Source organism: Rhinopithecus bieti, unplaced genomic scaffold, assembly GCF_001698545.2.
Source record: "Rhinopithecus bieti isolate Rb0 unplaced genomic scaffold, ASM169854v2 scaffold_76167, whole genome shotgun sequence".
In the NCBI taxonomy this organism is placed as follows: Eukaryota; Metazoa; Chordata; class Mammalia; order Primates; family Cercopithecidae; genus Rhinopithecus; species Rhinopithecus bieti.
The window spans coordinates 131,011-198,105 of NW_016828260.1; the positions used below are offsets into that span (position 1 = coordinate 131,011).

Genomic DNA, 67,095 nt, shown 5'->3' on the forward strand with positions numbered 1-67,095 from the left:
CCCACGGCCCCAGAGCCAGCAGCCCCAGGGAGAATCCCAGCACGGGGGTATGCTCGGAAGGGCTCCCGCTGCTCACCACACTCCTTGTTTATGAATGGGTGATAAGGAGAAGAACTCCCACAAGGGTCACAGTAAGAACCAAGTGTCTCTACAGCAGTGGCACCTTGCCCAGCAGATGGTAGGTGCCTGGAGATGGGGCCTTGTTGATGAAGGCTGGTGCTCCCACAGCATCCTGTCTAGATGAGTCAGGATGCTTTCATCTGCAAACGACAGAAACCCAGATGAAGTTGAGCCAAGCCAAAGAAAAGAAGCGTGCTCATTAACTCCTGCAGCTAAACAGTTCATGGGCAGATCCAGCTTCAGGAACAAGTGGATCCAGGACCTCTGTATTAGGGTTCACTAGAGAGACAGGACTAATAGGACAGATAAATATTCGAAGGGGAGTTTATTAGGAGAATTGACTCACACGATAACAAGTGAAGTTCCACAATAGGCCGTCTGCAAGCTGAGGAACCGGCAAGCCAGTCCAAGTTCCAAAACCTCAAAATTAGGGAAGCTGACGGTGCAGACTTTAGTCTGTGGCTGAAGGCCCAAGAGCCCCTGGCAAATTACTGGTGTCAGTCCAAGAGTCCAAAAGCTGAAGAACGTGGAGTTCAATGTTTGGGGGCAGGAAGCACAGGGGAAAGACGAAGGCCAGAAGACTCAGCCAGTCTGCTCTTCCCAACTTCTTCTGCCTGCTTTTTTTGTTGTTGTTGTTTTCTTTTTGTTTTTTTGAGACAGAGTCTCACTCTGTCACCCAGGCTGGAGTGCAATGACGCCATCTCGGCTCACTGCAACCTCCACCTCCCAGGTTCAAGCGATTCTCCTGCCTCAGCCTCCCGAGTAGCTGGGATTTCAGGCACCCACCACCACACCTGCTGATTTTTGTATTTTTAGTGGAGACCAGGTTTCACCATGTTGACCAGGCTGGTCTCGAACTCCTGAACTCAGGTGGATCCCACCCGTCTCAGCCTCCCAAAATGCTGGGATTGCAGGTATGCGCCCAGCCCTGCCTGCTTTATCCTAGCCACACTGGCAGCTGATTAGATGGTGCCTACCCAGATTGAGGGTGGATCTGCCTCTTTCAGTCCACTGACTCAAATATTAATCTCCTTTGGCAACACCCTCACAGACACAGCCAGGATCAATACTTTGCATCCTTCAATCCAATCAAGTTGACACTCAATATTAACTATCATAAGTCCACCCCTTGTCAATTTGAACCCATATACGTCTCCTGAAATCATACGTAATTTTCGAATATAGACAATAATAGGCCGGGCACGGTGGCTCAGGCCTGTAATCCCAGGACTTTGGGAGGCCGAGGCGGGTAGATCACCTGAAGTCAGGAGTTCTAGGCCAGCCTGGCCAACATGGCAAAATCCCGTCTCTACTAAAAATACAAAAATTTCCTGGGCGTGGTGGTGCGTGCCTGTAATCCCAGCTACTCAGGAGGTTGAGGCAGGAGAATGGCTTGAACCCAGGAGATGGAGGTTGCAATGAGCCGAGATCACACCACTGCACTCCAGCCTGGGGGATAGGGCGAGACTCTGTCTCCAAAAAAAAAAAAAAAAAAAAAAAAAAAAGTTCATAATTACATCTAACATAATACAGCTATCCTTCATACAACCGGAAGCACACCAGTCCTTAACCTAAATGCTATTACATAAAGTTAGCAGCACATAAATGCTGATATGAGGTCAATAAATCTTATGTCACATGATAAAGGAAATAAAATGAAGATATTTTCTTAGTGTATAGATGCACAAACATGTTCTTAACAAAATAACGAGGAAATACTCATGACAATTACAGTCCTCGTTTCTGCAACTGGTCATGCGGTCGTAGCTGGTATTGATGACTACCTTCTTCTACTACCCATTCTGTATTCCCTTTGCCTTTTACAAGCACCTCAGCAAGTTGTGGTTTTTTACCTGGTGGAGTGACCCAAACTTTCATTCCTGAAGGGTCTGGGCCATTTGTAGTCCTGCATGGATTGGGCTATTGTAGTTTCCCATTGAATTTAATCACAGATCATGGTACTATTAAGAGATGCCCTACAGATCTCCTGTATTCCACGCATACTCTTCCTTACCGCTATTGTGGAGTGGTAGACTGATTTCATCTCGATAGTCCAGTCAATCACCCCAGCCAACACTGTGACTCCCTTCTTCTTAGCCTGTTGACTCAAAGGTAGGAGGAGCTCGACGCGTCCAGGTGGCAATCTTAACTTTCAGTTTAAGGGAATCATTGTGTCTCCTGGTGGCAGTGTTCCTCCCTCTGGAACTAAGACCTCTAGGTCAGTGGAACATAATGTAGTGGGAACAGGAAGCAAAAATGTTGCTCACAGATCACTAGGGTTGATGGTGAGTGGTGCCACTTCCACTTCCACCCCTTGATCCCTGGACCGGTGAATCCTGGCGATGGGAGAAACAGTACCATATATTGGATGCTGATTCAGAGAATACCCGGCCTTCTGGAGAACTTTACCCCAGCCCTGCAAACTATTGTCAACTAGTTGGCATTGTAATTGAGACTTCAAAGGCCATTCCACCGTTCTATCAATCCAGCTGCTTCAGAATAACGGGGAACATGGTAAGACCAGTGAATTCCATGAGCAGGAGCCCATTGCTGCACTTCTTTAGCCGTAAAGTGAGTGCCTTGGTCTGAGGCAATGCTATGTGAAATACCATGATGGTGGATGAGGCATTCCATGAGTCCACAAATCGTAGTCATAGCAGAAGCCTCACATGCAGGATAGGCAAACCAATATCCAGAGTGTCTCTTCCAGTGAGGACAAACCTCTGCCCTTTCCATGATGGAAGAAGCCCAATATAATCAACCTGCCACCAAGTAGCTGACTGGTCACCCCAAGGAATGGTGCCATATCAAGGGCTCAGTGTTGGTCTCTGCTGCTGGCAAATTGGGCATTGGGCAGTGGCCGTAGCCAGGTCAGTCTTGGGGAGTGGAAGTCCGTGTTGCTGAGCCCATGCGTAACCTCCATCCCTGCCACCATGGCCATTTAGTTTATGCACCCATTGGACGATGAGAGGGGTGGCTGGGGAAAGAGGCTGAGTGGTGTCCGCAGAACAAGTCATCCTATTCACCTGATTATTAAAATCCTCCTCTGCTGAGGTCACCCATTGGTGAGCACTCACATGGGATACAAATATCTTCATGGTCTTCGACCCCTCAGAGAGGTCCATGCACATACCTCTTCCTCAAATTTCTTTATCACCAACTTTCTAATCATGCTTCTTCCAAGACCCTGACCATTCAGTCAAACCACTGGCTACAGTCCATGAATCAGTACATAATCGCACATCTGGCCATTTCTCCTTCCATGCAAAGTGCAAAGCCATGTGCATTGCTGGAAGTTCTGCCCACCGGGAAGATTTCTCTTCACTGCTGTCCTCCAGGGATGTCCTGGAAAGGGGCTGTAGTGCTGCAGCTGTCCACTGGCGGGTGGTGCCTGCATATCATGCAGAACCATCCGTGAACCAGGCCCTAGTCTTCTCTTTCTTTGTTAACTGATCATAGAGAACTCCCCATGAGGCTATCAGTGCAGGCTGGGGAAGGGAAAGCAGGGTGGCAGGAGTGCAGACCATGGGCATTTGAGTCACTTCCTCATGGAACTTACTTGTGCCTTCAGGACCTGCTCAAGCCCAATCACGTACGTACCACTCCATTTGATGATGGAATGCTGCTGTGCATGACCCACTTTATGGCTAGACGGGTCAGAAAACACCCAGTTCATGACAGGCAGTTCAGGCTGCATGGTGAATTGATGACCCATAGTCAAACATTCAGTTTCCACCAGAGCTCTGTAACAGGCCAAAGGCTGCCTCTCAAAAGGAGAGTAGTTATCTGCAGAAGACGGCAGGGCCTTGCTCCAGAATCCTAGAGGCCTCTGCTGTGATTCACCTATGCAGGCCTGCCAAAGGCTCCAGACAGCATCCCTATCTGCCACTGACACCTCAAGCACCATTGGATCTGCTGGATCATATGGCCCAAGTGGCAGAGCAGCTTGCACAGCAGCCTGGACCTGTTGCAGAGCCTTCTCCTGTTCTGGAACCCACTCAAAACTGGCAGCCTTTCAGGTCACTTGATAAATGGGCCAGAGTACACACCCAAATGAGGAATGTGTCTCCTCCCAAATCCGAATAGGCCAACTAGGCATTGAGCCTCTTTCTTGATTGTAGGAGGGGCCAAATGCAGCAACTTGTCCTTCACCTTAGAAGGACTATCTCGACAGGCCCCACACGCCTAGACATTTTACTGAGGTAGAAGGTCTGTGAATTTTAATCAGATTTATTTCCCATCCCCTGGCACACAACTTCTCACCAATAAGTTCAGTGTGTTTGCTACTCCTTGCTCACTGGATCCAGTCAGCATAATGTCATCAGTATAATGGAGCAGTGTGATATCCTATGGAGGGGGAAAGCGATTAAGGTCTCTCCGAATAAGATTATGACACAAAGCCAGAGAGTTGATAACCCCTGATGTAGGACAGTAAAGATATATTGCTGGCCTTGCCAACTGAAGGCAAATTGCTTCTGGTGGGCCTTATGGACAGGAATGGAGAAAAAGGCATTTGCCACGTCAGTGGCTGCATACAAGGTACCAGGAGATGTGTTAATTTGCTCAAGCAACAAAACCACATCTGGTACAGCAGCTGCAACTGGAGTGACCGCTTGCTTAAGCTTATGATGATCCACTGTCATTCTCCAAGATCCATCTGTCTTCTGCACAGGCCAAATAGGAGATTGAACGGGGATGTGGTGGGAATCAACACCCCTGTGTCTTTCAAGTCCTTGATGGTGGCACTGATCTCTGCAGTCCCTCCAGAGATGTGATCTTGTTTTTTACTTACTATTTTTCTAGGTAGAGGCAGCTCTAATGGCTTCCCTTTGGCCTTTCTCACCGTAATAGTACTTACCTTCCCAGTCAGGGAGCCAGTGTGGTGATTCTGCCAGCTGCTAAGTATGGCAAGTACGCTAAGTATAATGTCTGTGCCAATGACGCATTCTGGCACTGGGGAAATGACCACAGGATGAGTCCAGGGATCCCTGGACCCACTGTAAGTCAGACCTGAGCTAAAACTCCATTGATTACCTGACCTCCATTAGCCCCTACTTTACCTGCAGACCCACAATGATGTTTTGGGTCCCCTGGAATCAATGTCAGCACAGAGTCAGTGTCCCGTAGTCTCTGAAAGATCAGCTACCCTGGTAAGAGCCCGGAGGTCTCCCTACAGAAGGATGGGAGAAAGATTAACAGCATAAATTGTCGGTAGTCTAATGGGGTCCTTCCTCAAGTGGACACGGCCTCCCTTCATTCAAGGGGTTCTGGGTCTGTAAACTGGCTCAAGTCTGGAAATTGACCGAGGGGCTGTGATTCTCTCTCTCTCTGTCTTTTTTTTTTTTTTTTTTTTTTTGGAGACTGAGTCTCACTCTATATCCCAGGTTGGAGTGCAGTGGTGCAATCTTGGCTCATTGCAACCTCTGCCTCCCAGGTTCAACTGATTCTCATGCCTCAGCCTCCCAAGTAGCTGGGATTACAGGCACCCACCTGAAGTAGAGATGGTGAAACCCCATCTCTACTAAAAATACAAAAAAATTAGCTGGGTGTGGTGGAGCACACCTGTAGTCCCAGCTACTCGCTTGAACCCAGGAGGCAGAGGTTGCAGTGAGCCGAGATCATGCCATTGCACTCCAGCCTGGGCAACAGAGAGACTCTGTCTCAAAAAAAAAAAAGAAAAAATTAGCCTCTCTGAGCCTGTTACATTTTCCACATAATGGGGCTCCTTTTACCTTACAGACAAGGGTGTTGTGCGACTCAGTGAAACAGTAAGTGTGAGGCTGGGCACGGTGGCTCATGCCTATGATTCCAGCACTTTGGGAAGCCAAGACAGGAGGCTCGATTAAGGCCAGGAGTTTGAGACCAGCATGGGCAACATAGTGAGACCCCCGTCTCTAAAAAAAAAATTAAAATTAGCTGGGCATTGTGGCACACATCTGCAGCCCAGCTACTTGGGAAGCTAGGGTGGGAGGATGGCTTGAACCCAGGAGTTCAAGGCTGCAGTGAGCTATGATCATGCCACTGCACTCCAGCCTGGGTGACAGAGCAAGACTCTCTCTCTCTCTCTCTCTCTCTCTCTATATAATATATATATATATATAAAAAAAATATTATTTTATTATTTTATTTTATTTTTTTTTTTTTAGACAGAGCTCTGATCTGTCACCCAGGCTGGAATGCACAGGCATGATCTTGGCTCACTGCAACCTCCACCTCCTGAGTTCAGGGATTATCTTGCCTCAGCCTCCTGAGTAGCTGGAATTACAGGCATCCACCACCATGCCTAGCCAGTTTTTCTATTTTTAGTAGAGATGGGGGTCTTACCATGTTGGCCAGGCTGGTCTCGAACTACTGACCTCAGCTGATCTGCCCGCCTTGGCCTCTCAAAGTGCTGGGATTACAGGCGTGAGCCACCACGCCCAGACTGAATTTTTTTTTTCTTTCTTCTTTTCTTTTTTTTTTTTTTTTTTTTGAGACAGAGTATCACCCTTGTCGCCCAGTCTGGAGTGCAATGGCACGATCTTGGCTCACTGCAAACTCTGCCTCCCAGGTTCAAGCGATTCTCCTGCCTCAGCCTCCTGAATAGCTGGGATTACAGGCGCCCGCCACCAAACACAGCTAATTTTTTAATTTTTAGTACAGACAGGCTTTCACCATTTGGCCAGGCTGGTCTTGAACTCCTGACCTCAGGTGATACACCTGCCTTAGCCTCCCAAGTGCTGAGATGACAGGCGTGAGCCACCGTACCCGGCCTGAATATTTTTTTTTAATTAGCCCCCAGGGATTACATCAGCAGCCCAAGATGCCCTGATAGTGGTTAGAATGTGGTGGAAATAAGAGTATCTATGGTTATCATCTAGGAATATTTTTCTACAAGTGACAGAAAATCTGGCCAAAGTTGGCCTGGGCACAGAGAGGGGCCTTCAATTGCGTCATCAAAGAGAAATGGTTCCCAGTGGGCCAGGTGCGGTGGCTCTCGCCTGTAATCCCAGCACTTTGGGAGGCCGAGGCGGGCGGATCACGAGCTCAAGAGTTCGAGACCAGCCTGGCCAATATGGTGAAACCCCACCTCTACTAAAAAAAACAAAATTACAAAAATTAGCCAGGCGTGGTGGCACACCCCTGTAGTCCCAGCTACTCGGGAGGCTGAGGGAGGAAAATCGCTTGCCAGGAGGCAGAGGTTGCCATGAACCAAGATCACACCACTGACTCCAGCCTGGGCAACAAGAGTGAAACTCCATCTCAAAATAATAAAAAATAAAAAATAACTTAAAAAAAAAGATTCTGAAGTCAGATAAATTTGGGAAATAACAGATTACGCAAAAAGAAATAAAGACACACATCACGGGATTCCTCAGTGCTGTTGACTCTGAGAGGGGCTATTATGCCCAGGTGCAGTGGCTTACACCTGTAATCCCAGCGCTTTGGGAGGCTGAGACAGGAAGATTGCTTGAGCCCAGGCATTAAAGACCAGCCTGGGCAACATAGCGCGACCTCGTCTGCATAAAAAATTTAAAAATAAATAAATAAAGAATGCTGCTTTTCTCAAACTCTTCTGACCCTGAAGCGTTTCTTGAGAAGTTCCTCACGGGACTCATGGGCCACACAATGCATTTTGGGAAAAACTGCCCTCAAAACAACACAGTGAGTCAGAGCTATTGAAGTCACTGTGACTGCCTTGTTGGCAGCTGCCCTCCTCACCATGTCAGAGCCCCAGCTGCCATCCTCTGCCTTCCTTTGCCTGAGAGCTTGCCCTGGCCACTAGAGCCCACTATGCCCGTGTGAGTGGCAGGCCAGAAGTTTGGAGAATTAACACCCCCCATCCAACCCCAGGAGCAGCCCTCAACTAGTGACTTCCAGAAGAGGAAGTATAAATACCCCAGCTCCCTCCTCCAAGCAGGAGGACTCCACACCAGCCCCCAGTGTTCCCTGCAGCCCTGGACTCTAGTTGCCCACAGTAGTATCTGGCTTTATAATGCACTCTTTGTTGGTGGCCTTCTATTTCCTGTTTCAGTTCCTCACCCACTACCATTGTTTTCTGGGACCACCTCCCAAATAAACCACTTGCACTGGGACCCTCATCTCAAGGTCTGCTTCTGGGAGACCGCCAAATCAAGATGGCTGTTACTGCCTAATAGTTTTTACCAGCATACAGATGTCTCCCCAAAGCAATTCCAGAAAAAAGCTTTCTCTCTCATCACTAAAGCTACATTTTCTATATAACACCAGAGTTAAAGAAAAATATACATCTGGGCTGGGCACAATGGCTCACACCTGTAATCCCAGCACTTCGGGAAACCGAGGCAAGAGGATCACCTGAACCCAAGAGTTCAAGACCAGCCTGTGCAACATAGTGAGCACCCATCTCTATTAAAAACACTTAAAATTATCCAAGTGTGGTGGTGCTCGCCTCTAGTCCCAGCTACTCAGGAGGCTGAGGCAGGAGGATCACTTGAGCTCAAGAGTTCGAGGCTGCAGGAAGCTATGATCTTGCCACTGCACTCCAGCCTGGGTGACAGAGGGAGACCCCATCTCAAAAAAAAAAAAAAAAAATGAAGGAAGGAAGGGAGGGAGGGAGGGAGAGAGGGAAAGAAGAAAGAGAGAGAAAGAAGGAAGAGGAAGAGAGAAAGAAAAGAAAGAAGGAAAGAGAGGAAGGAAGGAAGGAAGGAAGGAAAGCAGGCAGGGAGGGAAAGAAGAAAGAGAGAGAAAGAAGAAAGAGAAAGAAAGAAAAAAGGAGAAAAAAAGAGGAAGGAAGGAAGGAAAGGAGGGAGGGAGGGAAGGGAGGGAGAGAGGGAGGGAGAGAGAGAGAGGGAGGAAGGGCAGGAGAAAGAGAGAAGAGAAGAAAGGGAGAAAGGGAGAAAAAAGGGAGAAAGGGAGAAAGAGAAAGGAAAAGGGAAGGGAAGGGAGGTCTCTTTCTGCTCTGCAGCTTCCATCTGTAGGGAGTCTCCCCACCAACCATCCCAATGAGCCAAGAAATCTCAAGCCCAGTCCCGGAGATCTCATTGCAGTGCTTGCTCTGTTTGTTCTGCCTGGTTCATTGGCGGATGAAAGCCACATCCCCTGTCTGGGTCCAAGAAACACAGCTGGGAAACTGCTTAGCACCTTGAAGAAGGCCCCCACACCCCTCCACCAAGGCAACAACCAGAGTCGCGTGAGCCCTCCCTGTGTGGCACAGCCCACCGTGTTCCCATGACTCCACCTCCCAAACATCTCCTGATTCTACCCCTCCTCTCCATGGCCCCTGCCCCTTCGTTAACCAGCCCACCACCTTGTCTCACTGTTTATTCCAGCATGGATTATTCCACGGTCTCCCTGCCTGTAGTCTAATCACTCTTGCCATCCATCCTGCACATGAACCAAGCCAGGGATATTTGCGAGACCCAAATCTCATGTTATCCTCTGCTCCGAAGCCTCCAGGGCAGCTCATGGGTCTCGGGATAGAGTTTGTTTTCTGTTTTTTGTTTTTGTTTTTCTGAGACAGAGTCACTCTTTCACCCAGACTTGGGTGCAATGCCACAATCATAGCTCATTGCAGCCTTCAATGAGATCCTCCTGCCTCAGTTTCCCAAAGTGGTGCTTTCTGGAACCCCATAACATGGGAACTTCTCTCAATTCCTCAAACACACTGCAGGGCCTTTGGGGATGCACTTCCTAAGGTCTGGAATGCCATATGCGATGTATCCACTTGGCACAAACCAGCTAGTGACGCCTGGCCCACTGTTCACCGTCTCCTAAAGCTGTTTATGCCCCACCCTTCCACCCCAGTTCATTCCCTCCTTGGGCCTTGATCTCGCTTGGTTATTATGAAATCATTCAGATCTGCAAACACTTAAAGAAAACTGTGTTTTGGCCAGGCGCGGTGGCTCACGCCTGGAATTCCAGCACTTTGGGAGGCTGAGGCGGGCAGATCACGAGGTCAGGAGTCTGAGACCAGCCTGGCTAACATGGTGAAACCCTGTCTCTACTACAAATATAACCAAATACAAAAATTAGCCGGGTGTGATGGCAGGCGCCTGTAATCCCAGCTACTCGGGAGGCTGAGGCAGGAGAATCGCTTGAACTCGGAAAGCGGAGGTTGCAGTGAGCCGGGACAACGCTACTGCACTCCAGGCTGGGCTACAGAGCGAGACTCCATTTCAAAAAAAAAGAGAGAGAGAGAGAGAAGACTGTGTCTGGCCGGGCACAGTGGCTCACGCCTGGAATCCTGGCAATTTTGGAGGCCAAGGCAGGTGGATTGCTTGAGCTCAGGAGTTCAAGACCAGCCTGGGCAATATGGTGAGACCCCACCTTTACGGAAAATACAAACAATTAAGTGGGCATGGTGGGCCGGGCGCGGTGGCTCAAGCCTGTAATCCCAGCACTTTGGGAGGCCGAGACGAGCGGATCATGAGGTCAGGAGATCGAAACCATCCTGGCCTACACGGTGAAACCCTGTCTCTACTAAAAAATACAAAAAACTAGCTGGGCGAGGTGGCGGGCGCCTGTAGTCCCACCTTCTCGGGAGGCTGAGGCAGGAGAATGGCGTCAACCCGGGAGGCGGAGCTTGCAGTGAGCTGAGATCCGGTCACTGCACTCCAGCCTGGGCGACAGAGCGAGACTCCGTCTCAAAGAAAAAAAAAAGTGGGCATGGTGGTGCATGCCTGTAGTCCCTGCTACTTGGGCTAAGGTGGAAGGATCGCTTGAACCTGAGAGGTGGAGGTTGCAGTGAGCCAAGATTGTGCCACTGCACTCCAGCCTGGGCCACAGAATGAGACCCTGTCTCAAAATAATAATAATAATGATGATGATGATGCGACTGGGCACGGCGGCTTATGCCTATAATCCCAGCACTTTGGAAGGCCAAAGCCAGTGGATCACTGGAGGCCAGGAGTTCGAGACCAGCATGGCCAACATGGTGAAACCTCATCTCTACTAAAAATGCAAAAATTAACCTGGCATGGTGGTGCACACCTGTGACCCCAGCTACTCGGGAGGCTGAGGCATGAGAATCGTTTGAACCCAGAAGGCGGAGTTTTCAGTGAGCTGAGATCACACCACTGCACTCCAGCCTGTATGACAGAATGATTCTGTCTCAAAAAAAAAAAAAGAATAGGACATTGTACATCTCACTAAAGCCTTCCTCGAACTCGTCCCCAGTCTCCTGCCTCTGCCTCCACCCAGGGTGACCACTGTCCTGAATTGGGAATTCCTCACTCCTACGCCTGTCTTGATACTTTTTTGTTTTTTTGAGATGGAGTTTCGCTCTTGTTGCCCAGGCTGGAGTACAATGGCACCATCTCAGCTCACTGCAACCTCCACCTTCTGGGTGCAAGCAATTCTCCTGCCTCAGCCTCCTGAGTAGCTGGGATTACAGGCATGTGCCACCACCCCTGGCTAATTTTGTATTTTAAGTAGAGACAGGGTTTCTCCGTGTTACTCAGGCTGGTCTTGAACTCCTGACCTCAGGTGATCTGCCTGCCTCGGCCTCCCAAAGTGCTGGGATTACAGGCATGAGCCAACTCTGGCGCCTGGCGCTATCTTGATACTTTTACATGGATGCACATCCCTGAACAATATACAGCATTTGCACATAGGGTTTTTTGTTTTTTGGTTTTTTTTGAGACAGCTCTGTCGCCCAGGCTGCACTGCAGTGGTGCAATCATGTAAATGGTTGTGTGTGTGTATATATATATACACACACACGTATATATAAGTATATATGTGTATATATAAGTATATATGCGTACATATGTATATATGTGTATATATGTGTGTATATGTGTATATGTGTGTGTATATATGTTATATGTATATAATATATAATATGTATATATACACATACATACAACCCGTCTCAGCCTCCCAAAGTGCTGGAATTACACGCATGAGCCACCGTGCCCGGCCACACTGTGACTTCTCTGTCTGCTCTTAAGCAGTGGGTGTCTAAGCTGTCTCCAGCTGCAGTCATTACAATGCTGCCCTGCCATAGTCTGCTTGTACCTGCCACTTTGGCCCATGTGCTGGAGTTGGTAAAGGTTTATAACCAGGAAATTTTTTCTTGAGACAGAGTCTCGCTTTGTCGCCCAGGCTGGAGAAAAGTGGTGCACTCTTGGCTCACTGCAACCTCCGCCTCCTGGGTTCAAGTGATTCTCTTGCCTCAGCCTCCCAAGTAGCTGGGGTTACAGGCGCTTGCCACCAAGCCCAGCTAATTTTTGTATTTTTAGTAGAGTCAGGGTTTCACCATGTTGGCCAAACTCCTGACCTCAGGTGATCCGCCCACCTCGGCCTCCCAAAGTGCTGGGGTTACAGGCGTGAACCACTGAGCCCAGCCTGGAGTTGGTGAAGGTTTATACCCAGGAATTTGTTAGGTAAAGGGAGACACATGGCTTCAGCTTCGCCAGACGTTGCCAGATTGGTTACACTAATAGCCCTTGTCGGTCAACTGTTCTTCGTCTATCAGCCCAGGCACAAAGGTGCCTCTGCTCATGTCTATTTCTTCCAAAGAAAATGATTTAACTCCACGTGTTGATGACCAGACTGTCCAATCCCCTTCCCAGACCCTCCCACCATCTTCTCCAACTGGGCCTTTTCTGAGCTTCCCCATTCAGGGCAGTCAGCACTTTATATAATAATCAGAACAAGGCGCGGTGGCTCACGCCTGTAATCCCAGCACTTTGGGAGGCTGAGGCAGGTGGATCACCTGAGGTCAGGAGTTTGAGACCAGCCTGGCCAACATGGTGAAGCCCCGTCTCTACTAAAAATATAAAAAATAGCCGGGCGCGGTGGCAGGTGTCTGGCGCCTGTAATCCCAGCTACTTGGGAGGCTGAGGCAGGAGAATCACTTGAACCCAGGAGATGGAGGTTGCAGTGAGCTGAGACCGCGCCACTGCACTCCAGCCTGGGCACCAAAGCGAGACTCCATCTCAAAAGAAAAAAAAAAAAAAAGAAGAAGATTGTTTCTGGCCAGGCACAGCGGCCCACGCCTGGAATGCCGGCAGTTTTGGAGGCCAAGGCAAGCAGATTGCTTGAGCTCAGGAGTTCGAGACCAGCCTGGGCAACACGGTGAGACTCCGCCTCTACAGAAAATACAATTAGGTGGGCATGGTGGTGCATGCCTGCTTGGGCTTAGGTGGAAGGATCGCTTGAGCCTGAGAGGCGGAGGTTGCTGTGAGCTAAGATTGTGCCACTGCACTCCAGCCTGGGCCACAGAATGAGACTCTGTCTCAAAACAGTAACAATGATAATAATAATCCCAGCTACTTGGGAGGCTGAGGCAGGAGAATCGCTTCAACCCAGGAGACGGAGGTTGCAGTGAGCCAAGATTGCGCCACTGCACTCCAGCCTGGGCGACAGAGCAAAACTCCGTCTCAAGAAAATCATCATCATCATCATCAGAACGAGGAGGCTGCCAGTCAGAGCAGCAGTGACCTGATGGGACCCACAGCCACAGATCTAATCCCAGCTGTACCTCTTCAGCTGTGTGCCTTGGGCAAGTCACCTCACCTCTCTGAGCCTGTGTTTCCTCTCCTGCATAATGGGGACACTAAACTGTAACTGACAATAGAGGGGTTATGATGACTGCATGTAATGAGCATGGCAATGCAATGGGCGCTCCCTGAGGAGTCGCTGTCACAGGCATGCACCACTGCACCTGGCTGACCTTGAACGGAGCCGCCGTTATTACCTTTGGAATCCATAGAGAACCACCAACAACTTTTCATCATAGAACAACTTTGGGGCCAGGCGCGGTGGCTCAAGCCAGTAATCCCAGCACTTTGGGAGGCCGAGACGGGCGGATCATGAGGTCAGGAGATCAAGACCATCCTGGCTAACACGGTGAAACTCCGTCTCTACTAAAAAATACAAAAAACTAGCTGGGCGAGGTGGCGGGCGCCTGTAGTCCCAGCTAATGTAGTCCCAGCTACTCGGGAGGCTGAGGTAGGAGAATGGCGTCAATCCGGGAGGCGGAGCTTGCAGTGAGCTGAGATCCGGCCACTGCAGTCCAGCCTGGGCGACACAGTGAGACTCTGTCTCAAAAAAAAAAAAAAAAAAAAAAAAAAAAGAACAACTTTGGCTGTAGTGACGGATACCCCAAGTAAAGCTGGTTGAAGAAAAACTGCCATTATAGGCCCACGCAGTGCTTCAGGTATGTCCAGATCCAGGAGTCTTTTTTTTTTTTTTTTTTTTTTGAGACGGTCTTGCTCTGTCTTCCAGGCTGGAGTGCAGTGGCGCGATCTCGGCTCACTGCAACCTCCACCTCCCAGGTTCAAGCGGTTCTCCTTCCTCAGCCTCCTGAGTAGCTGGGATTACAGGCACACGCCACCACACCGGGCTAATTTTTGTATTTTTAGTAGAGATGGGGTTTCGTCATGTTGGCCAGTCTGGTCTTGAGCTCCTGACCTCAGGTGATCCACCCGCCTCGGCCTCCCAAAATGCTGGGATTGCAGGTGGGAGCCACCACACCGGGCCCAGTTCCAGGAATTCTAATGACACCGTTAGGAAGCTGGCTCTGTCCCTCTCCAGGCCACTCTCTCCTCCACATTGGCTTCATTTCTAGGTGGGCTCTCCAAGTGGTGGCTCCAGGCCTGCATCTGTCCAGCTTAATCACTGCCCGGAAGAGATGGAGCTTCTCCTGCCCAGCACTTCCTGCCTGGATCCCAGGGCTGCTCCTCATTGGTCCAGGCCGGGTCACAGGCCCATACCTGAGCCAATCGCAATGGTCAGGGAAAGGATGGTGACCTTGGCCCAGGTCTAGGTCATGTGTTCAACAATCTCCAGGCCATATGCGATTATTCACCTTAAATCCCAGGGAGACACTGAGCACAGTGGCTCATGCCTGTGATCCCAGCACTTTGGGAGGCCAAGGCAGGAGGCTCACTTGAGCTCAGGAGTTCAAGACCACCCTGGGCAACACAGTGAGACCCCCATCTCTCCAAAAAATAAAACATTAGCCAGACATGGGGGCGTGCGTCTGTAGTCTCAGCTACTCAGCAAGCTGAGCCAGGAGGGTCACTTGAGCCCAGGAGTTCAAGGCTGCACTGAGGCATGATTGCATTACCGCATTCCAGCCTGGGCGACAGAGTGAGACCTCATTTCCAAAAAAGAAAAAACAGGCCAGGTGCGGTGGCTCACCCCTGTAATCCCAGCATTTTGGGAGGCCGAGGCGGGTGGGATCACCTGAGGTCAGGAGTTTGAGACCAGCCTGGCCAACATGCTGAAACCCATCTCTACTAAAACTACAAAAATTAGCCAGGTGTGGTAGTGGGGGTCTGTAATCCCAGCTACTCAGGAGGCTGAGGCAAGAGAATTGCTTGAACCCAGGAGGTAGAGGTTGCAGTGAGCCAAGATCGCGCCACTGCACTCCAGCCAGGGTGACAGAGGGAGACCCCCATTTAAAAAAAAAAAAAATTCTAAAACTACATGAAATGAGACTGGGAAAGGAGTGAATCACGGAGGAAAGCCAGGGGGAAATTCCCAAAATAGGGGAAATGGATCCCGGTCAAGTAAAGGCAATAGATGCTCACCATGCCCTTGCTCCACAAGATGAGGTTCACAGACCAGCAGCATCAGAATCACACAAGAGCGGCTCAGAAATGCAAAGTCTCAGGCCACGTCCTAGGCGAACTGAGTCAGAACCCGCCCCACAGTAAAGTCTGCCGGTGAGTCACCTACCCATCAAAGTCTCAAAAGTGCTGTGCTGCATATTAACTTTTTCAGTTGCTTAGACGATTTTTTAAGTTCTGTTTTATTGAGAACCACAAAAGGTAAGAACTAAGAGAGTCCTCCCAGGTCATCAGGTCCCACCCCTTGGTCTACGGATGGCGAAACCATTGTCACAGCCAGCAGCCGCCACGTCCTGGGACTGTCTCATGGGGCGATGTGTCCTGAGCCTCAGCAGTGCCAGCCCAGGTCAGAAGGCCTCATTCAGAAGGGGGTGTCCCAGCCACTGTCTGCTGTCACTCACAGCACCTGGCTGAGCCCCCATGAAGGATGGAGACCCACAGACACACACACAGACACAGACACACACACAGACATCTCCAAATCTCTGATTCAGACTTGCACACGGGCACACACAGATGCACGCTCAACACAGACACACGCAGGCCTTTATTCTATTACACAGAGTAGGGCTGGGGCCAGGGCAGGTCATTGTTGTCAGGCTGCGTCAGAAGGTGCAGAGCGTTCGGGGGACACAGGCCGAACTGCAAAGTGGTAATAAGTTACGGGGGGATTTCTCAGGCTGTTGTCAGGCTGTAGCAAGGGCAGGATGCCATGTGAGGACCCCAGAGCCACTTCCAGCCGTCCCAGACAAGCTTGGTTCCAGGACAGACTTGGCCTCCACTGAAACACACCAGGGCAGGGAGGGATACGGATCAGGAGGCTGATGGGGATCTGCAGGTACCCAGAGACAGAGGGACAAGCCAGAGGTAGGGTTGGGCAGGGATCCTGGAGGGAGGGAATAGAGCCTGCGGGCCCAGGGCAAGGTGGGGACAGGGCAGGCCTCTCACCCAGGCCCTCAGTTCAGCTCCTGCAGATTCTCGTAATCTGGAGCCCCCTCTTCCTCCACTTCCTCCGCCTTCTGGGAACTCAAGGCGGCTGTAGGGGAGGGGAGGTTGGTCTCCAGCTTGCAAGCTGTCCCCCCAAGCCCCAGGCAGCCACCCCAGCTCCTGCCCCTCCCACAGCACACACCAGGCTCAGTCTTAGCCGCTCCAGGATGCAGCTCCTGGGACACATTCACATACTCCCGGCTGCCATCTGTGGAGACAGATCAGAAGGAGGGGCAGCCATGCAAAGGGGTCAGGAGGGCAAGAGAGCAGGGGGAGGCCCAGACAGAGGGGGCAGAGGGTGTGGGCAGTCCCAGGGTGGGGTCTGCTCACACTGAGAGCATGGTGGGGCGGCGGGGTGCAGGGGCAGGCACCGAGGAGCACCGGTCACTCACCTAGAGACGCTTCTGCGCTCTCCCCGCTCTCCGGAACGTTCACGTAATCATCAATGGACTCCACTGTGGGAAAGCCAGCCCCACCTCAGCACTGTGACCAGAGACCCTTGGCCACAGGTTCCCAGAGAACCCCCAACCTCAGTCATGCAGAGCTCCCCAACGGTAGACCCCAGAGGCTCCCCACACAGCCACCCCCATTAGCCCCACAGAATGGAGAGAGGGCACTCCAGGCTGGCAAGGATGGTGTTGGTGATGGTGATGGTGGCCTAGCCAAGGGTGAGGGCTGTGGAGAGCGGGGGAGGAGGTCCACTTGACCGGGACTGAGGAGGGTTCACGAAGGGTCAGGCCCCAGCACAGCCCCTAGGCTGGGGAACAGGGATGGAGTGCGGCTCAGAGTAGTAGGAGTCTGGTGGCGTGTGTGAAGCGGACATGACACACTTGGCCCAGCAGGAACCTCCTCCTCCCTGACCCCCATCCCCGCCCGCCCCCTGCCAGCCACTGCCTGTGTCCCACTCCCATGTCAGCCCCTCATGGCGCCTGTCATCATCCATGTTATTTGGGGTTTTTTGTTTGTTTTGTTTTCTTGAGACAAGGTCTCGCTCTGTTGCCCAGGCTGGAATGCAGTGGTGCAATCTCGGCTCACCGCAACCTTGACCTCCCGGACTCAGATGATCTTCCCACCTCAGCTCCTACCAGGCCAGGCTAAATTTTGGATTTTTTGTAGAGACAGGGTCTCCTTATGCTGCCCAGGCTGGTCTTGAACTCCTGGGTTCAAATGACCCACCCGCCTCAGCCTCCCAAAGTCCTGGGATCACAGGTATCGGCTACCATGCCTGGTTATTTGGGTCTTTTATTTTATTTATTTATTTGTTTTTGAGATGGAGTCTCCCTCTGTCGCCCAGAGGGCTGGAGGGCAGTGGTGTGATCTTGGCTCACTGCAACCTCTGCCTCCCGGTTCAAGCAATTCTCCTGCCTCAGCCTCCTGAGTAGCTGGGATTACAGGTGCCCGTCACCACGCCCTGCTAATTTTGGTATTTTTAGTAGAGACAGGGTTTCACCGTGTTGGCCAGGTCGGTCTTGAACTCCTGACCTCAGGTGATCCACCCACCTCCCAAAATGCTGGGATTACAGGCGTGAGCCACCACGCCCAGCCTATTTGGTTCTTTTATGTGTTTCATGTTTGTTTTTGAAGATCGCCCCGGTTCAATCCCAGCTCCAGTACTAACTAACCACATAACCTCAGCCAAGGGACCTTACCTCTCTATGCCCTAGTTTTCTCCTCTGTAAAATAGGGCCTGTGACACAACAGTGCTGTTAAACAGATAAACCCTGCATCACACAAAGGGGGACAGCTGGAGCACAGGAGGGCGAGGGCAGGCCCGGGAGCTCCAGGGCGGTGAGGTTAGTGAGTAAACACATGTCAGACTCTTAGCAAGGCATGCAGGAGGCCCTCGGTGAATCTTAGCTATTTTATCTTTTTTTTTTTTTTTTTTTAAACACAAGGTCTCACTCTGTTACCCAGGCTGGAGTACAGTGGCATGATCTCGGCTCACTGCAACTTCCTCCTCCTGGGCTCAGGTAATCTGCCCATCTCAGCCTCCTGAGCAGCTGGGACTACAGGCATGTGCCACCATGCTTGGTTAATTTTTTTTTATGTTTTGTAAAGATGAGGTTTCACCATATTGCTCAGGCTGGTCTTGAACTCCTGGACTCAAGCAGTCCTCCTGCCTCGGCCTCCCAAAGTGCTGGGATTACAGGAGTGAGCCACCATGCCCAGCCAGCTATTTTATCAGGACAGTCTGCCTCTTTAACTGTTATATCCATAGCATTAGCCCAGCAGAGGCACGCAGTAAACGCGGAATGAATGGAAAAAAAGAAAAGAAAGAAAAGAAAGGAAAGAAAGGAAAGGAAGGAAGGAAGGAAGGAAGGAAGGAAGGAAGGAAGAAAGAAAGAAAGAAAGAAAGAAAGAAAGAAAGAAAGAAAGAAAAAGAAAGAAAGAAAGAAAGAAAGAGAGAGAGAGAGAGAGAGAAAAGAAGTACTTGGATAGACAGTCTGGAGCTCAGGAGAGAGCAAACTGGGAATTTGGATGGCAAACAAAGCCAGGGTGTAGAAGTGATAGCCCAGGACAAGTACACACAGAGAGAGCAAAGCAACAGAAATCTAAAGAATGTCAGATATTGGGGAAAGCCCAGAGGATGTGACCAGGCAGGATGAGACCATAAGGAAGGGTGAAAAGCAGCTCAAAGGAAACAGGGCAGTGCAGGAAGCAGAAGAAAACTGACAAACACACACAGACACACAAGACAGCCTCTAATTAATATACTTAGAGATGTACAAGATGGTATTGCCTCCATGAAACAAGAACAGAGGCTATAAAAAAAGAACAGTCAGAGAACAAGAGCTTCTGGATAGCAGAAATAAAATTGCAGTGGAAGGGTTGAAGAATAAAGTCAAGGAAATTTCCCAGATGATAAAAGGAAAGGACACAGAGATAGGAAAGAAGAGAGAGAAAGTTAAGAAAATCAGAACAGGGCCGGGCACGGTGGCTCACACCTGTAATCCCAGCACTTTGGGAGGCCAAAGTGGGAGGATCACTTGAGCCCAGGAGTTTAAGGCCAGCCTGGGCAACATAGCGAGACCCTGTCTCTACAGAAAAATGTTTTAAATAAGCTAGGTGTGGTGGCATGGGCCTGTGATCTCAGCTACTTGGGAGGCTGAGGCCGAGTAGCCTACTTGGGAGGATCACTAGAGCCTAGGAGTTCAAGGCTGCAGCGAGCCAGGATTGCACCGCTGCACTCCAGCCTATCCCTAAAAAAATTAAATAATAAAAACAAATGCCTGACTCACTGGAGAAGGCACTGTCTCGGAGGCCGGGGGTGCTGAGTGCAGGAGCTGATGGGGCGGCAGTGCTAGCGGCCGGAGTGCTGTCGGGAAGCACCACCCTGAAAGGAAGTGGAAAGGGCCGGTGAGCGAGGGGGGATGCACAGCCTTAGCCCTAACCTCTCACCTCCCACCTAGCCACTCACAGGTAGCCCGGATTGTGATAGTCGTCCTCATCCTCATCCTCATCTGCATCCTCACAGGCTGGTTCTGGGGGTAACGACACAGGGGTCAGCCTAGCCCAGGATGGGCCCCAGCCTCCCCACCCAACCCGGGCACCTCGGATCCCAGACGCACCCTCGTTCTCGTAGCTCGCCACACTGTTGGCTTCAAAGAGAGGGCGAGAGGGAGACTGAGTCAACTTAGGCCAGGCCTATCTTCTGCCCAGCCCCGGCCTCCTGAGTGCTTCCCCACACTTACCACCATCGGAATCCTGCCTGGAAGATGGCGTCCGGTGGGAGCCCCCAAGGGGCTGTGGGGATCTTCTGGGAGTCAAAGGTGAGGGGTCATGCCTGAGGTGGGACTCAGGGGGCAACAGCAGTTGCAAAAGGGAAAGGGGCCCCCAATCCAAAAAAGTGAGGGGGTGGAGAGTAGAGTTTGGAAGGATAAGGGCTGAGCAGCTACTCACGGGATGGGGAGCAGGTCTGGCTGGTTCAGGGGTGGGTAGGAGGTGACAGGCGGGTAGGCAGGTGGCCAGGGGGCGACTGTGTCTGAGGACACAGAACCAAGTTGAAAGAAGGACTCCAGACATCGTCAAGGCCTCAAAGAACAGACTAAGCCCCTGAAACCCCCGCACCCTGGACAGGCCTGGGGGAGCCATCTCCCCTCCTCCCAGCTCAGGTCAAGGCCATGTGGGCAGCCCCAGGGCGGTGCGGGAAGGCTGAAGGTTCACGCTCACTCCCACACCAGGGAACCCTCTCCCTGGAACCTGAGGTAGGGGATCCTCCTTGTACTCACGAGGCCGTTTGATCTGGATGCCCCTTGGATACAAACTGGTAAAGGAGACACAGCTTGGGGATGGGGCTGGGAGAAGCCCCAGCCCTGCCCCGCCATGGGGTGTGGAGGGAGACCCAGGGCAGCCAGGGCGGACTCACCTATCTGAGGATGCGCTGTCGTAGGAGCCTGGGAAAGACAGGGCTGGTGAGGCAGGAACAGGGGGTGCTTAGGGCAGAAGGTGCTGGGGTCCAGGGACTCTCAGACATGCTGGGATCAGGACAGAGGCAGGGACAGAGCCAGGAGAGACACAGGGGCTGGAAGTGGATGAGGATCCCGTTGGTGTGCCTGGGCCCCAGGAACCCCCACCAGTTTCCCACTCACCTGGCAATCTGTGGCAGTGCACACACAGTGCCATCAACACGGCCAGGATGGGCAGCAGCAGGAGCCCCAGCACGCAGGGGACAAGGATGGCCTCCTCCATCTGCAGGGGAGCTCGGAGCAGGCCAGCTGCACCCCCAGGCCCCTCAAGGGCAGAGCCAAGGCCAGACAAAGACGGGGTGAGGACCGGGTGAGGACCAGGCCCAGCAGGGGGCAGGGGGAAGGTAGGCACCAGGTGATGGGAGAGCCCAGGAGGAGGCGGCTGTGCCCTCCCCGGGGCTCCCGGGATGGGTCCCCTCTTTTACTGGGCTGAGTGGGCGTCCAGCTGGCTGTGGAAAGTCCCTGCTCCCAGGGTGGTCAGACCAGGGCCTGGGCTGAAGTCGGGGGATCCAGCCACCCCTGCGTCCCAGCCCTACCTGCCCCTCCTCAGCGCCCGCCTCTCCCTGTGCCCGCCCTCCCACCCGCCTGCGGCAGGAAGCTGTGGTGAGCGCCGGGCGAGGGCAGGAAATCATCGAGCTCTCAGCCGGCTGCACCCGCCCCCTTCCCACCCCACCCCACCAGTGGGGAGGGGGCAGGAGGAGGCCCGGGAGCCACCCCAGGCACTCACCAAGGGTCTGCTGGCCCCCCTGGATGGGGACAGCCACCTGCCAGCTGGCAGTCATGGCCTTTACATCCAGGACCCAGGGAGGCAGCAAGCAGGGAGGCCCTGAGAGTGGGAATTCTGGGGTACAAAGGGCAGCGCCCACCCCCACCTCAGCCAGGCCTGCGGGGTAAGGGACAGGCTCCAGAGAAGCAGGGGCGTGACTCACAGTCACACTGAGCCAGCTCACTGGGAGGAGAGCAGTCGCCCATCTCAGTCACCCAGCCTAGAAGGGCAGAGACTCACCCAGAGCCCCAAGGAATGACCCACAGTCTTCGGGAGCCCTGGGGTGAAGACGGGGTGCAAGATCAGAGGCCACCCAGAGAAAGACGAGAGCAGGCACCTGGGGTCTGGCTACAAATTTTATTCCGTTACAAATAGCACCGAGCCCCTGGGGCTGCCCCTGTGGAGGGGGATCCCCCTCCTGGACCCCCACCACCTCCCTTGAGCTGCCCATGTAGTGTCTGGGAGCTGGGACATGGCCCAGGGTCCCTCTGGAAGCTGGGCCAGGACAAGAGGTCAGGCCCAGGCCCTTCGTGGGGTGGGCCCAGGGCCAGCTGCGGCAGATGTGCAGGCAGGTGAGCGGCGGCCTCTCAGATGAGCACGCTGGCCACGGGCACACGGGTGGAGCGGCCCCGCTGGGGCACCACAATCTGGTCGTCTGTGGGCCCTGCTTCGTGCAGCAGGCCTGCGGGGGGAGGGTCAGAGCCAGGGTGAGCTGGATGGACAGACAGACAAAGCCAGAGAAGGGCAAACAGGCAGCGGGAAATGGATGGGGCAGTCACAGAGCCACCCGAGGGGTGGATGCAGACTGGAGGCCAAACAAGGCGAGAGCTGTGCACTTAGCTGCCTGGTGCACAGGAGTGGGCAGACAGATGGACGGACAGACAGGCAGATCAAGAAACTGGCCCGGGCACAGCTCCTAACTGACCCTGCACGTGCAGCTGCGCCCGCCGGCGGTCGCCCTCAATGAAGATGGCGGTGCCCAGGAAGGCTGCGCCACCCAGTGCCCCGACAAACGCGCAGAGCATGAGCGAGAACTGCAGAGCTCGGAACTCGGACAAGAAGGAGGGGGGCCAGTTCCGGCGCAGGCGGTCAGAGATCTGCAGGGAGAGGAGACAGGAAAGCCTGGGAAGTCAGCCTCACAGATGAGCCAGGGAGGGCGTGCCCCCGAGCTCCAGGGAGAAAGACAAGTGGAGCCCAGGAAAGGGAAGGAGGTTTGAGCCAGACGCAGTGGCTCATGCCTATCATCCCAGCTACTCGGGAGGCTGAGGTAGGAGGATCGCTTGAGCCCAGGAGGTCAAGGCTGCAGTGAGCCGTGATCGTGCCACTACACTGCAGCCTGGGCAACAGAGTGAGGTCTTGTCTCAGGAAAAAAAGAAAAAAGAAAGGAGGAGTTTGGACCACCAGGGTGAGGTCCCTGGCCTTACTGGTAGAAATATTCAAAAACAAAATCTTTCTCCTCCAGTTGACAATGGAAGGTGAGAAGTGCCCAGCGCACAGGACACAGACACTTCACTAGGGCCAGGCTGTCTGATCCAGCCCAGGCTCAGGCCACCAGCCAGGTCTGGAAATGTAAGTTCTCCTACCCTGTGCCAGCCAAGAAACAATGCTCACCAGACCAATGAGGTAGGGGCTCCCAGCGTCGCCCAGCAGGTGGGACAGCACAATCTGGAAGGCCTCGGCGGTGGAGCGTCGGGTAGGGATCACCACGTACTGTGGAGGAGTTGGTGGAGCTCAGTGGGTGCTCTGGGCTCCAGGAGGCAGGAGGCAGGGGGCCAGGAGACCATCAAGGGTCCGCCTAGGCCGGGGTCAGAGGTGGGCCTGGGGTTGAGGTCACAGGGCAGGCCAAGGGTCTGCCACAGATGTTATTTTTTGTAGAAGGTAGGTTGAGGCTGGGCTTAGAGGGGTAAAGGCAACACTCCTGACCCCAACCCTGCTCTCATCAGCCTCTGGGCTGACACTGGGGCTGCCCAGCGACTCACCAGCAGAATGTCGGCCACGATGGCCCAGTTCATGGACAAGAGGGTCTCTCCAATGAAGATGAAAATCTGTGGAGAGAGGGTGGGGGGTTCATGGCAGTAAGGGCAAACACATGGAAAGTTGACCATGTCCCAGCTCATCTATTAACTAATTTAATCCTCACAACACCCCAGTGAGACAGGTGCTACTGATATTCCCATTTTACACATGACGAAACTGAGCACGGAGAGGTTAAGTTACTTGTCCAATGTCACACAGCTGGGAAGGCCAGAGCTGTGATTCAAAACCAGGCATTCCACCTCGAGTGGCCATTACACTGACTGCTCCTCCACCCTGGACCCAGGCCATCCCCCTTGACACCTGCTGGCTACTCACATAAGTGGCCACGATGCTACCACGGGCGCAGGCAAGGGACAGGAAGAGGAAGGGTGCAGAGCCCAGGAGGCCAGCGGCACAGACCAGGGGATCAGCCCGAGGATTGGAGTGGCGGAGCCGGCGGCTGATCTCCACGCCCAGGCCCACGCCCAGGACTCCGGTGAGGCAGGTGATGAGCCCAAAGATGAGACTGAGGGTGAGGGAAGGGAATGGGGGTTTGTCTCTCTGCCTGCCAAGCCCCCTACGCTGTCCATCCTAGCCACCCTCACAACCAAGGTCCCTACAGACACATGGTTCGCACAGCCCTAAGTGGCAGACATCATCCCATCACTTATTTGCCAGACCAGGAAATGGGAGATTCCAGGAGAGCAGGCAGCTTGTGAAGTCAGGAGTCAAACTCCCTGCCTGGGTCTGAGCCACAGATGCTCTTCACTCCAGCCCTGCCACCCGCAGGCCCCCCGGCATAGCCCCATCTGGGCACCTGTCAGAGGAAGAGCAGGAGTCTCCGGGAAGGCAGGGTGGGGTCTCCCCAAGGACCACACGGGAACGCAGCAGGAATGCCGGAGCCCACAGAGCCAGGGAGCCCGTGACAAAGGCCACAGCAGTGAAGCCCAGGGAAGACAGGACGAAACTAGGACTGCAGATAGTTGGGAGGGAGAGAGTAAGACCCCACGGAGGTGTCGAGAGCGGAGGGGACCTCTCTTCTCCCTTCCTGGCTTATTTTAGTAAGGTCACAACACCATGTGCAGAGGCGGTTCTGGCTCCCAGGATCTGGGCCTGTAATTCAAGCAGCTGCCACAAGGGGGCAGTAGCGACCGAATTCCTGGCCTTGGGGTGTGGCCAGGAACAGGAACATTCCCACTTAAACTTCAAACCAGACGCCAGGGGGGCTTCAGATGGTGGTCTAGGGTGGGAATAAACTCACTTTCTTGCCAGAGCCCTCAGATCTGCCCACCACGAGGTGGGGTTCAGGGGTGGCGAATCTGAGTGGCGCTCCACAGCTCCCCTTGGCGGCTCCCGCACTACCAGGAACAGCAGCAGAACGGCCACCACTCCTAGACCCGGTGTCACCTGGGAGACAGAAGGCTTCAGGATAAGCACAGGCAGAGACACATTTAAGCCCTGGGCTGGGGGAGAGTGTGGGGTGCAATAACTCCAGCCTGAGACCTAAAATACCCAGTTAAGTACCTGCTCCAAGAAGCCAAACCTGCAATTTAGGGGAAGGGGGCTGCCACTAGAGTCCACCCTATTTTTGCAAGCCTAGCTTTGCTTCCTTTTTGGTAATTTTCTTGTGGGAAACCAGTACCCCTACTTCTCTCAATCTACTTGGTTTAAATAGGTTCCCAGGCTTGGCCAACAAGAAGACTGTTAACCACCCCAGCCTCGGTGACAGATTCCGCAGAGGGCACGTGACACATGTTCATCTAGTCAGACACTATCCTGGAAACATGGCCCCAGGGTCCAAGGTGCCAATGTTGCTAAATGGAAAGATAATCATCTGGAGCTCTCACATCCTTAAGAATGATGTTGACACAGAGGAAAGTAAAGCTCAGAAGAGAAGGGCAGAGTAGGAGCCCTGGATCCAGCTTTACCTGACTGAAACTCAACTGGGACTTTCAGGAAAAAAGTCAAGACAGCCCCTTTAGGGGGCTTACAGTTTTACAATGGGCTTCCGTCACCTGCACGCAAGAATTCTGTCTAGCACATGGCTTCCAGGTAAGGGCAGCCAGCCTCCTGCAGGCTCAGCAGAATGAGTGCTACCTCAAAAAAGGGGTGTTTGGAGCCAGGCGCATGGCTCACACCCTTAAGCCCAGCACTTTAGGAGGCCGAAGCAAGAGGATTGCTTGAGGCCAGGAGTTCAAGACCAACCTTGAACTGGGCAACATACAAAGACTCCGTCTCTATAACAAAAAAAAAATGTGCGTGTGTGTGTGTGTGTGTGTGCAATGACATGATCTCTGCTCACTACAACCTCTGCCTCCCGGGTTGAAGTGATTCTCCTGCCTCAGCCTCCCGAGTAGCTGGGATTACAGGCATGCATCACCATGCCCGGCTAAATTATGCATTTTTAGTAGAGACAGGGTTTCGCCATGTTGGTCAAGCTGGCCTCAAACTCCTCACCTCAGGTGATCCACCCACCTCAGCCTCCCAAAGTGCTGGGATTACAGGCGCAAGCCACCACACCTGGCAAAATTTTTTTTTTTTGAGACGGAGTCTCGCACTGTCGCCCGGGCTAGAGTGCAGTGGCGCAATCTCAGCTCGCTGCAACCTCCACCTCCTGGGTTCAAGTGATTCCACTGCCTCAGCCCCCTGAGTAGCTGGGATTACAGGCATGCACTACCACACCCAGCTAATTTTTGTATTTTTAGTAGAGACAGAGTTTCACCGTGTTGGCTAGGCTGGTCTTGAATTCCTGACCTCAAGTGATCCACCTGCCTCAGCCTCCCAAAGTGCTGGGATACAGGTGTTAGTCACCACACCCAGCCTACAAAGAGAAAAAGTTTTTTTAATTAGCCAGGCATGGTGGCGGGCACCTATAGTCCCAGCTACTTGGGAGGCTGAAGTGGGAGGATCACTTGAGCTCAGGAGTTCCAGGCTGCAGTGAGCTATGATTGCACCACTGCACTGCAGCCTGGATGACACAAGATCCTGTCTCTTAAAAGAAAAATGGACAGTGGGAAGGGGTCCGAAGGTAGGAAACGGGGATCAGGGAGAATGTCACTAACTTACCCCCAGGCCAAGACCAGACTCACCCTCAGAGCCCAGTGCCAGTCCCCAGCCATATCCTTCACTTTGGAGCCTGCAATGTAGCCCAGACCACTATGGGAGGGAGAGAGAGGAAAAAGGGGGGACAGCCAGTCAGTCCAGTCCTTCACGCCAGGCCCTTCTGCCTTCCCCCAGGCCCCAGGCCTGCTCACCTGCCCACCGGAATGGCAAAGTAGAAGATGCTGAGCATCCGGCTCCGCTGGTCGGCCACAAAGAGGTCGGCAATGAGAGTGGGCGCAATGGTGGAATAACTGGCCTCTCCGACCCCCACCAGGCCCCGGGTCAGGAGGAGCAGCCAGAAATGCTGAGGAGAGAGACCGGGGAGAGGTGGCACCCCAGCCTGCAGCCAACCTCCGGGCTACCTCACCAGCCCGCTCCCAAGAGGCAGCAGGGATGGCGGGAGATGCCTGGGTTTTGGAATCACACAGACCTGAGCTTGCATCCTGGCTCCACCACTTACTAGCTGCGATTTGGGGAAAATAACTTAACCTCTCTGAGCCTCAGTTTCCTCATCTGCAAAAGGAGGATAACAACAACTTTTCACAGAGCTATTGCAAGGACTAGACAATAAAAGGTCTAAATAAGACAACCCCTGCTTGCCTGGTAGGGGACAGTTTTTTAATTTTTTTTAAATGAATAATGACCTTAGATGGGAGTTTATGTGTCTACCAAAGACACCTGAAGCTAAGGACGGGTCCAGTCACCCAAGGAAAGTACATAGGTTCTGGGGCTGAGGATAGAGTTCCGGGATGGAGTGAGAACAGGCAGAGGAGACTTCAAAGGAACAAAGAAGCAACAGTCAGGGAGACAGGAGGAAAACCAGAAAAGTGTAGCATCGCAAAGGTAGGAGAGAGTTTCAGGAAGGAAGAATGGGTCAATAGCGCCAGAAGCTCTCAGGAGACCTAGCACGAACAGGACCAGGAAGTTGGAGCTGTGTTTAGCAACCAGGAGGCCACTGTTGACTTTGGCAAGAGCAGGGTCCATGGAGTGGTGGGAGTAGAAGTTAGCGGCAGCGCTCGAGGGGTGAGCAGGCGTGAGGAAGTGCAGGCAGAGTGACGGCATCTCTCTGGCTGCTCTTTCACCCACACTGGCGTCACGCTCTTAGGGCCCTTCAGGAAGTCTGATCAGGAAGGAGAGGAGGGAGAGAGGGCAGGCCAGGTAGGGTTTGGAGTGTTTAGGTATGGAGTAGAAGGAGTCAGTGGTCAAGGGAAGAGGGGATGATGGACAGAGAACACTCTGGAAGAAAAGGGGAGAGGGTGGGGTGGGGCAGGTTAACTCAGGCAAGGAAGGGTATAAAATGGCATGGACCAGGGAAACTGCAGGAGTCCCTGAGGCCCAGTCTGCCATGGCTCCAAGGAGCAGCAGCAGAGACTGACAGGGAGTGGGTGTGGGCAGAAGCGGGAGCCAGCTCGGGGCCTCACCTCTCCGGGGATAAAGGATGACCCCAGTGTCACCAGGGACCAGAAGGCAATGCCCCCGCACATGAGATACTTCCGATTGTACCTGTCACCCAGGTAGCCAAACACAGGTGCCAACACCATGTAACTGGAGATGAACACTAGGGGGAAGGAGAGAGTCACAGCTCAGTCCAGGTACCCCTACCTCCCACTCCCACCCCAGCTGGAACCACTAAAGCACAAGAGATGCCCACCTTCTCCTCACGGAATTCACAACACCCCCACATCCCCGCCTGAAGCCCATCAGAGCTTCCTGCCAGGCGGACACTCCAGCTCCATCCTGAACACCTTTCCAAATTTCCCATTGTACAATGGATGGTCCCACTACTTGTCAATTCCTCCCACCTAGCCAAGACAAGCTCCAAACTCCATATATACCATGGCTCACAATGTCCCCGTCCGATCTAGCCCCTCCTACCTCTCCAAACTCATGGTCAGCCTTTTTCCCTTCCTCTCTCTGCATCCCAATGGCCCAGTTGTCAAGGTCAATACCACTAGGGGTTTGCGCACCTGCTGTCTCCTCTATCAAGGACATTCTCTCCTCTCCCCTGAAACTTCACAGAGCATAGTTCCTTCAGGTTCCAGCTCAGACACTTGCCCAGGGCCAAAGGTCAAGCATGCCCAGGTGAGCATACATCCAGTCCCTGACTCTCACATTTACTGTTTTCTCTTATTTTTTTTAGACAAAGTCTCGCTCTGTTGCCAAGCTGGAGTGCTGTGGCATGATCTCGGCTCACTGCAACCTCCGCCTCCTGGGTTCAAGCAATTCTCCTGCCTCAGCCTCCCAAGCAGCTGGGACTACAGGGGCATGCCACCAGGCCCAGCTAATTTTTGTATTTTTAGTAGAGATGATGTTTCACCATGTTGGTCAGGATGGTCTCAGTCTCCTGATCTCATGATCCGTCAGCCTCAGCCTCCCAAAGTGCTGGGATTACAGGCATGAGCCACAGTGCCTGGACTATTTTCTGTTACATAACACCTATCCCTATGGGAAAACTGTCCCACTTTAGTTTAGGGTTTTACTGACTATTGCTCCCTCATGCATAGCATACCATCAGCTCCCAAGGCAAGGTCCTTGCCTGTATTGGCCATGACTGTGCTTCTTTCACTCACTTAACCCACAGCCTAGTGCAAAATAGGTGCTCAATAACCATGTGCTGAATTAAAAAGTGAATAAATGCGGCTGCCTAGAAAGAGCTGCTGCTCTGACTCAACACCTCTTCAGAGATTTGAAGACTTTGCCCTATGATCCCATTCTCATTGCTCCAGACTTCGCCTCAAATACCTCCAGTTCCTCATTGGCCTGGAGTAAAGAAAAGAACACTGCAAGACCTGGTTTCAAATTCCTGTTCCGTCTCCAACTGGTGGTGTGACTCTGGGCAAGTCTTAACTCTTCTCCAAGCCTCAGTTTCTTTATAAGCTGTAGATATCACTACCTACTTCCTTTATAAAATAGGAACAATAACACCTATTTTTGGCTGATGGAAGGATTAAAAGACAAGGAGTGTAAAAGTTCTTAGCAAAGTCCTACAGATGTAATCATCACTTCCTCCAGGCCTGCCACACAATGAGTACTCAGAAATGGTTGACAAATGAAGGAAGGAAGGAAGGAAGAAAAAGAGGGCTTGACTCTAGCTTTGCCTCTCCCACAAGCCCCAGAGTTGTGAACAAGTAAAACGCACCTCTTCCCATTCCAGGCACCCTCTCCTGCCTTTATTTATTTATTTATGAGATGGAGTCTCGCTCTGTCATCCAGGCTGGAGTGCAGTGGTGCGATCTAGGCTCACTGCAACCTCTGCCTCCTGGGTTCAAGTAATCCTCTTGCCTCAGCCTCCCAAGTAGCTGGGATTACAGGCGCCCGCCACCAAGCCTGGCTAATTTTTGTATTTTTAGTAGAGATGGGGTTTCGTCATGTTGGCCAGGCTGGTCTTGAACTCCTAACTTCAAGTGATCCACTCATCTTGGCCTCCCAAAGTGCTGGGACTACAGGCGTGAGTCACTGCACCCTACCCTCCTGCCATTATTTACTGGGTGTCTACCATCTGCCAAACACTGCGCTAGGCCCTTCACAGGCAATCTTTCAGTTAATCTTCACATCAGTCCTAAAAGATGATTTGTGTTATTAGTCATTCCATCTTATAGACAAGGAAAATGAGGCTTAGAGAGGTTGAGTGCCTTGCCTGCCATCACACAAGAAGTGGAAGAGCTGAGATTTAAACCCAGGTCTGTCTTCACCTGGGTAAAGTTATACTTAGTTATACTAAACTGACTCCCTCTTTAAATGTAGTGCCCCGGCTGACCCCCGAGCGACATCAGGGCCATCACCTCCCCTCTCTGGCCACAAAACCTCTATTAATGAGCCCCCAGGCAGGAAAGCATGTGGTCCCAGTTGGGACAGAACAGAAAGAGGAGCGGCTGTGTGACCAGGAGGTATCTCCACTCACCGGTCTGGATAAGCCCAGAGCTACTGTCCCCGATGTTGAAGAACTGCTCGATATCGGGAAGGACGCCTGAGAAGGAAAAAATTCAGGATGGTCCGGCAAAGCAGCGCCACCCTGGGGACCCTGGCTCCCCTCTCCTAGACTACCTTCCTCCCAGAAGTGAGTCCCTACCAGCCACGGTGAAGCGGTCCATGTAGTTCAGGAGATTGATGTAGCACAGCACCGCCACTATGAGAGCCGAATGGCCGGGAGACAGGCCGGTGATGCGCTGCAGCCCCTCCTGGTCCGGGACCTCGGGCTCCTCGGACTTCGGGTTCCCCATGGACCCTGGCAACCCCGGGTTGCCAGGCACTGGCCCGTCGTCCGGGTCATCCGCCTGGCTGAGGAAGGGCGCGGTGTCGGACCCGGCCATGGTCCCGGGGGGCCGCGCCCGCCCGCGCTCCGGTCCCACCGACGATCCCACCTGCGAGGGGAGGAGGCTGGAGAAAGGAGGATAGACTGAACCCAGGCGAGGGAAGTGCGCCCAGAGACGGGGAGCTTGCCTCGAAGCACAGAGCACGACTGAGAAGGGACCCGGGCCCTGTCACGCCTCCCCGTCTCAGTAGACACACAGCGCGGAGGGGACGTGCGGAATACACGTGATGTTGGGGACAGGAGCGGGCTGAAGAGGGCACGATCCCGCGCTGAGGCCACCCCTCACCCGGGATAGGAGCCCGCTGCACTTGCTGTCGCTCAGCCCCGGCGCTGCACCACGGCAGCCGCCATGTTGCTCAAAGCCGGTCATGTGACGCGGGAGCCGGGGTGGAGGGGTCCCCACGGGCAAGCGCTCGACACGTGACCTGCCATCTGACTACGGAAGCTTCTTGGGCGTTCTGCCCGGGCTCACACGTCCTGTGACGGCCGACCGGTCGCTGGAGTAACCAGGAGTCTTCCCAGATCCTGCGGTCCCTGGAGCGTCAAAAAGGGCGTGTCGGTGACTTGGTGGGGTCGCCTGCCCTTCCGAATTTCAGCTGTCTTATCTGGAACCCCCACGTGGCAAACTCTTTCTTCATCAAACGGGATAATGGGGTCTCAAAAGGTTTTGGAAGCAGTAGATACCTCTAAAAGCCAAGGAGCAGCCCTAGTTCTCGGGAACCATCCTCTCTTCCTCCCAGGGTCTGGTTGGAGGCTTTTTACGCTCAGTAAAGGATGGATGGATGGATAGATGGATGGATGAAGCTTGAGCAGCGCGATGGATGGAGGGATGGAGGGATGGAGGGACGGGCGGAGCTGAGCAGCGCCCCGCCCTTTGTTGAGATTCTCCAACCCTGCTAGCCTTGTAAACTCCCGAGCCTTCACCGTGGACACTTAAATACCTATTAAAGGAAGCGTCTCCACCCGCCCCTCCTGGAGCATGTTTTTCCTCACTCCAGTCGGGATTGCAGCCCTTCAGCGGAGCCTCCGGGGGGCTTTTGTAGGGCAGGCAGAGACTCCGAGCCTAAGGAGACTCCCGCTACAGGACTGGGGTCAAAGGGATAACTTGGAGTGATTCTTTAGTGGCACCCTATAATCTCCAAGGTACATCTAATAAACAGGCACTCTTAAGTAAAATTAGTATAGTTCTGTGCAAATACAGCTTGAAGACCCAGCTTGCAACCAGCCCTTGAAGCCCCTCTACTGAAATTCTGGAATCTCGTGGGGAGAGCATCCCCCCCACCCCAAAACGCCTTATTAGAAATTATTTCGAGTCCGAATACCCATAATCGGCTTTGCCCCCCATATTAGGTGCCTCGTGTTTCAGAACCTTAAGCTTGGTTTCCCCTGGCGGACAGGAACTTCAGGTTGCAGCCATTTAATTCCCTCAACAAAATATTATTGAACATCTATATGCCTGGCATTTTACCAGGTTTCAGGGAAAGGCCGACTTACTCGCTTCCCTTGGGAGCTTATCTAGAGAGTGATACACATTGTAAATTGCACCTGTGAAGTGAAAGGGCAAGCCACAGGTTGAATCAAAATATTTACAAAGCATCTATCTGCCAAAGGACTTGTATCTCATGTAAAGAACTCTTTTTTTTTTTTTTTTTTTTTTTTTGAGACAGAGGCTTGCTCTGTCACCCAGGCTGGAGTTGGAGTGCAGTGGCAGGATCTCGGCTCACTGCAACCTCCACCTCCCGGGTCCAAGCGATTCTTGTGCCTCAGCCTCCCAAGTAGCTGGGATAACAGGCACACGCCACCACGCTCAGCTAATTTTTTGTATTTTTGGTAGAGATGGGGTTTCACCAGGTTGGCCAGGCTGATCTTGAACTCCTCACCTCAAGTGATCTGCCTGCCTTAGCCTCCCACCATGCTGGGATTACAGGGGTGAGCCGCCTTGCCCAGTGTCATTTTAATTTTTATGTTTGTAGAGATGAGTTCTCGCTCTGTTGTCCAGGCTAGTCTGGAACTCCTGAACTCAAGCAATCCTCCTGCCTCATCCTCCCAAAATACTAGGATACAGGTGTGAACCACTGCACCCGGCTCTTTTGTCCATTTTAAAAATTGTGTTTTTGGCCAGGCACAGTGGCCCATGCCTGTAATCCTAGCACTTTGGGAAGCTGAGGTGGGAGGATCACTTCAGCCCAGGACTTCAAGATCAGCCTGGGCAACAAAGCGAGACTCATCTCTACAAAAAACTAAACAAATAAAAATTAAATATACATTTTCCATATGACCCCGCAATTCCACTCCTAGGTAGCTATCAATGAGAAATGAAAATGTGTCCAAACAAAAACCTGTATATGAATATTCATAAACACATTATTCATAGTAGCCCCAAAATGAAAAGAATCCACATGTCCATCAACGGGGCATAATCTATTCATACAATGGGAATAGCTTAGCAATGAAAAGGAATGAACTGTCAGAGACATTCGGACCAGAGTGACTCCATCTTGAGTGAGGGTTAGGAAAATAAGGCTGGGACTTGCTGGACTGAATTCCAGAAAGTAAGGCATTCCTAGACTGGAGATGTTTATGGTTAAGGAAACAAATTAATAATGTTTACTAAGCCAGGGGCGGTGGCTCATGCCTGTAATCCCAACACTTTGGAAGGCTGAGGCAGGTGGATCACGAGGTCAGGAGTTCCAGACCAGCCTGGTCAAGATGGTGAAACCCCATCTCTACTAAAAATAAAAAAAATAAAAAAATAAAAACAAATTAGCCAGACATGGTGGTGGGTGCCTGTAATCCCAGCTACTTGGGAGGCTGAGGCAGAGAACTGTTTGAACCCAGGAGGGTTCATGAGCCGAGATCATGCCACTGCACTCCAGCCTGGGCAACCGTGTGAGACTCAAAAAAAAAAAAAAAATTAGCCAAGCATGGTGGCACACACCTATAATCCCAACTACTCAGGAGGCTAAGGCAGAAGAATCACTTGAACCTGGGAGGCGGAGGTTGCAGTGAGCTGAGAGAGCACCACTGCACTCCAGCCCAGGCAACAAGAGCAAAGTTCCATCTCAAATAATAATATAATAATGTTTACTAAACAGACCCAGACTTGGGAGTGTCCAGATATCCCAATATATGGAGAACAAAGGCATTCCTAATTTTGCTTTAAAGATAAGAATATTGATTCTTGCTAAATATAGTAATTAAAATTAGCCGGGCCGCAGTGGCTCATGCCTGTAATCCCAGCACTTTGGGAGGCCAAGGCAGGCGGATCACGAGGTCAGGAATTCAAGACCAGCCTGGCCAACATGGTGAAACCCCCGTCTCTATTAAAAATACAAAAATTAGTTGGGCATGGTGTTCCCGTAATCCCAGCTACTTGGGAGGCTGAGGCAGGAGAATTGCTTGAATCGGGACCCAGGAGGCGGAGGTTGCAGTGAGCCGAGATTGCGCCACTGCATTCCAGTCTGGTCAACAGAGCGAGACTCCATCACAAAAAAAAAAAAAAAAAAAAAAAAAAAAAAATCCTTTTATCACAAACCCTTGTAGCAGAGCACATCTCCCCATACGTATGAGTCTTGTACATAAGGTGGACGCCTTCCTTCCTCTTACTTCCAGGAATGTCCTACTCTGTCTATGGAGTAGCTGTACTTTCACTAGTTTACTTTTTTTTTTTTTTGAGATGGAGTCTCACTCTGTAGCCCAGGCTGCAGTGCAATGGCATGATCTCAGCTCACTGTAACCTCTGCCTCCCAGGTTCAAGTGAGTCTCCTGCCTCAGCCTCCCAAGTAGCTGGCATTATAGGCCCCCACCACTTCACCCAGCTAATTTTTGTATTTTTAGTAAAGACGGGGTTTCGCCATGTTGGCCAGGCTGGTCTTGAATTCCTGACCTTAGGTGATAAGCCCACCTCGGCCTCCCAAAGTGGTAGCATTACAGGCGTTAGCCACTGCGCCTGGCCCAGTTTACTTTCTTAATAAACTTGCTTTTACTTCACACTGCGGACTAGTCCTGAATTCCTTCTTGTGCAAGATCCAAGAACCTTCACTTGGGGTCTGGATTGGGACCCCATTCTGTAACAGAACTACTGATACAAACTCAGAAACATTGTGTTAAGTGAAAGAAGCCAGACACAAAACACTGCATACTGTGTTATTCATTTATATGAACACCCAGAGAAGGCAAAAGTAAGGTGATAGAAAGCAGATTAGTGGTTGCCTGGGGTCATGGGCAAGAAACGGAAACTTTTGCACAACCGTGTACATCTACCAAAACTCACTGAAGACCAGGAATGGTGGTTCACACCTGTAATTCCAGCGCTTAGGGAGGCTGAAATGGGAAGACTGTTTGAGGTCAGGAGTTTGAGGCTGCAGTGAGCTATGATTGCACCACTGCACGCCAGCCTGGGTGACACAGCAAGACCCTGTCTCTACATAAATAATTTTTTGAAAAAATTCACTTAACTGTATGCTTAAAATGAGTCAATATTTAGGTATACTAATTAAACTACAATAGGCCAGGAGTGGTGGCTCACTTGAGTTCAGGAGTTCGAGACCAGCCTGGCCAACATGAGGAAATCCTGTCTCTACTAAAAATACAAACAGCCAGGCGTGATGGTGAACATCTGTAATCCTAACTACTTGGGAGGCTGAGCCAGGAAAATTGCTTGAACCTCACTGCAGAGGTTGCAGTGAGCCAAGATTGTACCACTGCACTCCAGCCTGGACAACAGACTGAGACTCTGTCTCAAAAAAGAAAAGAAGGCCGGGCGCAGTGGCTCAAGCCTGTAATCCCAGCACTTTGGGAGGCCGAGACGGGTGGATCACGAGGTCAGGAGATCGAGACCATCCTGGCTAACACGGTGAAACCCCGTCTCTACTAAAAAATACAAAAAACTAGCCGGGCGACGTGGCGGCGCCTGTAGTCCCAGCTACCCCGGAGGCTGAGACAGGAGAATGGCGTGAACCCGGGAGGCGGAGCTTGCAGTGAGCTGAGATCCGGCCATAGCACTCCAGCCTGGGTGACAGAGCGAGACTCCGTCCAAAAAAAAAAAAAAAAAAAAAAAAAAAAAGTATCATTCTGGCTGCAGCAAGGAAGATGGCTTTGAGAGGCCAGAGGGAAAACAGCCACCCATGAAGCAACTGTGGCACTAGCCTAGGCTGCAGGCAGTGGTGGGTTGGTCTAGGACAGCATTAAGAGGGGGCAGAGGGACTGCATTTGGGAGGAGCTGGGCTTGTTAAGTTTGAATGGTGCTGCGTGGTGTGGAGATAAGAGGATTCAAGAAGAAGCTTTTGGCCGGCGCGGGGGCTCAGCCTCTGTAATCGCCAGCACTTGGTGAGGGCCGAGACGGAGCGGCTCACGAGGTCAGAGATCGAGGACCATCCTGGCTAACACAGTGAAACCCTCGTCTCTCTAAAAAAAATGCAAAAATACTGGGGATGGTGGCGGGGCCTGTAGTCCAGCTACTTGGGAGGCTGGCAGAGAATGGCGTGAAACGGGAGCGAGCTTGTCAGTAAGCGAAATCCGACCACTGCACTCCAGCCTGGAACAACAGAGCGAGACTCCGTCTTCAAAAAAAAAAAAAAAAAAGAAGACAGCTTTCTGGTCAGCGAGATGGATGTGCTGGGATTCCCTTAAGACAGGAATCAATCATAGCAAACATTTGTGTAGGATACTACTGTGTAAGGTGTCAGACACCAAGCAAGACCTTTTTGAGATGGAGGTCTTGCTCTGTGCTCAGGCTGGTGGTGCCAGTGGCACAATCACAGCACGCAGCCTCAAACTCCTGGCTCAACGGACCTCCCGCTCAGCCTCCTGAGTAGCTGGGACTACAGCAATACACCATACTCTGGCTAATTTGTTTACGTTGCAGACGATGGGGTCTTGTAGATTCCAGGCTGGTCTGGAACTCTGGCCTAAGTATCCTCCCACCTCAGCCCCTGAAGTGCTGGATTACAGTGTTGGCAGGATCCTGGCTCAAGTGATCCTCCCACCTCAGGTCCCGTGAAGGCTGGGCATTACCGGTGTTAGCCACTTCAGCCCACAAGAGATTTTAAGAACAAGAGTTTATTTTTCAGGGAGCTTATAGTCCCATACGGGAGCAAAACCTGGACGCATGGATGGGTGTACCAAGCCAGAATCCAAGCAGAGGTGGGACACACAAAAGACGATGTGACCAGTCCTATGAGGAGCCTTATGGAGGAACTGACCCTGAGTTGGAGGGGGTGACAGAGGTAGGGAGGTAGGAAACTGTAAAGGCATAGAGAAAAAAGGCAAAATGGTATCTTGCTACTTCAAGTGTGATCAGCTGCATCACATCACTTGGGACCTTGCTGGAAATGCAGCATCTCACGCCCCATCCCAGCTGCTGATCCAGCATCTGCACACTAACAAAGTCCCCAGACAACCTGTGTGCACACTGATGAGAGAGTCTCTGGTCTCCTTGAGAATTTTGAGCCATACATCAGACCTACCTGCATCTATACCGGGCTGTGCAATGGGAGGCCCTGTGGTCTGGAGCAGGTTCATTCATCTTTCTAGGCTTCTGTTTTTCTTTGCTTTGCTTTGCTTTTTTGAGACAGAGTCTCACTCTGTTGCCCAGGCTGGAGTGCAGTGGCACAATCTCAGCTCACTGCAACCTCCGCCTCCCAGGTTCAAGCGATTATCCTGCCTTAGCCTCCCAAGTAGCTGGGATTACAGGCGTGCCTCACTACATCTGGTTATTTTTATTTTTATTTTTTCGTAGAGATAGGGGTTCACCACGTTGGCCAGGGTGGTCTCGAACTTCTGACCTCAAATGATCCATCCGCTTCAGCCTCCCAAAGTGCTGGGATTATAGGCATGAGCCACTGTGCCCAGCCCTAAGCTTCTGTTTTTCTTCTGTAAAATGGGAATAAGAACACCTACTTCACAGGATTGCTCCGAGGATGAATGAGGTTATAAAAAGAGCCAAGGTTGGTATGTGGCACTGAGTAAAGGCGCATTAAAGTTTCAAGGGTCTCTAATCAGGAGAGGAAGCTCAGCCAGAACCAGGTGCAGTGGTTCACGCCTATAATCCCAGCCCTTTGGGAGGCCAAGGCAGGAAAATTGATTGAGGCCAGGAGTTCCAGACCAGCTTGGGAAACCCAGCGAGATTCCACCTCTACACAAAAATTTAACAACTAGCAGGTGTAATGTCATGCACCTGTAGTCCCAGCTACTCAGGAGACTGAGGTGGGAGGATTGCTTGAGTCCACAAGATCGAGGCTGCAGTGAGCTATGATAGCACCACTACACTCCAGCCTAGGTGACAGAGAAGACACTATCTCAAGAAAACAAAACAAGGCTGGGAACGATGGCTCACACCTATAATCCCAGCACTTTGGGAGGCAGAGGCAGACTGCTTGAGCTCAGCAGTTCAAGATCAGCCTGGGCAACATAGTGAGATCCCCCCTCTACAAAAGATACAAAAAAATTAGGTGGGCATGTTGGCATGCACCTGTGGTCCCAGCTAATCAGGAGGCTGAGGTGGCAGGATCACTTGAGCCCGGGCAGCAGAGGTTGCAGTGAGCCAAGATCACACCACTGCACTCCAGCCTGGTGACAGAACAAGACCCTATTTAAAAAAAAAAAGAAAAGAAAAAGAAAGAAGGAAACATCACCCTAGATATTCTTTTAGACATGTAAAAGGATGAACACTCTCATCATAAAAGATAAAGAAATGCAGTCTTTTACAATGAATAAGTACTCTTTCCCATATCCTTCCCAGATTAAGTCAGGGAACTGAAGCCTTCCAGCACTTGCTAGGGTACACGTAAAAAGGTACATGCACTTTGGTTAGCAATCTGACAGTATTCAAGAATTAGTGACCAGTGATTCCACTCTCAGATGGAAGCCCCCGAGAAAAATCCGACACAGGTACCCCAAAGGGAACACTATATTGCTTGCAATAGCGACATGCTGGAATTAGAACTAGGTTTGGTTATAAGTGATAGAAACCCTAAAATAAGTGATTTAAAGCGAGGCAGCAGTCCCTCTTTCATGTGAAAGCCCAGAGGTCAGCAATGCCAGGCCAATGAGGTGCCACATGGATGCTGTGATCCAGGCGCCTTCTCTCACCATCCTGGCCCATGTGGCTTCTGTTTCAGAGGTCACCTAAAGTCAGCAGGGCTGCTCCACTTCCGGTAAGCAGGCAGGAGGCAAGCAAAGGAGAGGGGACAAGCTGCCCGCTATGCACACTTCTGGGAAGTGATACTCCATTCCACTTATACCCCAGGAGCCTGTATGGGCACTTGGCTACATCTAGCTACAATGGAGGCCAGGAAGTACTGTCTTAATTTTTTTTTTTTTTTTTTGAGACAGGATCTTGATTGTTGCCCAGGCTGGAGTGGGTTGGCACAACCGTAGCTCATTGCAACCTCAACCTCCTGGATTCAAGCGATCCTCCCACCTCAGCCTCCCAGGGTGCTAGGTGGGATTCCAGGTGTGTGCCCCCACGCCCAGCCAGTTTTTATTCTGAGTGTCTCTGTGCCTCACTAAAAACCATGGGTTCTAGTACCGCAGAAGGAGGAAGAATGGATGTGAAGGACTAACAGTTTCTGTCACAAGGGTCTTAGTGGGGGGTCACATGAGGGCCACAAAGACAAAAATCCTCCAGTATACACAAGTTGAACATATTGCCATTTATTCTGTTGAGGTTAAATGTATAATTTTAACATATTCAAACTTATTAATGGACATTTAAAAAGCTAAAAAGTGGAGAGCTGTACCATGTTGTAGATTCTTTTAATGTCATAAAATTCAAAGGAATGCCACATTCCAACAAAACATTTTAAGAAATTGACATACTTTTGTTAAAATCATGCAAATGTCAGAGAAAGGTTAATGGCTTTTTTTTTTAGTAGACATTACTGAGAAAATGGCTTATTGTATCACAAAAAGTGAAACTTGGATCTCATATACAAAGGTGTATTTCACTGGATCTTTTATTTATTTATTTATTTATTTATTTCAGACAGAGTTTCACTCTTGTCGCCCAGGCTGGAGTGCAATGGCGCGATCTCGACTCACTGCAACCTCTGCCTCCTGGGTTCAAGCAATTCTCCTGCCTCAGCCTCCCGACGTAGCTGGGATTATAGGCGTGCGCCACCACACCTAGGTTTTTTTCTTTCTTTGTTTTTTGTATTTTCAGTAGAGACAAGGTGTCACCACGTTGGCCAGGCTGGTCTTGAACTCCTGACCTCTGGTGATCCACCACCTCAGCCTCCCAAAGTGCTGGGATTAAAGGCATAAGAAACTATGCCCAGCTGATTTCTTTTTCTTTTTTTAAGAGACAAGGTCTCACTGTGTTGCCCAGGCTGGTCTCAAACTTCTGGGCTCAAGCAATCCTCGTACCTTGGCCTCCTGAGTACAAAAGTGCATCTCAAATAGTTTTAAAATGATGTTCAATATTTAGCAACCAGTACAGCCCAGCATTAACCAATCAGAAGAAGTGTCTGACTGTTGAGAACAGATGCAGCCAAGGTGCCACCCCTGTGTGTACCAGCTGGACTTCAGCACTGTGTAGTGTTCTCAATATGAAAGGAAAAGCTAAACAGCTAACAGGAGAAAATGTAAAATATCTTAACAACTCTATCAAATAAGCAATCAAAAAGCAACCAACTGCAGAACAAGATAGTTCATAATACTGTCTACACTAAAATTAAATTTTTCTTTTTTTTTTTTTTTTGAGATACAGTCTCTCTCTGTCACTCAGGCTGAAGTGTAGTGGCGCTGTCTTGGCTCATTGCAACCTCCACCTCCCGGGTTCAAGTGATTCTCCTGCCTCTGCCTCCCGAGTAGCTGGGATTACAAGCATGCACCACCACGCCCAGCTAATTTTTGTATTTTTAGTAGAGATGGGATTTCACCAACTTGGTCAGGGCGGTCTTGAACTCCTGGCCCTAAGTGATCCACCCACCTCGGCCACCAAAAGTGCTGGGATTACAGACGTGAGCCATCACGCCTAGCCAAAATTAAGAATTTCTGTTCAGTGAAGATACCCCTAGATAAAAGAAAATTTCAATTTTTTCCCCTTTAAACTTTTTTTTTTTTTTTTTTTTTGAGACAGAGCCTTGCTCTGTCCCCAAGCTGAAGTGCAGTGGTAGAACCTTGGGTCACTGCAATCTCCACCTCCCGGATTTAAGTGATTCCCCTGCCTCAGCCTCCAGAGTAGCTGGGACTACAGGTATACGCCACCATGACCAGCTAATTTTGTTGGCCAGGATGGTCTCAATCTCCTGACCTCGTGATCCACCCGCCTCGGCCTCCCAAAGCCCCCTTTTTAATTTTTTTTTGTAGAGACAAGGTCTCGCTATGTTGCCCAGGCTGGTCTCAAACTCCTGGGCTGAAGCGATCTTTCTGCCTCAGCCTCCCGAAGTGTTGGGATTACTGGTGAACCTCCATACCCAGCCCAAATGTCCATTCTTGGAATTATTTGCAATTGCCCAGGAATGTACAAGCAACTCCTGAGAATAAACCAAAAAAGATAAGAAACTCCATGAGAAAATGGGCAATGCACAGGCAAGGAAACCAGAAAGGCTAAATGAAAAAATTCCCCAAATGAATGCTGATCAGATCAATGTATATTAAAGCACAGCACCACTATATACCTATCAGACTGGCAAAAATTAGGTAGTCTGGCAATACAAGTGCTGGCAAGGATAAGGAGAAAAGGGTGGCCTCAAGTAGGGGGGTCAGTCACCATTCTAAAGAAAATCTGGAAAACCATAAAGAAACTGACCTCTGTGACCTTTAAGCCCACCCTGGGTACATATGCCACACAAGCACAGAAGGGAACACACGAAAGGATGTTTATCGTGGCCTGTATCCGGTGCCGAGGGGGTCAGAGGCACCCAGGTGTCCCCCATTGAGGTAATGTGTGTAAGTGGCAATTGACATTGTGGAGTGCCACGTGGCAGGTCAAAGCAATACTGCATTTCTAGAAGAGGTAATGGGGCTAGATCTTAGCACACATTGAGTGAAAATGGCGTAAGACGTATTGCACAATAGCACTATGTACAGTAAAAGCATATGTTCACACATGAAACGTGGTATTTTACAAATACATTCATATTCAAAGACGTGGGTGCTTATGGGAGAGGATGGTGTAAAGGAAGGGAAAAAAGCCATAAAACCAGAGAATCTTTGCATGGGATTGTATTCCTGAGATCCCAAACCAAAGGGATGAATGTGCTGTTATGCCTTAAAGGTGTGCACCAGGAAACGTAAACTAGAAAGGGTGGATCTGAAGGGTCCTCGGGTGAGGAAGACCCCCAGGGCTGAGAATCCACCACCTTCATCCTTCAAAAGAGTACCCCAGTTGTCTGCTTACACTTCAGCCAGCAGGTGTGAGCTTGGTCATTTCCTGCAAACCAGGCAACCACACCAGTGTATAAGCCTCAAGTAAATGTCACTCCCAAGCTCCAAATGGGACTAAGTCCTCTGCTAGGCTAGGCATGGTGTAAGTCCCAGGCCTGGAAGCTCCCACCCAACCCTCATTTGTTTCAGTTCACTTTCAATATATGCATAGTTTCATAGAGCAGACATTTCCATGAGGAAAACAGGATGATGGTGAAAGGGGAGGGGTGAGGGGACATCTCCATGTCACAGAGGCTGCAAAACTCAGCATGACTTGTGGACGGAGCCACAGGCCACCCAGGGCAACACCACCCACACAACTCACCAAGTGGTTAACGGCTCTAAACCAGGGTCAACAGGAGGGGACAAAAGTCACTCCTTGATTTTGCTGCAGCTTAAAGGTAAGTTCTACCTCAGCTTCTGCTAGCCCTTATGGGGCAAAAAAACGGGGAGTCATTCTCCCCAAGTCCAGGCTGGGCCATTAAACAGGGAGTGGGGTGTCAGCCCCAGACCTCAATGAGGTCCCCAGATTCCATGCCCAGGTCAGCTGGCAGCTCCCTGCCTGAAAGCTTTGTCCCATCAAAGAAGAAGGAGAGCTTCCGTCCCGACAGTCCCATGGCCTCCTCATAGCGGGACATGAGGGTCTTTAGAGGGGAATCCTGGATGGAAAGAAATGAAAATGTACATCAGAACATGAAAGGGGGTGGGGATCCTGTAGGGACAGACAGGAAACTTGGGACAGGGAGGACAGGGGAAGGGGCGGAAACAATAAAGTCAGGGCCCCATGCGGGAAAAGGAGAGAGGACAAAGAAGCCAGCCCAGCCCGGCTCCTCTCTGGGAGCTGGGACAAATCCTGTCATCCCTCTGGGCTCCAAGTTGCTCAGGCAGAGGGTGGGGGCCACGAGCCCAAGGCTTAGGGGTGCAGGCTCTGAGTCAGGCAAGTCCTCCCAGCCTCGGCCTCCTCCCCTATGAAACGGAAGTGTGTACCAATGACTAAGAGAGCCCAGATTCTAGAGTAAGGATGAGCCAAGCTGGAGTCCAGGCTCTCACACCTATTAGATTGTGTGACCTTAAAAAAATGTTACAGGTTGTGTCCCCCAGAGAAGACACCTTGTGGTCTTAACCCCTGGTAAGTGTGAATGTGAATGTGATCTGATTTGGAGATGGGGCCTTTGCAGACGCAATCAAGTTGAGATTGTACTGGATTAGAATGAGTGCTAATGCCGTGGGACTGGTAGACAGCTCACTGCAACCTCTGCCTCCTGGGTTCAAGCAATTCTCCCACCTCAGCCTCCTGAGTAGCTGTGACTACAGGCACAGGCCACCGTACCCAGCTGTTTTTGTATTTTTAGTAGAGACAGAGTTTCTCTATGTTGCCCAGGCTGGTCTCAAACTTCCTGAGTTCAGATGATCTACCCACTTTGGCCTCCCAAAGTGCTGGGATGACAGGCGTGAGCCCCTGCGCCCAGCCTGGGACTGGTATGCTCACGAAACAGACACAGAAACAGACATGAGGGGGAGCGCACGCATGGTGACAGAGCAAGAACACCAAGGACTGCGGGCCGCCAGCAGGAGCCAGGAGGAGACAGGGCAGGTTCCACAGAGAGACCCTGAGGGACTGTGTGATGTTGTCAAATATATATTTGGTCTTTGTATGTTTCCTGGTATAAAATTCCTAAAATCTCTGGGAAAGAGTTAAGTATCTTTTTGTATGCTAATTAGTTGACTGGTGGCTGACAGCCCCTAGAGAGCTTCAGGAACGGTGATGGTCACTAGAAAGACCAAGGTAGGATAAGAGAGTTGGGACTTTTTCCCCACCCCCCAACCTCCAAGGAGGGAGAGAGTGAAGGTTGAGCTACCACCAATAATCCATGATTTAATCAGTCATGCCTATATAACAAAGCTTCCATAAAAATCCAAAGGACAGGGTTTGGAGAACTTCCCAATAGTTGAACATGTGGTGATTCCCGGAGAATGATGCCCAGGGAGGATATGGAAGCTCTGCACCCTTTTCCCATGCTGTGCCCTACACATCCCTTCATCTGTATCCTTTGTTAACATCCGTTATAATAAACCAGTAAATGCAAGTGTCTCCCTGAGTTCTGTAAGCTGCTCTAGCAAATTAAACCCAAGGAGGGGACCAGGTACAGTGGTTCATGCCTGTAATCCCAACACTTTGGGAGGCCGAGGTGGGAGGATGGGTTGAGCCCAGAAGTTTTTTTTTATTCTTTTTTTTTTTTTTTTCCTTTGAGACGGAGTCTCACTTTGGCTCTATTTCGGCTCACTGCAAGCTCCGCTTCCCGGGTTCATGCCATTCTCCTGCCTCAGCCTCCAGAGTAGCTGGGACTATAGGCACCTGCCATCACACCCGGCTAATTTTTTGTATTTTTAGTAGAGAAAGGGTTTCACCATGTTAGCCAGGATGGTCTCGACCTCCTGACCTCATGATCCACCCAACTCGGTCTCCCAAAATGCTGGGATTACAGGCGTGACCCACCATGCTGGGCCGAGCCCAGGAGTTTGAGTCCAGCCTGGGCAACATAGTGAGACCCCATCTACACAAAAAAAATTAAAAAATTAACCAAGGGTAGTGGCACACACCTGTAGTCCCAGCTACTCAGGAGGCTGAGGTGGAAGGATCACTTGAGCCCAGGAGTTTGAGGCTGTGGTAAGCCAAGATCACACCACTGTACTCCAGCCCAGGCAACAGAGCAAGACCCTGGCTCTCTCTTTTTTTTTTTTGTTGAGAAGAAGTCTAGTTTTGTCGCCCAGGCTGGAGTGCAGTGGCTTGATCTTGGCGCACTGCAACCTCTGCCTCCCGGGTTCAAGGGATTCTTCTGCCTCAGTCTCCTGAGTAGCTGGGACTACAGGTGCACACACACCTTAAAAAAAAAAAAGAAAGAAAAAAATCCTGAGTTTGTTTTTTTCCCCATATCTTCAGAGACCCTGGCTCAGCTAACACCTTGATTTCAAACTTCTACTACCTCCAGGCCGGGGGGCGCGGGCTTGGCTCGAAGCCTGTCAATCCCAGCACTTTGGGGGAGGCCGAAGACGGGGCGGATCACGAGGCTCAGGAGATTCGAGACCATCCTGGCTAACACGGTGAACCCCCGTCTCTACTAAAAAATTACAAAAAACTAGGCCGGGCGACGTGGCGGCGCCTGTAGTCCCAGCTAGCTCGGGCAGGCTGAGACAGGAGAATGGCGTGACCCGGGATGGCCGGAGCTTGCAGTGAGCTGGAGATCCGGCCACAGCACTCCAGCCTGGGTGACAGAGCGAGACTCCGTCTCAAAAAAAAAAAAAAAAAAAAAAAAAAAAAAACTTCTACCCTCCAGAACAATGAGAGAATAAATTTATGTTGTTTTAAGCCACCCAATTTGTGGTACTTTGTTACAACAGCCAAAATACAAAAGTGGGGTGCTGCTGGAATAAATAGTTAAATGTAACAGTGGATTTGGAATTGGATCAAGGCTGGAAGAATTTTTTTTTTTTTTTTTTTGAGCTAGGGTCTTGCTCTGTCTCCTAGGCTGGAGTGCAGTGGCCCAGTCTCGGCTCACTGCAGCCTCAATCTCCTAGGCACAAGCGATCCTCACACCTCAGCCTCCTGGGTAGCTGGAACTATAGGTGTGTGCCAGCATGCTGGGCTAATTTTTGTATTTTTTGTAGAAGCAGGGTTTCACTATGTTGCCTGGGCTGGTCTTGAACTCCTGAGCTCAAGCAATCTGTCCATGTTGGCCTCTCAAAGTGTTAGGATTACAGATGTAAGGCACCCGCCTGGCCGAAGCTGGAAGAATTCTGAGATGCATGTTAGAAAAAACCTAGACTGCCTTGAAGAAACTGCTGGTAGAGGCCGGGCGCGGTGGCTCAAGCCTGTAATCCCAGCACTTTGGGAGGCCGAGACGGGCGGATCACGAGGTCAGGAGATCGAGACCATCCTGGCTAACACAGTGAAACCCCGTCTCTACTAAAAATACAAACACTAGCCGGGCGAGGTGGCGGGCGCCTGTAGTCCCAGCTACTCGGGAGGCTGAGGCGGGAGAATGGCGCAAACCCGGGAGGCGGAGCTTGCAGTGAACTGAGATCCGGCCACTGCACTCCAGTCCGGGCGACAGAGCGAGACTCCGCCTCAAAAAAAAAAAAAAAAAAAAAAAAAGAAACTGCTGGTAGAAATATGGACATTAAAGGGAATGTCCCTGCAGACTCACAAAGAGGAGAGGTGCAGAGAAAGCTCCTATCATCTTAAGAGGATGCATATATTGTTATGAACAGAAGGCTGCTAGAAATATGAATATTAAAGGTGTTTCTGGTGAGGTGTCTGGAGGAAATGAGGAATATGTTATTGGTAACTGGAATAAAACTTTCCGATAAAGGTGGTGCAATCATGGCTCACTACAACCTCGATCTCCCAGGCTCAAGCAATCCTCCTGCCTCAGCCACCTGGGGAGCTAGGACTACAGGAGTTGGGATTACAGGTGTGAGCCACCACACCTGGCCCAATTTCTCCCTTTTAAAATGGGAATGTGTATCCTATGTCTGTCCCATCACTGTATTTTAGAAGTGAATAACTTATTTTCTAGATTTCATGGGTCCACAGAGAGAGGAATTTTGTCCCAGAATGGACCATACCAAGTCTCATCCAAAACTGATTTAATGATTTAGAAAATAAAATTAGGACTTCTTGATTATATTTAAATGAGATTTTGGGCTTAAGAGTTGATGCTGGGATGGGTTAAGACTTGCAGGGATACTGGAATGGGATGTATATATTTTGCAGATGGGAAGGCCATGAATTTGATGGGGGCTAGAGAACAGTGTGTTAACGGTTGAACTGGATTCCCCTGAAAAGGTACTTTGCGGTCCTAACCCCTAGTAAATATGAATGTAACTTTATTTGAAAGTAGGGACTTTGGGCCGGGCGCGGTGGCTCAAGCCTGTAATCCCAGCACTTTGGGAGGCCGAGACGGGCGGATCACAAGGTCAGGAGATCGAGACCATCCTGGCTAATACGGTGAAACCCCGTCTCTACTAAAAAATACAAAAAACCAGCCGGGCGACAAGGCGGGCGCCTGTAGTCCCAGCTACTAGGGAGGCTGAGACAGGAGAATGGCATCAACCCGGGAGGCGGAGCTTGCAGTGAGCTGAGAGCCGGCCACTGCACTCCAGCCTGGGCGGCAGAGCAAGACTCCGTCTCAAAAAAAAAAAAAAAAAAAAAAAAAGAAAGTAGGGACTTTGCAGATATAATCAAGTTGAGATGAGGTTGTGCTTGGTTAGGGTGGGGCTAGCCCAACATGACCTATGTCTTTCCAAGAAGAGAGATGAACACAGAGACACATGGAGAACACCATGTGATCACAGAGGGAGAGACTGGAGTGACACAGCTGCAAGCCAAGAAACTCTGGCCACCAGCAGAAGCTAGAAACAGGTAAGGAAGGTTTCCACCCAGATTCTCAGATGGAACCAGGCCGTGCCAATACCTTCAATTCAGACTTCTAGCCTCCAGAAGTGTAAGGAAATAGGTTTCTATTGTTTTAAGCCACCCAGTTTGTGTATTTTGTTACAGTAGACTTAAGAAATGAATGCAGCAGGCCAGGTGTGGTGGCTCACACCTGTAATCCCAACACTTTGGGAGGCCAAGGCGGGTGGATCACTTGAGGTCAGGTGTTTGAGACCAGCCTGGCCAACATGGTGAAACCCCATCTCTACTAAAAATACAAAAATTAGCCCAGCATGTGCATCTGTAATCCCAGCTACTCGGGAGGCTGAGGCAGGAGAATCACTTGAAACTCAGAAGGCAGAGGTTGCAGTGAGCCAAGATCATGCCAGACTCCAGCCTGGGCGACAGACTGAGACTCTCAAAAAAAAAAAAAAAAATGACTGCACCAAGTTGCTTATTCCATCTCTCTAGAACTCAGTCTTCTTATTGCCAACTGAGGATAACAGTGCTTTCCCACATCAGATTGTTATGAAATTAAATAAGATCCTGAACGTAAGGATATTATCCTTCTGCACAGGGACTGGCACTTAGCCGTGTGGCCTTCATTGTTATTTTGATGGGTTTTACTGATTACCGTCCAAGGGTCCTTTCCGTTTTAATCAGAAGGAGTCAGGAGACCGAGGCAGCACCCAGACTAGGGCAGACAGCACCAGCAGTAGCGATGAGGGAAGCTGAATGATGGGTTTTCCCACTACCTAGAATGTCTGGGAACCCAAGAACATGCAGGGCAGTGTCTCCTGCAAGTCTAGATTAGGGAAATCCATCCTCCATTAACTGACAAGAGAGACGAGAGGCAGCAGAGGACAGGGTGAAGGGCGTGGAGAGCCATCTCTCCCACTCACTCGAGACAGTGAGACTTCCAGTGTCTGGTGTTTCTCCTTTCCCTGCACCCGGAGCTGGAGCTGTTGGGATGTCTCTGTGGCCTCTGGAGAACTTGCTAGTACCACACAGTCTGTGGGAGGCAGAATCAGGAAGCCAGGGCTAAATGGGGGCTTGGAAGCAGGGCCCGTGCTGAACCTCTCCCTGTATCCCCTTCCCCTGGCAAATGCCTCAAGGCCCCACCTCCCTGCCTTCCTCTCACCAATGATGTCAGCCACTCCGAGCTTTAGGGTCCTGGGAGTGGCAGTAGGTGATAGCTCTGTCTCTCCAAAAAGCAAAAGGATCCTGCTTGGGGACACCCCAAGGTGGGTGGCCATGTGGTCCACCACACTCTGCAGGGGCTCCGACTAGGGATGGGAACAAGAAGCAAAAGAGGTCTTCCTGCCTTGAAATCCACACCCCCCCAAACCACCCAAACACAAGCTCTGGCCTTAGCTACTTGCTAAACTCCTCAGCTGTGAGTTTCATCATATTTACCTAGTAAGGTATAGAATAAAATCGTGTCAGCAAGGGGTACAGGCGAGTAACACAAAGAAATATAGCAGCCACGGGTTAGGACAAAGAAAGGGGTGATGGGGATTGTAGCAAACTGGAACTCACATGCCACCTAGACAGGCTGGCTGTTACACAGTTCCAGTTGATTGGCACTGCATGGGAACGTGGGCCAGTGTGACATCGTCCTATTTTTTTCTTTTTTTTTGAGAGGGAGTTTTGCTCTTGTTAACCAGGTTGGAGTGTAGTGGCGCAATCTCGGCTCACTGCAACCTCCGCCTCCCGGGTTCAAGTGATTCTCCTGCCAGGCTGGTCTCGAACTCTTGAATTCAGGTGATCAACCTGCCTCGGCCTCCCAAAGTACAGGGATTACAGGTGTAAGCCACCACACCTGGCCGCATCTTCCTATTTTTTAAGAGAAGCCAGAAATCTGGACCTTTTTTTTTTTCCTTTCTTTGTATAATTTTAGTAGAGACGGGCTTCACCATATTGGCCGGGCTGGTCTTGAACTCCTGATCTCAAGTGAGATCTGAGGCAGAGTCTCACTCTTTCACCCAGGCTGGAGGGTAGTGGCGCAATCTTGGCTCACTGAAACCTCCTCTCCCTGGGTTCCAGTGATTCTCCTGCCTCAGCCTCTGAGTTGCTGAAATTACACGGACCCACCAACACGCCCAGCTAATTTTTGTATTTTTAGTAGAGATGGGGTTTCATCATGTTGGCCAGGCTGGTCTCAAACTCCTGACCTCAGGTGATCTGCCCGCCTTGGCCTCCCAAAAGTGCTGGGATTACAGGTGTGAGGCACCACACCCAGCCAGAAATCTGGACCTTTGTATGAAATCACCCATCACAAAGGTGACAACAAACTCGTATATTTTTAAAGCACTTGGTCAGGCATGGTGGCTCACACCTCTAATCTCAGCATTTTGAGAGGCCGAGGCGGGAGGCTTGCTTGGGGTCAGGAGTTCAAGATCAGCCTGAGCAACAAAGCAAGATCACACCTCCATTTTTTTTTTTTTTTTTTTAGAGACAAGGGTCTTGCTCTGTCACCCAGGCTGTAGTGCAGTGGCACAATCACAGCTCACTGCAGCCTCCAACTCCTGGACTCAGAAGATTCTCCTGCATCAGCCTCCCAAGTTGCTGGGACTACAGGTCTGCACCACCATGCCTGGTTAATTTTTTTATTTTTAGTAGAGACAAGGTCTCACTATTTTGCCCAGGCTGGTCTTGAAGTCCTGGCCTCTAAGTGATCCTCTCACTTTGGCCTTCCAAAGTGCTGGGATTACAGGAGTGAGCCACCATGCCTGGCCCCCATCTCTATGTTTAAAAAATAAAATAGGCTGGGCACAGTGGCTCATGCCTGTAATCCCAACACTTTGGGAGGCCGACGCAGGGGATCACTTGAGATCAGGAGTTCAAGACCAGCCTGGCCAATATGGTGAAGCCCTGCCTCTACTAAAAATACAAAAATTAGTTGGGCATGGTGGCGGGCACCTGTAGTCCCAGCTACTTGGGAGGCTGAGGTGGGAGAATCGCTTGAACCTGGGAGGCGAAGTTTTCAGTAAGCCAAGATCATGCCACTGCACTCCAGCCTAGGCAACAGAGTGAGACTCTGTCTCAAAAAATAAAAATAATAAAAAATAATAAAATAAAATAAGTCTACAGGGCAAAGAAAGCAGACACACGGTTGGAAAAACCATGGGCTGCGAGTCTGCAACCTCTGCCTTAGTTGCTTGACTGATGCACAGTGCATCAGTAATGGTAACGTCTGTCATCATTCCTGGTGTTGAAACAGGTTTATCCCTACAAAAGTATCATGCTTTGCCAGGAAGCTGGGGGAACTCAGGGTTACTGAGTGACATCTGCTGTGTCCAGGGCAGTGAGAGCAAGTCCAAGAGGGAAGCCCAGGTTCCTAGGGAGGAAGGTAAGAGAGACTCCCAAAAAAAGCTTCTTAGAACTGACAGGATGCTTCACACTTGGAATCCCAGCACTTTGGGAGGTCAATGAGGGACAATTTTGGAACCAGCCTGGACACAGTGAGACCACTTTTTGAAGAAAAAAAAAAAAAGACACAGGATGCTTATGAGGAGCCTTGAAGAATGGGTAGAAAGTTTGCCAGAAAGAGAGGGGAGCACTGGGAAAATGCAGACGGAGGAAACAGAAAGTGTGAAGGCAGGACAGACTGAAAAGAATGATGGGCAGCTCCAGAGAGCAGGATGGGAAAAGGATGACAGTCCCTTCTGCCAGGACACCCCTGCTGGACACCACCATCTCTCCAGAAGCAGCTCCTTAGGTCCTTCTCCCATGGGCCTCAGGCACTCACCATTCTGAGGGGCAATCTGACCAGGTCAGCCCGGCAACGGATTTTGAGCGGGAAGAGTCGGGGGGTCTCTGGGAGGGTGGGCCCTTCCACCAAGACCACTTCGTCCTCTTGGCCCTGCTGCTCTTGGCCCTGAGGTAGCTTGGGGCTCAGGCAGGAACGGAGATCCTGGAGGCGCTTGTTCACCTCACTGCAGTGCAGACAGGACTCTGGGTCAACTGGAGTCAGCCACCCTCCCGGAGTGCCCTCTTCCATCCCAGCCAGAGCCCCTGCACTTGGCACCTTAATTTCTTGAGTGCCCGAGTATGCTTTCTGCTTTTGGTCCTTGTTGAAGGTGGGGACAGAGGAGAGTTGTCCAGATCCCTGTAGAAGCAAGAGACGGTAGGACGGAGGCAATGGAGGGAGTCTGGCCCCACAAATCCCTAAAAACCAGATTCTTGGACAATCAAGAGGAAGCACAGTCGGACACAATGGATCACACCTGTAATCCCAGCACTTTGGGAGGCTGAGCCAGGAGAATCACTCGAGCCCAGGAGTCCAAGACCAGGCTAGGCAAGATGGGGAGACCCTATTTCTACATAATTAGCCAGGCATAGTGGAACACAGCTGTAGTCCCAGTTACTCAGGAGGCTGAGGTGGGAGGGTCACTTGAACCCAGGAATTTGAGGCTGCAGTAAGCTATGATCACACCACTGCACTCCAGCCTGGGCAATGGAGTGAGGCTCTATCTCTAAAAATGTAAAAATACATTTAAAAAATAAAGCGGGAGCAGCTTCCAATAACCCCCATTTCACTGGAAGGCAGGGGTAGGGGAGAGGGAAAGCCTGAGGCATCATTTTTATATTTACATGACCTGAATATTAGGGAAGAAAATGCCTCACTTTTGAGATTGTCACTTCCCAGGAAAACGTCCAATAATATCTGACAGAGGGCAAGTACTTACCATATGTCCAGTGTTGTCCAGGCTGGTCTTGAACTCCTGGGCTCAAGTGATTCACTCCCCTTGGCCTCCCAAAGTGCTGGGATTACAGGCAAGAGCCATTGTGCCCAGTCAAGTGTTAACTCTTGATTGACTTAGCAATTTATTGACACAAGTGCCACTATTATTCCCAGGTTTCGGGGAGTTTTTTGTCTGTCTGTTTATTTGCTTTTTAGAGACAGGGTCTCACTCTGTCACCCAGGCTGGAGTACAGTGGCACGATCATGGCTCACTGCAGCCTTCGACTCCTGGGATCAAGTGATCTTCCCACCTCAGCCTCCTGAGCAGCTGGGTTTACAGGAGTATGCCACCATGCTAGGCTAATTTTTATTTTACTTTTTATAGAGACAGGGTCTCTCTCTGTTTCCCAGGCTGTAAAACGGGGTTTTACAGATGAAGAAAGAGAATCATGGAGAGGACAGAAGCGGGATTGGAACCACACCTTAAACTCGCATTACTAGGGTCTCAGAATCCACTCCCAAGAGTGGTCCTGAAGGGTGCACTGTCACCTCCCAGGGTAAGCCACCTCTTTTCCCGAGCACTGCATTCCCCACATGAACCTCAACAGTCCTTCTATCCCTTCTTCTTACCCTTTCAAGAGCCACCCAAGGGTCCTACCTGCCTCCGCTTACCCCTTCAACTCATTTCCTGCTCCCAGGGCCCAAGGGCCCTGGCCTCACTCACAGAAACTCTGTCTTTTTCTTCTCTTCTTTATCCTTAGTCCTCAGCTTTGTCTTCCAGGGAGAGCCTGGTGATGGCGAGCCCTCCTGGTAGAGACCACTCGAATCTGCCAGCTCCACCTCTGGGGGCAAAGGAAGAGAAGGTAGAAGGCGGTTATCCAAGGGAGGCCAGCAAAGGCCAAGAAGAAACAAGTCAGAGGCTTCAAGAAGATCCCAGGAAAGGAGGAGACCACGGAGCCCCTGGCACACACAGGGCCACACGATAATACTGGGAAAGGGGGCAGGGGATGAGACTGCTATTTAGTATAAAGATAGCTCATATTAACTTAAAATTGACTTACATTTCTCATGAAAGGAAACCAGGTATTATTTTCTATAATACAGAAATTTCTATTTGCCCGCTGTCAATAAAAGATCATCACAAGGCCGGGCGCGATGGCTCAAGCCTGTAATCCCAGCACTTTGGGAGGCCGAGACGGGCGGATCACGAGGTCAGGAGTTCGAGACCATCCTGGCTAACACGGTGAAACCCCGTCTCTACTAAAAAAAATACAAAAGCTAGCCGGGCGAGGTGGCGGGCGCCTGTAGTCCCAGCTACTCCGGAGGCTGAGGCAGGAGAATGGCGTAAACCAGGGAGGCGGAGCTTGCAGTGAACTGAGATCCGGCCACTGCACTCCAGCCTGGGCGACAGAGCGAGACTCCGTCTCAAAAGAAAAAAAAAAAAAAGATCATCACAAACCACAAAAATAAATACTGTGAAAATTAAAAAATAAGAAACCCTAGATCAGTGGCTCTCAACCAGGGACAATTTTGCCTCTGAGGGGACATGTAGCAATGTCTAGAGACAATATTGGTTATCAAAATGTGGAGGGCGAGGGGGCTGAGGTATAATACTTCCCAGGGATGGAAGTCAGGATGCCGCTAAACTTTCTACAATGTACAGGATAGCTTCTAACACCAAAGAATTTTCCAGTCCAAAAAATGCCAGTAATGCTGAAGGCGTGAAATTCTGTCCTTACTAAATATAGCAGCTGCGAGAGGCCTGTGATTCTACATTTCTTTTTTCTTTTTTTTTTGAGACTGGGTCTTACTGTGTCACCTAGGTTGGAGTGCAGTGGCATGATCATGGCTCACTGCAGCCTCGACTTCCTGAGCTCAGGTGATTCTCCCACCTCAGCCTCCTGAGTAGCTAGGACTACAAGTACACATCACCACGCCTTTTTTTTTATTTTTCTGTAAAAATAGGGTCTCATCATATTGCACAGGCTGGTCTTGAACTCCTGGGCTCCAGCAATCCTCCCATCTCAGCCTCCCAAAGTGCTGGGATTACAGCACTTTGAGCCACTGCGCCCAGCTGATTCTGCATTTCTAGCAAGCTGGGCCCACGTTTTGAGTATCAGGGATAGGGGTACCTTTTGCATAGCACTTCTATGTCCTAGGTACTGTCCTAAAGCATATATCTAGCCAAGAGGCAGCTCTCCCTATATTCCCTTTCGTTAATTCTCACCAAAATCTGCACCAAAATGGGGTCTACTATTATCCCCACTTTCATAATGAGGAAATTGAAGCATTGAGAAATTAAGAAACTTGCCCAGGCCGGGCATGGTGGCTCACGCCTATAATCCCAGCACTTTGGGAGGCCAAGGCGGACAGATCACCTAAGGTCAGGAGTTCGAGATCAGCCTGGCCAACATGATGAAACCCCATCTCTACTAAAAACACAAAAATTAGCCAGACATGGTGGTGGGCACCTGTAATCCCTGCTACTCAGGAGGCTGAGGCAGGAGAATGGCTTGACCCTGGGAGATGGAGGTTGCAGTGAGCTGAGATCGCGCCACTACACTCCAGCCTCGGTGACAAAGTGAGACTGTCTCAAAAAAAAAAAGAAAAAAGAAATTTGCCTAAGATCACACAGCTATTAAGAGATAGAGCTGAGGCTGGGCACGGTGGCTCATGCCTGTAATCTCAGCACTTTGGGAGGCCAAGATGGGTGGATCACCTGAGGTCAGGAGTTCAAGACCAGCCAGGCCAACATGGTGAAACCCCATCTCTACTAAAAAATACAAAAAATTAGCCAGGCGTGGTGGTGCGCGCCTGTAATCCCAGCTACTGGGAAGGCTTGGGCAGGAGAATTGCTTGAACCCAGGAAAAAGAGATCGCGCCATTGCACTCCAGCTTGGGCAACAAGAGCGAAACTCTGTCTCAAAAAAAAAAAGAGAGAGCGAGAACTGAGATTCAAACCCAGGCCAGATGGCTCCTGTCTGCTTTTAATCACCCCACCATACTCCCTCATGGCACAAGAGTCTTGGTCCAAGGTCTCCATTTGCCCACTGGATTATTTCCTTTTTAGACTTGATTCCTATTCCCTGCCCTTGAGTTTGCAAAAAATGCATCACTGGGGGAGGACAAAGACAGGGCATCCCTGATAAGATTCAGAGAACACCCTGCTGGCTCCAGTGTTCCCAAGGAACTTGCTGTAGATGTAACAAGGTGTCACAGATTCTCAACACCTCACTGCCTCTTGCCCTGCCCAGGACTACGGAATCAGCACCTCTTTAGGTGGCACCAGAAATGTATACATTAATACATTCTATGCTTGTTAACAATCCAGCTCCTCTGGCTGGGATGCAGGAATCCCCTCTCCCACACCCTTCCCTTGAGCCTCAGGAGACAACTGACTGCAGAAATATAAACCACAGAAAGTCTCCTAAGAGAAGCCAGCGCTGCATGCCTCTCCCTGAATGCCCTCCCTTACCTTCCTCATCCCCTGGAGGATAGAGTTTCAGGAGGGATAGGTCATCTGGTATAAGGCAAAGGCTACTTTTAACCTGCAAAGACAAGGAGGGAGACGGGTCAGGCCCAAGTCCTCCCCCTACAGAAGGAAAAAACGGGGTGATTATTCCCTGACAACCAGCTCCCAAATCCTCCCTAAGATCGTGGACACCTTGACCCTCTCCTGGCAACCTAGGAATCCAGCTTCCCCAGGATTCAGAATGGAAGTACCCTTCACCCTTTCCTCCATCTGCCTAAGACAGTCTGAAGATGTGTGCTTCCTTGTCCTTTTTAACTAGGTTACTAGTCGCCCCTCTACCCCAGACTCTTAGGGATTCTCAGCCCCCTAGCTCACACGACCATCGGGGGACCCCGGCCTCCTGGAGCTGCCCAGTCCTCTCTGAACCCGCATGGACTCCAACCCCCAATACCCCAGCTCCCTGGCTTCATTTGCCACGGGCCCCAACCTCGAAATCCAACGGCCCCAGGTCCTCCCAGTCCCTCTCCAAACCCTCAAGAACCCCAGTTCTTCAGCCTCCTTGTGCCCCCAAGACTCTAGCTCCTAGAAATCCTAAACTTCCAACGCATCCCACCCTCCTTCACCACCCCGGTCTGCAGAAAGTCCCGGAGCCCTGCCTCTCCCTGCCTCCAACACCCTAGCCCCCCAGGACCAGCCCCAGAACCCCAGCCTCAACACCCCTACAGCCCTACCCCCGCCGGAGGCCAAGCCCCTGGCCCTTCCGCCTGTCCCCTCCCCGGGACCAGACGCACCTTCCCCGAGTACACCGGAACCAGCGGAGCCTCCCCCGGATCCAGTACCAGCCGCCGCCGCCGCCTGACCGGCTCCCGCGGGGGTCCTGCGGGCCGCGCGTCCGCCCCTTCGCTGTCACTGTCGCTGTCATCCCGGGACGCGACCGGTCCCGGGGACTCCGAGGGTGCAACCTCAACCTCGTCGGCGGCACAGCGAGCGCTGGTGACCTCCACAATTTCCTCATCGCTGTCGCTGACCAAGTCCACAGACACGACGTCCAGAGTGCTCCGGGATGGAGACCGCTGGGCCCGAGGACGCCGGCCCCGACCGCCCCAGCCGCTCCGACCCCCTCGGCCCGTACCGCTACCTCGGGACAAGCGACCGCGCTTCCCCACAGGCTCCGCCATAGCACACGTTCCTCCACAACACACGCCCGCCTCCTCTCACCTCGCCCTGCCCCCTTCAGCGACTTTCGCCTTGCATTGGACAAGCAGCCTGCTCGTCAGCACCTCTTCACGCCCACACGCGCGGGATCCGCCTTCCCGCCTTTTCATTGGTCTCTGTACCCGCTCATCATGCTCCCACCTCTGAAACTAAGGCGCCAAAGATTCCAATCACCTCGGGGCAATCACCATAGGTTTCGATTCAGTCGGCCTCACCCATTGGCTGGGCCTCCTCTCCACAGCTTAGCTTCTCCCGGACCCGCCCATCCAAGACACCCATCTTCCGGCTTGGTTAGGGGCAGGGCATCCTGGGAAATGTAGTCCTCGAGTGGTAAAGTTTCCGGGAGGAAGAAGACGGGCCTGGAATTCCTTGTGGAAACCGCGGATTTAACCAGGCGCGGTGCCTCACTCCTGTAATCCCTGTACTTTGAGAGGCTGAGGCGGGCAGATTGATTGAGCTCAGGAGTTTGAGACCAGCCCGGCCAATGTGGCGAAACCGCATCTCTACTAAGAATGCAAAAATTACCCGGCTTGGTGGCACCCCTCTGTGGTCCCAACTACTCAGGAGGCTGAGGTGGGAGTTTCGCTGGAGCCCGGGAGGCGGAGATCGCACCACTGCACCCCAGCCTGGGTAACAGGGCCAGACCCTGTCTCAAAAATGCTTTAAAGAAAGAATAAGGCTGGCCGGGCGCGGTGGCTCATGCCTGTAATCCCAGCACTTTGGGAGGCCGAGGCGGGCGGATCACCTGAAGTCAGGAGTTCGAGACCAGCCTGGCCAACATGGTGAAACCCCATTTCTACTAAAATGCAAAAAAAAAAAAAAAATTAGCTGGGCATGGTGGTGTGCGCCTGTATTCCCAGCTACTTGGGAGGCTGAGACAGGAGGATCGCTTGAACCCGGGAGGTGGAGGTTTCAGTGACCTGAGATCGAGCCACTGCCCTCCAGCCTCGGTGACAGAGCCAGACTGTCGCAAAAAATAAATAAAATAAAATAAAATTTAAAAAAGGCCAGGCGCGGTGGCTCACGCCTGTAATCCCAGCACTTTGGAAGGCTGAGGCGGGCAGATCATGAGGTCAGGAGATCGAGACCATCCTGGCTAACATGGTGAAACCCCTTCTCTACTAAAAATACAAAAAATTAGCCGGGCGAGGTGGCGGGCACCTACAGTCCCAGCTACTCGGGAGGCTGAGGCGGGAGAATGGCGTGAACCCAGGAGGCGGAGCTTGCACTGAGCCGAGATCACGCCACTGCACTCCAGCCTGGGCAACAGAGCAAGAGCAAGACTCCGTCTCACACACACACACAAAAAAGGCTGAACTACGTTTGACTAAAGATGTTGTCAAGTCCTCTTACTTGAGGACCAGTCATTGTTTATCTTGAAAACATGGTATTGCAACCGCCCCTATAAACTTGGGAAGAAGGGAGCAGGAGAAGTGTAAAGAAACCAAGCTTGTGGTGCGCTCAGCATTGATCTCAGGGCAGCTGCTCCCTGACCTGCTTCCCCAAAGCCATCCGGTGCCTGTGGCCTCACAGTCACATAGCCCCTGTCACAAGATTATAGTTCCCCCTAACTGCTCTCGAATCATAGCTTGGACATCATATTAGGTATTCCGTTTGAGATATTCCTTCAGGTCTTGATGGAACTACTGACTCAGCTGACCTGAAGGACCCCACAAGGAGCTGACTCCCCGCAAAATGCAGCTTCTACACCCTGACGATTTCATCCCCCTTCCCAACCAATCAATGACCCCAATTTTCAAGCCCATCACCCTCCACAAACCCCTTAAAAACCCCAGCCCAGAACTCCTTGGAGAGAGATTTGAGGGTCTCCTCCCATCACCTCACTCGGCACCCTGCGATCATTAAACTCTCTGCTGCGTCCCCACGGTCTCAGAGTCACAGAGCTGTGACTACACAGTGGGCATATGAACCTGCAACTCCTGTAACAGTATGGAATTTGAAATTTTATCCTGAAAACAGGATAATGGTTTATACCTGCTTGGCTGTAATGAAGGATGAGATATTTCTTTCTGCCTTTGCAATCTTTTAGCAGATTGCCAGTGATGATTCTAATTTAATGCTTATTCAAGCTGGGCGCAGTGACTCATGCCTGTAATCCCAGTACTTTGGGAGGCTGAGGCAAGTGTATCGCCTGAGATCAGGAGTTCGAGACCAGCCTGGCCAATATGATGGTGTATTTTCTACTAAAATACAAAAAATTAGCCAGGCATTGTCGTGGGCATCTGTAATCCTAGCTACTCGGGAGCCTGAGGCAGGAGGATTACTTGAACCCAGGAGGCAGAGGTTCTGGTGAGCTGAGATCATGCCATTGCACTCCAGCCTGGCCAACAAGAGTGAAACTCCATGTCAAAAAAGAAAGAAAAATTATGCTTATTCAATAATAAAACCAGCCCAGGCATGGTGGCTTATGTCTGTAATCCCAGCACTGGGAGCCTGAGGTGGGAGGATCACTAGAGGTCTAGGGTTCGAGGCCAGCCTGGGCAATATAGCAAGATCCTGTCTCTACAAAAAGTAATAATAATTAGTGGGTGTGGTGATGCACACCTGTAGTCCTTGGGAGGCTGATTGAGCCCGGGAGTTCAAGGCTGAAGTGAGCTATGATCTCACCACTGCACTCTAGCCTGGGCAACACAGCAGGACCCTCTCTCTAAAAATAAATACATACAATTTAAGGCCAGGCACAGTGGTTCACATCTGTAATCCCAGCACTTTGGGAGGCCAAGGTGGGAGGATCACTTCAGGCTGAGCATTAAGACCTGCTTTGGCAATATAGTAAAACCCCCAACTGTACGAAAAATAATAATACATTTTAAAACTTTTTTTTTTTTTTGAGATGGAGTTTTGCTTTTGTTGCCCAGGCTGGAGTGCAGTGGCGCAAATCTCGGATCACTGCAACCTCCACCTCCCGGGTTCAAGTGATTCTCCTGCCTCAGCCTCCTGAGGAGCTGAGATTACAGACATGCTCCACCATGCTTGGCTAATTTTTTGTACTTTTAGTAGAGACGGGGTTTCTCCTTGTTGGTCAGGCTGGTCTAGAACTCCCGACCTCAGGTGATCCGCCCGCCTCAGCCTCCCAAAGTGCTGGGATTACAGGCGTGAGCCACCATGCCCGGCCCATTTCACAAGTTTTTAATCAAAAATAATAACAAAATTGTTTTCTGTCTCTACTATGTGGAGAAGTTTGTTGGGTTGAGATATTTTGTTTCTTAATTACATTTCCCGAACACACTCCCCAACACCTCCTACCAACAATATTGTGCACCTCAGAGACTACACGCCCTCCACACATCCACAGCGTTGGCAACTCTTGCACAACATATATCCCAACACAACACAAACACGCCCCTTCAACACTTCACGCTTCCCACTTTGCCTCCAACCGCATAACCCCCTGCCGCCTCACACTTACGTCCTACGCCATACGTCGCGCAGGATACCCACACGGCACACACCCAATACCACATGCTGCTCGCACACCCACAGTGCTCACAAAACTCGCGCCTCATACATCCACGCAGAACGGCATGTCGACCTCTGCCCTCGTCCCATCCCATACGCCTCCATCCCAACCGTGGCACCGATGTGCCCTCCATGCGCCCCCCAGCTGGACCAGCACGCATTTCCCTTCCCCATGCAGACTCGGCCAAGGTCAAGACTGCAGGCGCACAACAGCCAGCAGGTGGAGCTGTTTTCCAGGAAACGGAGGCTCCTGGATTCCACCGACTTCCCAGCCCCAGGAGGCCTTCAGCCCCTCTCGGTAGCCAGGCTGCAGGTCAACCTTGGGCGCCCCCGGGAAGCCACTGCAAACTGCAAGCAGGAGGTGGCCCTGAGAGTCTGAAATTTTCAAGTCTCCTTTCCCCAAACCTTGCTCAAGAGCTGAAAGTTCACCTGTAAGTCCCAGCTACTAGGAACGGTGAGATGGGAAGATTGCTTGAGTCCAGGAGCTTAAGGCTAGTCTGGGCAAACATAGCGAGACCTCATCTCTGGTTTTGGTTTTTGTTTTTGTTTGAGACGGAGTCTTGCTCTGTCGCCAGGCTGGAGTACAGTGGTGCGATCTCGGTTCACTGCAACCTCCACCTCCTGGGTTCAAGCGATTCTCCAGCCTCAGCCTCTCAAGTAGCTGGGGACTACAGGCGTGCGACACCACACCTGGCTAATTTTTCTATTTTTAGTAGAGGTGGGGTTTCACCATGTTGGCCAGGATGGTCTCGATCTCTTGACCTCGTTATCCCCCCACTCAGCCTCCCAAAGTGCTAAGATTACCCCGAGCCCAGCCGAGACCTCATCTCTTAAAACAAACAAACAAACAAACAAACAAACAAACGTATTTTTTGGCCAGGTGCAGTGGCTCACGACTGTAATCCCAGCCCTTTGGGAGGCCGAGGTGGGAGGATCACTTGAGGCCAGGAGCTCGAGACCAGCCTGGGCAACATGGCAAAACCCCTTCTCTACCCAAAAATACAGAAGTTAGCCAGCCGGGTGTGGTGGTGCACGCCTATAGTAGCAGCTACTCGGGAGGCTGGGGTGGGAGAATTACTTGAATCCAGGAGTTCAAAGTTACGGTGGGCTATGATTGTGCCATTACCCTCTAACCTGGCCTAGCCTAGCCTAGTGAGACCCTGTCTCAAAAAAAAAAAGATGTCAAATAATAAAAACTCATGTTTGAGTCCTTGCTAAGACATTATTGTATGCTTTATATGTCATTTAAGACTCATTAATAATCCTCATTTTCTGAATTACTATTTCATGGTCTATTTTACAGACCAGGAAACTGCAGTTCAGAGAGCTTGTCATGTAGCTGGAAAGGGGTGGAGCCAGGATTCACATAAACCCAGCTAGTCTGGGCCAGGCACAGTGGCTCACGCCTGTAAACCCACCACTTTGGGAGGCTGAGGCAGGCGGATCATCTGAGGTCAGGCGTTCAAGACCAGTCTGGCCAACATCATGAAACCCCCTCTCTACTAAAAATATAAACAAACAAAAAAAATCTAACTGGGCATGGTGGTGTGTGCCTGTAGTCCCAGCTACTCAGGAGGCTGAGGCAGGAGAATCGCTTGAACCTGGGAAGTGGAGGTTGCAGTGAGCCAAGATTGCACCACTGTACTCCAACCTGGGCGACAGAGCCAGACTCCATTAAAAAAAAAAAAAAACAGCTAGTCTAATTCCATGGCACTTGGTGGGAGGCAGCACACCTTTGTTCCAACCTCAACTTCTGGGAGACTTCCCAGAGTGGCAGAGCTCACAAGGGTGTCTCCTTCCTCTGCACCCTGAATGCATAAAGCACCCATCACAGCACTTCCCACAGCCGTTCATTCACTCCTCCTCCTCCTTCCCCACTCACTCCCTGACTCTTCTCATCCCCCAGCTGGGGAGCAGGGGCACAGAGATGACTTGGACATGGATCTGACCCCAGCAAGACAGGATGTGTTCTTTTTATTTTCTATTTTTTGAGACAGAGTCCTGCTCTGTTGCCCAAGCTAGAGTGCAATGGCGCGATCTCAGCTCACTGCAACCTCCACCTCCTGGGTTCGAGCAATTCTCATGCCTCAGCCTCACAGGTATCTGGGACTACAGGCGCAAGCCACCATGCCTGGCTAATTTTTGTATTTTTAGTAGAGACGGGGTTTCACCATGTTGGCCAGGCTGATCTCGAACTCCTGACCTCATGATCCACCCTCCTCGGCCTCCCAAAGTGCTGGGATTGCAGGCGTGAGCCACCAAGCCTGGCCAGCAGGATATTTTCACCAGGAGTCACAGGCTCAGGTGCTTCAGACAGGCAGGAAACCAAGATGAATGAAGCAGGCTGGGAGAAAGGTAGTAGGGAACGGCAAGGATTACAGCCATGTGAGAGCTTATTTTAGCTGAAGGTTAAGGTAGGGGATTATGGCAATGCGAGCAGCTGGTGGGGAGCAGATCAATGCTGCACCACATGATCTGGATTTTTTTTTTTTTTTTTGGAGTCTCAGAAACTTGTGTTCAAGATGCAAGCATAAAGAAGTGCTAGTGGCCGGGCGCGGTGGCTCAAGCCTGTAATCCCAGCACTTTGGGAGGCCGAGACGGGCGGATCACGAGGTCAGGAGATCGAGACCATCCTGGCTAACACGGTGAAACCCCGTCTCTACTAAAAAATACAAAAAACTAGCCGGGCGAGGTGGCGGGCACCTGTAGTCCCAGCTACTTGGGAGGCTGAGGCAGGAGAATGGCGGGAACCCGGGAGGCGGAACTTGCAGTGAGCTGAGATCCGGCCACTGCACTCCAGCCTGGGCGACAGAGCAAGACTCGCCTCAAAAAAAAAAATTAAAAAAAAAATAAATAAATAAAAATACAAAAATTAGCCAGGCGTGGTAGCTCAGGCCTGTAATTCCAGCTACTTGGGAGACTGAGGCAGGAGAATCGCTTGTACCCAGGAGGCAGAGGTTGCAGTATGCCGAGATGGCACCACCTACTCCAGCCTGGGTGACACACTGAGACCCTGTCTCAAAAAAAAGAAAAGAAAAGAAATGGTGAAAATAATATTAATAGTATACCTACCTCATAGGGTTGGTAAAGATAAAACGAATGAATATACACAAACATACATAACATATCCATAAAATATACATAAAATATTTGAATACAATCCTGGCACATAATACATGTTTAATATCTTTGTGAAGTTATTGTAAGGATAAAATTTGCTCATTGATATTAGTGCTTAGAACATAGTAAGGTCGGGCACTCTGTGGCTCACACCTGTAATCCCAGAACTTTAGGAGGCTGAGGCAGGTGGATCACCTGAGGTCAGGAGTTCGAGACCAACTTGGCCAGCATGGGGAAACCCCATCTCTACTAAAAATACAAAATTAGCCGGGTGTGGTAGTAGGCGCCTGTAATCTCAGCACTTTGGGAGGCCAAGACTGGTAGGATCACTGGAGCCCAGGTATTCGAGACCAGGCTGGCCAGCATAGTGAAATCCCGTCTCTACTAAAAATACGAAAAATTAGCTGGGCGTGGTGGCAGGCACCTGTAACCCCAGATACTCGGGAGGCTGAGGCAGGAGAATTGCTTGAACCTGGGAGGCGGAGGTTGCAGTGAGCTGAGATCGCACCACTGAACTCCAGCCCAGGGGACAATACGAGAATCCATCTCAAAAAAAAAAAAAAATAGAGCTGGGCGTAGTGGTTCACATCTGTAGTCCCAGCTACTTGGGAGACTGAGGTGTGAGAAACTCTTGAGCCCGGGAGGTCGAGGCTGCAGTGAGCCATGATTGCACCACTGCACTCCAGCCTGGGCAACAAAGCGAGAGTCTGTCTCAAAAAAAAAAAAAAGTATAATAGATGCTCAATAAATAAGTACTCAGTGACAATGAATAGCATCTTCTAACTAGACTGCTAATTCCTGGGCTGTTTTTTCTCCACTGGGCACCCAGCGTGCAACTGCTGAATGAATGATAATTGGGTACCTGGATGGTAGGAGGGGGCTGATAGTGAGGGATCCATTGGCAGTGGGCAAAAGAGGGCAGTAGGTGAAGGCTAGGCCATGGAAACGGAAAGCCCCTTTGTTTTCTTTTTCTTTTTACTTTTTGTTGAGATGGAGTCTCGCTCTGTCGCCCAGGCTGAAGTGTAGTGGCACCATCTCCGCTCACTGCAACCTCTGCCTCCCAGGTTCAAGTGATTCTCCAACCTCAGCCTCCTGAGTAGCTAGGACTATAGGCTCGCCACCACACCTGGCTAATTTTTGTATTTTTAGTAGAGACGAGGTTTCACCAGGTTGGCCAGGCTGGTCTCGAACTCCTGACCTCAAATGATCCACCTGCTTGGCCTCCCAAAGTGCTGGGATTACAAGTGTGGGCCACCGCACTGGGAAAAGGCCCTTTGTATGCAGAAGGCAGCCCTCCCTCCTCCGTGGGATTCAAGACACCTTTCCTTCCCTTCCCACACAAGGGCACTACTTCATAGGATTGGAAGAGCTCATTGAGTTTATTTAAGGAATACAAAAGGGACTGGAAGTGTCACTGGCATGTATACACACACACACACACACATACACACATGCACACATCCTAAGCAACATTGCTCCAGAGGTTGGCATCATCTGCTCAAGGTCTTCAGATTTCAGAGTCAGGTGTGGATCTTGGGGACTTGAAGAGATCCAGGCTATGAAGAAGAAACAGTGATGGGGAGAAGTCCAGCAGCCCTCCCCTTGCCCACCAGGCCCTAGGAGCCCTGTTCCCTCTCCCTCCCTGAAAGCCAGCAGCCACTGTCATCCGTGCCTATCTCCCTCCCTCCCCCCTTTCCCTAGGGGCAGTCTCAGCTCACCTGGCCACCTGAGGATCACCTGGCACTCCAGGTGCCCATGTGGCCACCTCCTCCCCAGGCTGGGTCTGGCCCATCGGGATTATCCATGTTCTCATAAGAGTCTGCATCTGGATAGGACCAGGGAGGAGAACACGAGTGGCACTGGAAGTAGGCTGGGAGGCAAAGTCAGCCCAGGGGATAGCAGGGGACAGTGGAAGAAGCACCCACCTTCCTCATGATTGGGTCCAGGCTGGCCCCGAATGGAACGGAGCTGGGGGGCTGCATACAGGAGCCCTCTCATATCCTCATAGGACTGGGACCCTGCTTGGGCGGGGGATGGAGAATTGGAGGCTAGGGCACGGGAAGTACAGCCCATGGTAAGGAGGAAGAATGAGGGGCAGAGGAAGGTGAGGGGCATCACCTATGCTGTGCTGAGAAGGGGTGATTCGGTCAGCATCGGGTTTGGGGCCCCGGTTAGCTGTAGAGTCAGGGTTAGATATGGGTTAGATTATGGCTAGAGAAGGGGTCACGAACAGAACTGGGCTGGGCATGGTGGCTCACACGTGTAATCCCGGCACTTTGGGAGGCTGAGGTGGGCAGATCATTAGAGGTAAGGAGTCTGAGACCAGTCTGGCCAACATGGCGAAACCCCGTCTCTACTGAAGATACAAAAATTAGCCAGATGTGGTGGCACGTGCCTGTAGTCCCAGCTACTCAGGAGGCTGAGGCATGAGAATCGCTTGAACCTGGGAGGCAGAGGTGGCAACTGCACTACAGCCTGGGCGACAGAGTGAGACTCCAATTCAAAAAAAAAAAAAAAAAAAAAAGAGAGAGAGAGAAAAGGAAAAAGAAAAAACTGGAGGGAGCCAGAGTCATGAAGAAGCTGCAGAGTGAGCTGGGGTCTAAGTTGAGGTCTGGTCTGCACTGAGGGGCTGAGGTGAGGTGGAGGTCAAGTCCAGGTTGATACTGGATCAGGATCGGTGTTGATATTCATAGTTAGGGAGGGGGTAAATATTGGGGTCAGGATGGGGATGGGGCTTAGTATTGAGGTGAGAGGAGTCAAATCCAAGGTCAGGACTGGGTTCGGGTTTGGGGTCAAGGTCAGGTCAAAGTTGGGTCTGGTGTCAGAGCTGAGGCCAGGTCACCCAAGCTGGGTAAGGCAGTCTGGTCAAAAGTATCTCTCACCCAGGGAAGTTGCTTCCCGGCTGGGGTCCCAGGCTGACCCATGGGGGCTCAGGAAGTCTGGAAAGGGAAGAGGGAGGTTATTATTCCTCCTGGCCTCCAGGCGTCCTCCACCTCCCCCCCGCCC

The 67,095-nt window shown here is 51.2% G+C and overlaps 4 protein-coding genes across 19 annotated transcripts in view; all 4 read right to left on the bottom strand.

Moving 5' to 3' along the window:
* Window positions 1-15,826: 15,826 nt before the first annotated feature.
* On the bottom strand, window positions 15,827-21,900 carry LAT (linker for activation of T cells). Of its 4 annotated transcripts, none has more exons than XM_017864441.1 (12): window positions 21,239-21,900; window positions 21,016-21,043; window positions 20,879-20,913; window positions 20,550-20,631; window positions 20,342-20,406; window positions 20,219-20,248; window positions 20,068-20,131; window positions 19,889-19,983; window positions 17,042-17,104; window positions 16,792-16,857; window positions 16,611-16,698; window positions 15,827-16,443 (listed from the first exon to the last, which is right to left on the bottom strand). In XM_017864441.1, exons 1-11 carry the CDS (start codon window positions 21,336-21,338, stop codon window positions 16,619-16,621), a joined length of 708 nt encoding a protein of 235 aa, XP_017719930.1. In that variant the 5' UTR covers window positions 21,339-21,900; the 3' UTR covers window positions 15,827-16,443; window positions 16,611-16,618. The 4 variants fall into 4 exon arrangements, with proteins under 4 accessions (XP_017719930.1, XP_017719931.1, XP_017719929.1 ...); XM_017864442.1 differs by having other exon boundaries at window positions 20,342-20,403; window positions 21,239-21,745; XM_017864440.1 differs by having other exon boundaries at window positions 20,068-20,248; window positions 20,342-20,403; window positions 21,239-21,745.
* SPNS1 (SPNS lysolipid transporter 1, lysophospholipid) lies at window positions 21,899-32,273 on the bottom strand. 10 transcript variants are annotated; one of them, XM_017864435.1, is made up of 13 exons: window positions 31,598-31,821; window positions 31,069-31,360; window positions 30,901-30,966; window positions 28,421-28,557; window positions 27,152-27,303; window positions 26,987-27,053; window positions 25,159-25,304; window positions 24,715-24,870; window positions 24,234-24,423; window positions 23,861-23,926; window positions 23,493-23,591; window positions 22,807-22,978; window positions 22,220-22,563 (listed from the first exon to the last, which is right to left on the bottom strand). In XM_017864435.1, the coding sequence occupies exons 1-13, from the start codon at window positions 31,679-31,681 to the stop codon at window positions 22,469-22,471; spliced, it is 1,722 nt and encodes a 573-aa protein (XP_017719924.1). In that variant the 5' UTR covers window positions 31,682-31,821; the 3' UTR covers window positions 22,220-22,468. The 10 variants fall into 10 exon arrangements, with proteins under 10 accessions (XP_017719917.1, XP_017719922.1, XP_017719921.1 ...); XM_017864428.1 differs by lacking the exon at window positions 22,807-22,978 and having other exon boundaries at window positions 21,899-22,563; window positions 31,598-32,158; XM_017864433.1 differs by lacking the exon at window positions 22,807-22,978 and having other exon boundaries at window positions 21,899-22,563; window positions 31,440-32,158.
* Window positions 32,274-42,372: 10,099 nt separating this feature from the next.
* Window positions 42,373-57,701, bottom strand: NFATC2IP (nuclear factor of activated T cells 2 interacting protein). Its single transcript, XM_017864417.1, has 8 exons — window positions 57,066-57,701; window positions 56,278-56,350; window positions 53,527-53,644; window positions 52,146-52,226; window positions 51,867-52,053; window positions 49,257-49,401; window positions 49,018-49,127; window positions 42,373-43,340 (listed from the first exon to the last, which is right to left on the bottom strand). The coding sequence occupies exons 1-8, from the start codon at window positions 57,450-57,452 to the stop codon at window positions 43,182-43,184; spliced, it is 1,260 nt and encodes a 419-aa protein (XP_017719906.1). The 5' UTR covers window positions 57,453-57,701; the 3' UTR covers window positions 42,373-43,181.
* A 7,743-nt stretch (window positions 57,702-65,444) lies between these two features.
* CD19 (CD19 molecule) overlaps window positions 65,445-67,095 on the bottom strand; it is an 8,051-nt gene continuing 6,400 nt past the window's right edge. For 2 of the 4 annotated variants that reach the window (XM_017864421.1, XM_017864418.1), the window contains 5 exons: window positions 66,972-67,028; window positions 66,208-66,264; window positions 66,015-66,107; window positions 65,808-65,914; window positions 65,445-65,645 (listed from right to left, as the gene is read on the bottom strand). In XM_017864421.1, the coding sequence (XP_017719910.1) occupies window positions 65,823-65,914; window positions 66,015-66,107; window positions 66,208-66,264; window positions 66,972-67,028 (299 nt within the window). In that variant the 3' untranslated portion in view covers window positions 65,445-65,645; window positions 65,808-65,822. Of the gene's footprint in view, window positions 65,646-65,807; window positions 65,915-66,014; window positions 66,111-66,207; window positions 66,265-66,971; window positions 67,029-67,095 lie in introns of all 4 variants that reach the window. The other 2 variants (XM_017864419.1, XM_017864420.1) reach the window with 2 other exon arrangements.

Bases quoted from the DNA above. Each gene is read 5' to 3' on its own strand.
- NFATC2IP (XM_017864417.1), bottom strand. From the start codon at position 57,452: ATGGCGGAGCCTGTGGGGAAGCGCGGTCGCTTGTCCCGAGGTAGCGGT. The intron at 52,054-52,145 runs GTGCCAAGTGCA...TCTGCACTGCAG, and splicing joins CGGGCACTCAAGAAATTAAG to TGAGGTGAACAAGCGCCTCC. The intron at 43,341-49,017 runs GTGAGTGGGAGA...CTTTCCATCCAG, and splicing joins TGGAAGTCTCACTGTCTCGA to GATTCCCCTCTAAAGACCCT.
- LAT (XM_017864439.1), bottom strand. From the start codon at position 21,338: ATGGAGGAGGCCATCCTTGTCCCCTGCGTGCTGGGGCTCCTGCTGCTG. The intron at 20,632-20,878 runs GTGAGTACAAGG...CTGTGTCCTCAG, and splicing joins CATCCAGATCAAACGGCCTC to ACACAGTCGCCCCCTGGCCA. The intron at 16,699-16,791 runs GTGTGTGCTGTG...CCTCCCCTACAG, and splicing joins AGCGGCTAAGACTGAGCCTG to CCGCCTTGAGTTCCCAGAAG.
- SPNS1 (XM_017864428.1), bottom strand. From the start codon at position 31,681: ATGACCGGCTTTGAGCAACATGGCGGCTGCCGTGGTGCAGCGCCGGGG. The intron at 31,361-31,597 runs GTGAGGGGTGGC...CTCCCCTCGCAG, and splicing joins GCAGCGGGCTCCTATCCCGG to GTGGGATCGTCGGTGGGACC. The intron at 22,564-23,492 runs GTGAGCATTGTT...CTCCCCCCGCAG, and splicing joins GCCCCTACCTCATTGGTCTG to GCCTGCTGCACGAAGCAGGG.